The following is a 72,089-nucleotide window of genomic DNA, read 5'->3' on the forward strand; positions in this document are numbered from 1 at the left end:
GATGAGCTACCTGTTTGGTTTTGCTGTCTTGGAGAGTTAATTACTCTCCTACTCCAAGACGCTAGCCTAAGCTATGTTGGTGTTTCAGAGCCCTAGAAATGTAAAAATTACTAGATGAATTTTAATTAAGCGTTGTGTTATTAAGGCTGTTATTACTCAAATGGGTAAATGGAGATGAAACCAATGGTGTTATGACCCGACTCAACTGAATGCAATCGAATATGATAATGTAATCGTTTCAATTCGATGAATCCTAACTAAAGTAAGGAGAGAGTTTCCATTCACTTCCAACAATGCAAAAAATTGATCACTAAGAGAAAATATAACAAATTCTCTAATGCACTAATTTTATCAAGAAAAACTAATGCAAATCAATTCCAAACCATTTTTTATTTTTATTTTTGTGTAAATTCAAATCAAATAAAGCTGATCTAAATCTACGATTGATTTTTCAGAATGTAAACTATGCAATGGTAATCTAAGCACAATTCACTTGAAAAGTATGCAAATGTAATCTATGCACATTTTTCATTCATATTCTGAAAATGAGAATTCTAATTATGCAAATGTGATCTATGCAAGAGAATTCTCAAACACAAGACGATTCTAATGTAATCTAAGAACCAATCAAGTGCAAGTCGAGAAATTTGGGTGAGAGTTCCAAAGATCAAAAAATAAAAACACTCAAAGGCGATTAACACTCATACACAATTTAGCCCCCCCGACGAATGAGGGGGAAATTTTTTTGCAAACACAAAAGCAAAAAGATGCAAAATTGTGAAAGGACTGAGAGAAACCTCTAAGTAATGACCAAAGGAAAACAAATCAAGAATTTCTCAAGAAAGAGACTCAAAACACCCAATTGATGAAATCTTAGAGTAGGAATGCCAATGAAACAAGCTTAGGTGAAGATTTCTGACAGTAAGCCAATGGATCTGGGCAGTAAAAACAAATTAAAAACAAAATCTAAAGAGAAAAAAAGCAAAAATTGAAATTTTCTCAAAATTGACAGGGGTACGCAGGTCATCTGTTTACACAGGCGCGGGTACGCACTATGCACAAAGACGCAGTGCATACAAGTACGCACTGTGTTAAACCCAGAGACTGCGTACTGCTGGCAAGACTAAGAAAAATAAAAAACTAAATTGACTCTAAGCTAATCCACCCAAATACACAGCTAGACAACCAAAAATTAGAAAACAAGCAATTTTTCTCAGACCAAAATATCAAATCAAAAAGAACTCAAACACATTCATGGAGTCCCCAGCGGAGTCGCCATTTTGTCAGGCAGAAAGAGTCGATAGTGCGGACACAACCAACCTCCCTAGGAGCCTAAGACTCTCTAGTGACAAACAAGACAAATAAGAGCAATCCTTCTCTAAACATGCATTTACTATATAAGAAATCAAGTGTTTAGATCTTACCTGTAGTCCAACGCTGTTGTAGCAGTCCAACCTCACTGATCCGGATGAGCTCCTCCTTCACTTTGAAACCTGCATCCACTAACAATCAAACGATTAAATAGCACTTGATAATCTCATAGAATAAAACATATTTAACACATAGACCAAGGAGTACATGAAACAACTCATAAACAACAAGTTATTGAGAAGAATGGACTCATTTGCATTAATAGGAAACAAAAGGAACAATTACAACCTGAGCCTTGGTGTTGTGCAAGTCCCTCCCAGGGTCCATCAAGAGTTCTCCTTTACTTTGACGAAGCTCACCCACTTCCAAATAGAACAAGCAAAGATGGCAATCTCTCCTCACAAGCTTCTAAATGGGAGTCCTAATTCCAGCAGCATCTACCCTTAGAAATGTTTAGCTTCCAACCTCCCCTCCTTCTGGCCCAATGCCTGTATTTATAGTGCTCTAGAGGAAGTTATTCAGGTCCACCATCAATGGGATAATCCCCTCTTTGGATGGGATAGCTCCCTTATTGATGGGATAAGTTCCTCTTTGGTAGGGGTACATGAACCATCTGGAGGCGCTCAATACACGTCGAACAACCTTCTAGAATGCTCTAGAAATGACCACAAGTAACTTTCTAAAGATGAAACTTGCGCATTTTGACCTTTACAGGGGGACGCACCTGCCCCTTTACATACAGAGCGTACAAGTACGCAGCTTTTGTGAACATTGGGTGCGTACCCGCAGGTAAGGTTAAGAGAACCTGCGTACCCAGAGATAAATACATTTATAAAGACTTTCTCTCTTTTTGGAGTTTGACATGGAGAGCAGAGGCATAAGACTTGCCTAAGAGGATAGCATGACTGTTGATAGAGCCATACTAACTGTAAATAGTCATGGTGACATTTTTTAGTGTAACAATGGGGTGTCATCAATTCTCGTTTAATACCTTCTGCAGTGCAGAAGTCTTTAAACTGTTGGGAGACAAACTCTCCACCATTGTCACTATGCAAGGCTTTTATTTTCTTTCTAGATTCTTTCTCTACCAAGGCTTTAAACTCACAAAACCTCAAGAAGGTCTGATCCTTATTTTGCATAAAGTAGATCCAGCATCTACGAGAAAAATCATCAATAAAAATAACATAGTACCTTTGTTTAGCGATGGAGGCTGTAGAGAAAGGTTCACAAACATCTGAGTGAACTCACTCTAGGATTGCTCCAGCTCTACTGTCTCAATCCGGAAAGGAAGATTTCGCATACTTACCCAAGGTACAACCTTTTCATGTAGTTGTATGCTCAAGTTTTCCCTTGGGTAATCCAGTAGAAATCTGCTGCATGATCTTCAGGGCTCAATGGTGCAAGTGGCTCATGCTTCTATGCCATAACTTGCCAACATCTTAGCTCTACACCATCTCAGCTTTGGAACTCAAAGCAACACAGTCATCTACATCTAGCTTGTAGAGATTCTTATCTCGAATCCCTATTCACTTTGTCTGTATAGTACTGATATGCCTCAGGAATACCTTTCCTTTACTAAAGACTACATCATAGCCTTTATCTTCTAGCATAGCGATAGACACAAGATTCTTCTTCAGACCTGGTACATACTTTACATCAATCAGGGTGAGCGGAGCTCCATGCTCCCTCTGAAACACAACCGTACTTCACTTGAAACATGGTACTTTCCATCATCGCCCATCTCGATCCGCATCTAGAGATCCTTCTCCTCCAAGGTACTGAAAAGATTCTGGTCACCTGACATGTGGAATGAAGCTCCACTGTCCAGGTACCACACACATCCCACCATGGATGAAAACATGCATGCGATAAGTGAGAAATCCAGCTCAAACTGTGAGGTCGGTGCCTCACCATCAGATCCCTTCGAGGAACCCTCCTTGGATTTCTTCTATGGATAATTTGTAGCATAATGGCCCACTTCGTGACAATGAAAGCATCGCATTTTCGATTTTTCAATCTTCTTCCCACCATGGGAAGCAATATATTTGGGATGGGACGCCTTCCCTTTCCCTTTCCTCACCTTATTCACTAAGGCTAGATTTTCCTCATCTTCTTTCTTCGATGAGGATCCATCTCCGGTGCTTCTTCTTATTTCCTCCTGCACCAGATCCGACCAAAATTGTTCCCAATCTGGCAGTTTTTCTCTTCCATTAATCGAGTCTTGGTAGCTATTCCAGCTCTTAGGAAGACCGAGGAGTGCAAGACTCACCATGTAATCATCAGTGGTCATGATCCCTACACTTCCAAACTCATCCCTGTAGGTGGTGAGCTTGTTCAGATATGTAGAGATCGTGTCGCCCTTTTCACACTTGATCTTACGAAGCTTGTATTTCAGCACCAGCTTCCTCTGATCGTTGTTGTTCCGATATAAATCTTTCAACGTTTTCCACATCGAAAACGATGTCTCCTTCCCATGGAGGCTCGAGAGAATGTGGTCTCGAACTCCCTCAAGGAGGATTCTCCTTGCTCTAGCCATACAGTTCTTCCATTCCACCAGTTTAGTAGCATCAGTCAGCTTGGGGACTTCTTGATCAATGAATTCCTTTAGACTGTCATCCTCTAATACTGTCTCCATGGAATCCTTCCAGGCTATATAATTCGAGCTGCCATCAACGACATACTCGAGTCTTAAACTGCTGAACGCCATTGGTGAAATTGATATGTGATAAGAATCCGATTTCTATATTCAGGAACACAAACTTCAAACTTCTCCTTCTTGTATATTGTTCTTCACCTTGATCACCTTTGCTCTGATACCATGTAGAAATTCCCACTGTAGATCAATATATTATGCAATATACTAAAGCACAATACAAGATCTACTTCCACAATACACTTTGTGGAAGCTTAATCGAGTTGAGAAAGATCAAGAGAACATATATAACTGAGAATGAGAAATCAATCACATATAACACAGAAGAAATAACCCGGGGAAAGCCAAGCCTAAAACCCCAACTCTGTATTATCATACAAGTGGAAATCTTGTTCAAGTTACAAAAAGAATCATCTCTCAAGCTATCCGGCTCTCTCTACAATCAAACAATACCACTCTTAGATTGAATAGACATAGTATATGTCCTCCTCAAGCCCTTCAAGCCTCCTATTTCCTTGCACAGTTTTTCTTGGGGTCCAATGAATCCACATGTCTGAATTGGCCTCATCACACTCACAAAACCTGAAGAAGTAACTATGCAATCCTCAAGGAAAGAATTCCTTTTGCATGCAAGGAATATTCACAATGGAATATTCTAGCAATTGATAGTACACTGCCCCTCCATCTGATCTCAACTCGATCTCTGTCTGAACTGACATGCATGAGTTATTTATGAGAGAATACTCAGTTATCTGAAGTGCAATAGTTACATGCATGCAAGCATTAACTAACTAAACTTACATTAATTCAACAAACTGTTTGAATTAATCTAACTGGAATTGACTCAGTTAACTAAGTCAGCTAATTACAACTCATTACAACTCATTCTTATCTCTTTAACTGATGGATAAATTCCTCAATTAATGGAGAAACTGTTGCATGTCCCCACATAGACTTCATGTTTGATTTTCCTTAACTAATTAACTCAAGATGAATTAATTAATTATTTTACAAATAGTTGCTAAGATCAAATTTGAATTTTACTTCACTATTTTAGTTTAGGGATTGACTAAAATAGGAAGGTATCCCGAAATTCTATTTATAGAATGCTATTTTTAGCACTTCCATTTTTTCATTCGTTGTTGTTATGTTCTGTTAGGGCCTAAATCTACGTCAGGCTGAGAAAGGCAGGATCTAGGGTAACATCAAACCACGCTTAACCTAGTAGCTAGCCCTACCAGGTCGGGAGAGGGCTCTCTCCTTGTCAATCTCCGCAAAATATGATGAATGAGAGCTTGATATGACTGATGTAATGACTGATTTTAGAATAGGTATGTGTACAAAGGTGTTTGATTGAATTTGATGATGTTCTGTTGGCTCAAATGGAAAGGCAGATTTGGGTCTGGGGAATGAGGCTCAGTTTTGCATAGATCTCTATGGGGCAAGGTAGGCAACTGATTTGGCACTTCAAATTGAATGAAATGGAGAGATTTAGACAGGTTAGGAGTTGAAGAGGGCAAGAAAACCTCAGGGATCCTCTTCAAACAGCTGAAAACATCAATAACTAAGTAAACTCTTGGTAGAGCACTGCAATTTCAATGGAATCTACCTTTATCCTTGTTTGTTTTAGTTAAGAAGAAACATGAGAGATAATGAAATACATAAAACACATATAAAATTACAATTTATTGAAGGAAACACAATACCAAAGAAAGATGCCACATGAATCCCATAAAGCGCTGCAAGCTCTGGTCTATTCCTTAACTAAAACTGCTGATATGAATATACAATGAAGCTCCAAGCTTTCTCAAGAGTCCAACCATGCTAATGACTGAAAAAACATAAGATATAGGAAAAAAAAAACTCATCCTAGCCTCTAGGGATTGAGCTCATGAGTTTAGGAGTTGTTCCAACAAATTCTAAACTGAGAACTAAAAAGTAGGTAGTGGAACAACATGCCTCTAAAAACTAGGGAACTGATTCATTCAGTTGCAAACTACCTTTTCATGGATGAATCTACCTCTATGAGTAAAAGTTAAACATAATTACATCAAGATCCATCAAATTACATTAAATTACATCAGGATTTTGACATTAATAAGGAGAAAAGTCAAACTGTCAAGAAACTAGGTGAAAAACAAAGTATACTTGGTCAAACTGAGCAAAATTTCCCCAATGCGCCGCGCTGATTTCTCTATGCCTAGTGCCTGTTTGCGGCCACTTTTGGAGGCCTTCCTGGTGTCCAAATTGGGTGAACAATATCTAGTTGGAAATATTATTGAGTCTACTTTCCAACCGAACTTTAATTTTTCAATTTGGAGTTCATTTGCCATGTCAAAAGTCAAATCTCCCAAGACTGGTCAAAATGTGCAAAATGAGGCTGCCTAAAGGCAGAGTGCTGTTGCAGTCAACTTTTGAAGGTCTTCCTCAACCCCACATTGCGCTCATGATAGCTCATTGGAAAGCTAGTTTTGTCTAGCTATCATTTGACTCATCAAGAAAGTCATTTGGCCAACCAAGCTAGGAGAAATCTTGATTTTCCCAAAGTCACTTCAGAGGTGCATCAATTCTCCTGAGGCAACTATATCTTTGACATTTCTCTAAAACCATGACACCTATGTAAAAAGTGAAGGAGGTTTTTCTTCATTGGCCTATTTTGGACAAACACCTCTCTTATTTTTTCGAAATTCATCTTTCCTTGCTTAGAAACATCATTTGAGTAAAACCTACCCCAATGTGTGGAACAGGGAATTTGTTAAAATGAAGGGAAATGAAGGAGATAAGGGGCTTCTAAATTCTTGAGGAAATTTTGGGAAGTAGGAAGGGATGTTAGGAAACAGAAAAAAGTGGAATTTCAAATATTGAGTGGGGGGAAGGGGTCCAAAAGGGAAAAACACAGGCCTAGCCTAGAAAAATGCCAAATTGTAGCAAGAAACTAGGGTTTGTGGGAAAATGAGGAATTTAAGGGATATCAGTGATGGGAAGTGTTTAATAAGGTATATTAAGGATAGGGGAAGGTTTATGAACATCAGGATACAATTTTTGCTGATGATTTGACCATCCAAGAGAAATTACCTTCAAAACCCTAGGAGAGGGAAAGGAACCTTACCTAGGCACAACTGAAGCATGAACAAGGTGTAAAATGACCCATTGGAACCTGACATGATGATGAAAGCCCTCTGAATGATGGTACGCTCAGCTGAATGGTGACATGAAGCTCTTGGGAAGAATCACTGACAGTTTCATCATCCCTCTCATAGGAAGGATCAGACTCCATGTTTGCCAATGTTTGAGTTTTCTTAGATGAGTATGAAGAGATTAATGGTGTTTTTGGATTTTTGCTATGAAGGATAAGAATGTATGAGGGACTGTGGAGGGAACATGTATGAGGGGTTTTGGGAATGTTGCTGACAAGTTTTTTGGGGAATAGGGGGTTTAGGGAATAGTATTTAGGCTCTTAGGACAACAATTAGGGTTTAGGGATTTGTGGCTAGGGTTTGGGATAGCGGGAATTGGGGATAGGGGGTGAATGAATTTAGGGATATGGGGATTAGGGAATGGGTTGATGAAACTGGAAAATGAATGAGGGAATCAAAGAGTGAGGGAGTGATGGAGTGGAATTGGCAGCAAAAACACAAATTGTAAACCCTATGCAACTGTTTTTGGCAAAATTGCAAGGAGGTAGGGTTTCACGTTTTTCTCATTAAATCACCATAAACTTTAAGAATAACTCTTTCATTAGCAAGGGAAAAGGCTTGACTTACTTGCACACTAGAATATTTGAGCAATTTTGGCAATTTGAGGGAGTTTATGATCAAATTGGGCTTGGCAACTCTATGCGCTGCGCCACAAACCCAACGTGTCGCGCCAGTATAATTTTAACACTGTGGAGGGCTGCCCAATGTGCTGTGCCACTTGTATGCGCCGTGCCTCTCACCCAATGCGCCACCCCTCCAAAACCTGAATTCTTTGCTGCGTTTTCGCTTCCTTTCTCCAACACGACCTTCACTTTGCTCAATCTTTCTTCTTTGAGTGCCAATGAGTTTTTTGAATTGTAAAAATGATTTGTATACAAGAGCTTTTGATTTTTTCTTCATAAAACCCACTTTTATAATGTTTGCAATGTAACTCACTTTTTCAACTTTGTTTTTGGGCAGTTTATTTTATTTGTGCCTGTAATGAACTGAATGACTTGATTTTTTGTTTTCGTTGCAGGGGATGGAGCTACTGAAGCTTGGCAAGGTGACCAGGGTTTCCACTGAAGTGATTTACATATAAGAGAAATGAAATTACATGAATTTATACAACAAAAACCTAAAATACTCTGTTTTTCCTCAAAACAGGGTTTTGAGGAAAAATACATTTCTGAGCATGAGATTGTGAATTTTATTGGTACTGGAACTTTATTCAACCTCCTCATGCACCTACTGGCTGCTATTCGACATTTGACCTTTTTGATGAAACCCTGGACCTATTGAAACTGAAACCCTAGAAATGATTCTTGCAAATTTAAAGACAAAAAGTGACTGCAGATGATCTTGATGAATGGAAATGGGCGAGCAGGTAAAGGACATGAGGGAAAATGTACAACAAGCCACTACCATCAGATGATCCATGCTCCTAATAGAATGCAGCTGACTGAGTGAGACACCTAATATGCAATGCAACAAGAGAATTTGATCTCTGACGGAGGGATGAAGATACCGACACTAACATGTTCAAAACTAGCTGAACTGCTATCTATAGCAATGTTATTTTTAGCATTTCTTGTTGCTTTTTTCAACATTAGACTCTTTGAGAATATATTTTTTTATGATTAGTCTAAGCATATCGGCATTCAATATCACTATCTACGAGATTGTGTGTAGAGGAGAATCATGTTGCTAGAGTACATTCCTACAAAGGAAAAAAATGTGGATATCTTGCATAAGGCACTGTCAAGATGCAAATTCGAGTTCCACAGAGGCAGTATTGGGGTATCCGATAATCCCTTTCTTCTTGAGAGGGAGTGTTTAAAATGCAACAATAAAATATTGATTTAATTTTCCCTTGAATTAAATTAGGAGAAAAAATGTAATTCCACATCATAAGACAACTTGTACGAGTTAACTAAGTTAATTTGACTTAGTTGGTTCAATTAACTTGAGTTAAGGGTCTAACTTGAGTCATGTAGAGTGTCTCCTACTTTATAGGAGCCCTGGTTGAGTTTATTTTGAGTTGTAATGAATTAATTTAGTTGAACAGAATTAAAGTCAGTTAAAGTTAGTTAAACTATTCGCAATAGATGGAGGAACTAGTAGGAGGTCTAAGAGTGGGGTGTTGCTCCATGTGTTCAACCAGTTAACTGATAATTCAATCATAAATAACTCTTGAATATGTGATATGAGAGTTACCCAGTTGAGATTGGAGTTCAAGGGAAATGTACTATTAGTTGTATAATCATCCAAATTGTATAGGTGGTGCATGCCGTGAGAGGAAGTCCTATGATGAATTGTGCAATTCCAATTGAGAATTTCCCTAATTAATAGGGACTAATTCCCAAGGAAAAAGAAATAGGGACTTGGGAAAGCAGAAAATTGGTTAATTTTTGGCCAAAGCTTGTCTAGGAAGCTGTGAGACAGATAGAGATAGTGCAAAGGTTTCTCGGGCTTTAGCAACGCATTGTAATATTCTCATATTTTCTAACTAATGCAATATATAGATAGCAGGGGTTTTTAGCTGTGGCTTTCTCGAGGAAATCATTGTGTAATGTGTTGATTGAATTCTTTCTCTTGTATCCTTCATGATTTCTTGATTGATTAATTTTTTCTGCTGATGAGTAAAGTAGATTCAAGTTTTTTTTTTAGAATATTACATAAGCAGTTTGAATCTACAAGGAATTTCTACAGGTTCAACCAATTTTTCTTTTCAATATAGAACATGGTATGTCTATCATTTCTCTGAATTCGAACTTCAAAAAGTTACAAAATTAAAATGCACACACACATATATTAAATTAATAAAACACTAAAATTTAAAATTTAATATATCAATATCATTTATATGATTACGAAACCAAACTACAACTTTTTCAAATTTAATAATCCTATCTACACCTTTTTGGGGAAATTGCTAGTATTATTGTTGAAAATAGCAACAAGAAATGTTAAAAATAGCAACAAGAAATGCTAATTTAATTTGTCCTTAAATCAAATTAGGAATTAAATCAAAATTATATTCTCATAGCAACTTGTAATAGTTAAATAAGTTAATTTGACTTAGTTGGCTCAGTAAATTAGATTTGGAAGTCTATCTAGAGTCATGTAGAGTGATTCCTAAATTTTAGGGTCCAAAATGAGTTCTTTTGAGTTGTAATTAATTAACCGAGTCTCACTGAGTTATAGTTAGTTAAATTAGTTTAATCAGTTGGAGGAACTATTAGGAGGTCTAGTAGTGGGGAGAAGCTTCAGTGCAGCTTCACTAATCCACCAGTTAACTGAAGATTCACTCATAAATAACTCATGCATGTCAATTTAGAGGAAGATCCAATTGAGATTAGAGTTTAGGGACAATGTACTATCAGTTGTATAATTTTCTGAGTTGTACAAATGGTGCATGCAATTAGTAGAAGGCCTATGATGGATTGTACAGTTGTGGTGAGGGATTTTCTTAATTAAATATGGGTTAATTCTCTCAATAATTGTGTAAGGAAGTAAGGGCTTGGCAAGAAGCAGAATTGGCTAATTGTTGGCTTGAGCCGGTTTGTGAAGCAGAGAGATAGATTGTACTTATACAGGAATTGTTCAAGTCAGACAAGCATTATTTTTCTTCTCAAATCTTTTGGTTAATGCAATATAGATAGTCAGGGTTTTGAGTAGTTTTTTTCCCCAAGAAAAGTATTATTTCATGTGTGATTCAAATTCTTCCTTTTCTACTTAGTGTTTTCATCGATCATTTTTTGTCTCCGCTAATGAGTAGGGTACATTCAAGTATTTTGTTTTATCATATTACATAATAATTTTGAATCTACAAGTAAAAATGTACATGGTATCAAAGATGAAGACATTATAAAAGAGGAGAATACGAGTTTGTTGTGCAGGTGAAATTGAAATTGCAGTTTCATATTTCAAAGTTAGCAAGATGAAATTCTATGGTTTGAGACTTGAGTATGCCCTAGTGAACAACTCAAATTACATATGTTGGAAGGACATGATGGAGGCAGTGTTGGAAGACAACGGGCTGAAGGAATTCATAGGTCATGATATTCCAAAGCCTCCAACATCTGATGCTAAAGATATGGTTGATTGGAGAAAGTGTGTGGCAAAGGGGGGAAAGATTATCCTAGAAGGAGTTCGAGATCATATTGTCTCAAATATCCATGGCAAGGAAACTTCATTTTCCATGTGGAGGGCATTGTCAAACCTCAAAATAGCAGTGACCACGGGAAGTTGGCACTGAAGGACAAGATCATAAATATCAAGATGGAGAAGGGTGACTCTATTCCGAAGTACTTGACCAATTTCATCTAATGTTGGGATGAATTTGGAAGTGTCACGATTACTGTTGTAGAAGGCGATCTAGTGAGACTAGAACTTCTAGGCCTTCCCAAGAGTTGCCACAGTTACCAGGACTCAATGAATGGGAGGGAGAAGCTACCAGAGTGCGATCGATTGTGGTCTGAATTGGTACAAGAAGAGATTTGACGGAACACCAAAGATGGGACCTCATCCAAAGACGTGAAAGAGGACTTTACATTAGACAGCAAAGAAAAGAAAGCCATGGGAAAGAAGTCCCAAGGAAACGAGGGCGACAAGAGGAAGGACTTGTCGAACATCAAGTGTTTTCATTGTGACAAGTTCGGGCACTATGCCATCATATGTCCACAGAGGAAGGAAGCAAGAAGGAGCTTGTAGTAGCAGCAGCAGCAAGTGAAGCTCTAACTTCACAATTTGAACTTTATTTTACTCCCATTGCATGCATGGCTAGCACTGTAATGGGAAGCATGTGGTATCTTGACAGCGTGCCTCATTCCATATTGCGGTGAATAGAGATCTCTTGAGTGACTTGGAGGAGAAATACCTGAAGCATAACATAGAGTTTGGAGATGATGGGAGGTATAACGCGACTGAAATTGGTACAGTTACCTTTCAAAGGGAGTCTAGCTTCCCTCTCAGAATCACAAATGTGAGGTATATTCTATAACTAAAGAAGATTCTTGTTTCCATTGCAGTATTGGAACACTGTGGCTACGATGTGATTTTTAGCAAAGGAAAAGCTTTCCTTAGATACATCGCATCAAGAAAAGTGAAACAGATCGGTGTGCGAGTCAAGAACCTATATGCACTTGAGCTACAAGATGCATGCAAAGCCTTAAGGAGCAAGGCAAAGGTTAGAGACTTGTTGGTTGAGAGGGAGAATGAATTACCTCTCAACATAGAGCCTCAGAAGCAGCCTCAGCAACTTGTGGAGCAACACCAATTAGAGAATCAGAGAGGAGACCGAGTGGAGGCATCCACTCAAGTAGAGACCTCTAGTAGGGGGAAATTTGGAGCCAAGTGGGTAGTAGGAGCACATGCAACAATACCTCCAGATGAGAGGTGGGGTGATATGAACTAATATTCCCAAGAGTGTAGAAATTTGGGCAGGGTCGATTGACATCTTTTTTCTCACGGATCATTACCTTGCTACGTGAGCCCACAATACACAATAGCAAGATGGATCAGTGGCAGTTGATGCAATCAGATGTCAAAGTGACAGAGGCAGAGACTAGCAATAGTCAGATATTGGGAAGTGCAAAGTAGAGTTGGCAGTAGTGCGGATGGCACAGTGCAAAGTCAACAACATCGCAGAGTTTTCAATAGATAGTGCAGTAACTAGTAGCAGTTAGAGACTCTGGTGACAGATGCATCATCTTGATTCAATTTGGATGGTTTTACAGTTTCAGAAGTTGCAACAGCAACAACACTAGAGATAAGTGTTTCATGCAGAATATTCCAAAGGTACTGGATTGAGATAGATTTGAATTCATTTCTTGTTGAGAGGGAGTGTTGAAAATAACAACAATAAATGTTAAAAATAACAACAAGAAATCCTAATTTAATTTGTCCTTAAATCAAATTAGGAATTAAATTGAAATTCTATTCTCATAGCAACTTGTAATAGTTAACTACGTTAATTTTACTTAGTTGCCTTAGTAAATTCGAGTTGGAAGTCTATCTAGAGTCATGTAGAGTGATTCCTAAATTTTAGGGGTCTAGGTTGAGTTCTTTTGAGTTGTAATTAATTAACTTAGTCTAACTAAGTTATAGTCACTTAAACTAGTTTAATTAGTTGGAGGAACTAGTAGGAGGTCTAGTAGTGGGCAGCAACTTCAGTGTAGCTTCACTGCTCCACCAGTTAACTGAAGAGGCACTCGTAAATAACTCATGCATGTCAGTTCAGAGGAAGACCCAGTTGAGATTAGAGTTCAAGGACAATGTATTATGCCCTAGAGGGCAGCTCGAATTACATATCTTGGAAAGACAGGATGGAGGCAGTGTTGGAAGACAATGGGTTGAAGAAATTCATAGGGTAGCTTGAATTACGTATCTTGGAAGGATAGGATGGAGGTAGTGTTGGAAGACAACGAGCTGAAGGAATTCATAGGTCATGATATTCCAAAGCCTCCAGCATTTTATGCTAAAGATATGGCTAAATGGAGAAAGTGTGTGGCAAAGGGGGGAAGGATTATCCTATAAGGAGTTCGAGATCATATTGTCTCGAATATCCATGGTAATGAAACTGCATTTTCCATGTGGAGGGAATTGACAGACCTATTTCAAAATAGTAGTGACCACAAGAAGCTGGCACTGAAGCACAAGCACATAAATATCAAGATGGAGAAGGGTGACTCAATTTCGAAGTACTTGACCAATTTCACCCAATGTCGGGATGAGTTTGGAAGTGTCATGATTATTGTTGTAGAAGGTGATCTAGTGAGACTGGCACTTCTAGGCCTTCCCAAGAGTTGGCACAGTTACTAGAACTCAATGAATGGCAGGGAGAAGTTGCTAGAGTGGGAGCGGTTGTGGTCTGAATTGGTACAAGAAGAGATTTGATAGAATACCAGAGATGGGACCTCATCCAAAGATGTGAAAGAAGACTTTACATTAGTCAACAAAGAAAACAAAGCCATGGGAAAGAAGTCCCAAGGCAACGAGGGTGACAAGAAGAAATACTTGCTGAACATCATGTGTTTTCACTATCATGAGTTCAGGCACTATGCCACGATATGTCCACAGAAGGAAGCAAGCAAGAAGGAGCTTGTAGTAGCAGCAGTAGGTGAAGCTCTAGCTTCACAGTTCGAACTTGATTTTACTCTCATTTCATGCATGGCTAGCACTATAATGGGAAGCATGTGGTATCTCGACAGCGGTTTCTCATTCCATATGGCGGGAAATAGAGATCTCTTCAGTGACTTGGAGGGGAAATACCTCAAGCATAACATAGAGTTTGGAGATGATGAGAGGTATAGTGCGACAATTACCTTTCAAAGGGAGTCTAGCTCCCCTCTCAGAATCACAGATGTGAGGTATGTTCCAGGACTAAAGAAGAATCTTGTTTCCATCGCACTATTGGAACACTGTGGCTACGATGTGTTTTTTATCAAAGGAAAAGTTTTCCTTAGATACATCGCAGTGGGAAAAGTGAAATCGATCGGTGTGTGAGTCAAGAACCTATATGCAATTGAGGTACAAGATTCATGCAAAGCCTTAAGGAGAAAGGCAAAGGTTAGAGACTTGTTGGTTGAGAGGGAGAATGAATTACCTCTCAACATAGAGCCTCAGAAGCAGCCTCAACAACTTGTGGAGCAACCATAATTGGAGAAGCAGAGAGGAGACCGAATGGAGGCATCCACTCAAGCAGAGACCTCTAGTAGGGGGATATTTTGAGCCAAGTGGGTACTAGGAGCACATGCAGCCATACCTCCAAATGAGAGGTGGGGAGATGTCAAGTAATAGTCCGAAGAGTGCGAGACTTAGGCAGCGTCCATTGAGATGCTTTTTCTCATCGATCATTACCTTGCTATAGCAGCCCACATTACACAGTAGCAGGATGGATCAATGGTAGTTGATGCAATCAGATGTCAGAGTGATAGAGGCAGAGACTAGTAGCAATCAGATACTGGGAAGGAGAGTGGAGTTGGCAATAGTGCAGAGTCAACAACATCGCAGAGTTTTCAGTAGACAGTGTAGTAGCTAGTAGCAGTTAGAGAATCTGGTGACAGATGCATCATATTGATTCAGTTTGGATGGTTTTTCACTTTCAGAAGTTGCAACAGCAACAACAATAGAGATAAGTGTTGCATGCAAAACATTACAAAGGTACTGGATCAAGATAGAATTGAATTCCTTTCTTATTGAGAGGGAATGTTGAAAATAACAATAAGAAATGTTAAAAATAACAACAATAAATCTGAATTTAATTTGTCCTTGAATCAAATTAGGAATTAAATTGAAATTCTATTCTCATAGCTACTTGTAATAGTTAACTACGTTAATCTGACTTAGTTGGCTCAGTAAATTTGAGTTGGAAGTCTATCTAGAGTCATGTAGAGTGATTCCTAAATTTTAGGGGTCAAGGTTGAGTTCTTTTGAGTTGTAATTAATTAACTTAGTCTAACTGAGTTATAGTCATTTAAACTAGTTCAATCTGTTGGAGGAACTAGTAGGAGGTTTAGTAGTGGGGAGCAGCGTCAGTGCAGCTTCACTGCTCCACTAATTAACTGAAGATTCACTCATAAATAACTCATGCATGTCAGTTTAGAGGAAGACCCAATTGAGATTAGAGTTCAAGGACAATGTATTATCAGTCATATAATTTTCCGAGTTGTACAAATGGTGCATGCAATCAGTAGAAGGCCTATGATGGATTGTGCAGTTGTAGTGAGGGATTTTCCTAATTAAATATGGGCTAATTCTCTCAGGAATTGCGCAAGGAAGTAGGGGCTTGGTAGTAAGAAGAATTGGCTAAGTGTTGGCTTAAGCTGCTTTGTGAAGCAAAGAGATAGATTGTACTTGTGCAAGAATTGTTTGGGTTGAACAAGCATTGTATTTTCTTCTCAAAGCTTCTGGTTAATGCAATATAGATAATCGGGGTTTTGAGCAGTTTCTTTCCCCATAAAAATATTGTGTTATATGTGATTGCAATTCTTCCTTTTTTGCTTAGTGTTTTCATCAATCAATTTTGTTTCCGCTGGTGAGTAGAGTAGATTCAAATATTTTGTTTTAGCATATTACATAAGGAGTTTGAATCTACAGGTAAAAATCTACATTTCTGGTCAATATAGAATTGGTTATGGTCGTGCACAATCAATTATAGTTTACTATGATAGATTATGATTGACTATGATTGAGTGTAGTTACTCAGGGTTCGTTGGGTATGTCAACCATAGTATATGATATTGACCATGAGTGAATATGGTTTGACCAATTTAACTATAATTTTCTATGATAAATTAAAAATAATATAACTTCACTCATAATATACTTCGATTTTTTTAATTTTATATTATTAAAAAATAAAGTTACAAAGGTTGACTCATATCAATTTAATCATTGTTATTGTTGTCCTCCCTATGAAAGAGAGGAACTTGTGCTCTTGTGCCTTCCTTATAATGAGTAATATATAATAAATTTATACTAGCTCTTGTGGAATAGCGTTCAAATGGGAGGAGTTTAGTGCATTTCTAAATGATTTCGCATTCCTCGCCCACATCTACAGTGTTCCACTTATTTTTTAATTTATTATATTCTAAATATTGGCATTAGTATTTATTTTTAACTTATTGCATTCTAAATATTAGTATACGTTAGATCATTCGCATTTATCATCATATTTTTGTGGTCCATTCATTTTTTTTAAGTTATTGTGACTCAGTACACTTATTTTTAATAACTTCGTTTAACTCTTTGATGTATTTGTTTTTTATGGTATTTTTTTTTAATAAGAAAGGTAAGTTTAACTATTAGTTTATAGTGTTTTTGGCATTGTATTGTTTTTTATGCATCTAAAAAAACGTTTTAAAGGATAAAAAAAAATATATTTAGCTAATAATTATATAATTATATTATTCATGAATAAGTAAAAATTTTGAATAGTTAAATTATTACAAAGGATTAAATAAATTTGTTGGATTTGAAAGTTTTTTTTGTTATTTTATTTTAATTTATTGTATTGTATAAGTTTATCTTTATTGCTGTTATGATGGGTATTAAATTTTATGGATTTGACTTGCTTTTCATTTACTTCCTTCCTACATAGGCCACTACCTCATGGTGAATTTATGGGACCTCGCCTCTTAAGGAGAGTGGTAGAGGCCCCTTAGCACATTTTGTTTATTCATCTATATGAATTGGATTCATTCCATTATGTTGTTCATTTTGGGCCACTAGTTAGAGCTCTGGCTTATCCTTCAACACCTCCACTTATTGTTGCCCTTGATGACCATGCACTTTGAGTCTTGTTTGGTTATTTAGCGTGTGTTTTCTTCCATCTCCTTCACTAGCTTTCCCTCCTCTCTTGACAACTTTTTCTGATGGCAAAGGTTTGAGCCCAATCTTGTCATTAATACATCTTTCCTAGGAACTTATAAAGGCCTTTCATCAATACATCTTGTCATCAATACATCTATCCATCAATACATCTTGCCTAGAATCTTCCTTCTCATTTCTATGAGGTCTTTGTCAAGCCTTGTTGCCTTTGGTAGCCATGACTCAATACATCTTGTCATCAAGGTTTGAGCCTAATCTTGTCATCAATACATCTTTCCTAGGAATCTTCCTTCTCATTTCTATGAGGTCTTTGTCACGCCTTATTTCCTTTGGTAGCCATGACTTGACAACAAGCTTGTTGTCGATATGGAAATGGTGGTTGTGGCACTTCAGGGGACTCTCAGGATTACCATGCACATGCACCTCTACATTATGAGGAAATCCATCTGGTGGAAGAGGAAGTCTGACAAGAACGACTAGTAACTCTAAATTCAGAAGTCATGGCTGACATAGCCTCTTGGGTTCCAGATACATGCAATTCTTGGGGCCGCCAAAATCACTATATTCATAAAGTAGATTTGCAATGGCATGTTAAGTTGTTGCCAAAGAAGATTCTACTTGATTGGAGACAAACCCAAGTCAACCTAATGCACAAACTAGATGAACTCAGAGATCTTATGCTACACTCAGGAACAACCCATCAACTTCAATACTTCATTGTCCTTCTAATGCTCATGCTCCCTATATTTCATCATCTCAGTTCTTCTGCTTCATGCTAGGCCATCTCGGCTACTGATAAGTTCTTTTCAAAGTTTAGGTTTAGTGTCTTTTTCTTGTTGTCTCAAATTCTTCAGTCTCTAAAGGTTTCCCATTTGGCTTTTGGTTGTTGGTTTTCCCATGGTGAGGTAGCACCATCTTTTAAAATTATGAAGTTTTGGATATGTATTTGAATAATTTTTGCTAGCCATTGACTATATATTTTATTGTATTTGGTATTCTTTCTAAAGTAACATGTAGAAGACAATAAAACTAGCATATCTAATGTAAATATTTGATATTTTAATACATAATCAACTAAAAAGAAAAAAATATATATGGTATGCGTTTGTACATTCCAGGTTATCATCATATATTTTTGCGTAATAAATTATCTAACAAAAGTTGGGAAATTTTAATTTGATCTTCTTTGTAATTTCAAATTTATCTCAAGTATCAAGTGAAAAATGGTTTTCAAGTTTTTAAGGTCTCTCATACTACTAAGTTTTGTGTCAAATTGTTGAGCCTCTGACCTTTCCTACTTTTTCTTTTTTAGTATTGTAAATTTTGCAAATCTACTTGTCTTTCATTTTTAGTATTGAAAGTTTTGCATATTTTATGATGTTTTTCATTGATAATCGGAAACAAAACCTTAATCTAAGTCTTTGACAACTTTACATTTATGAGGCATTTCCAAACTACTCACATTAAACTTTTTCATTCTCGCCTTTAAGACAGATCTGCTATTTTCATATTATTGTGCCAAGAGGCACTCTCCAACATAGTATAGTAAAAATGTTGTATTGTCCTATTTAACATTTTGACTTGGTCATAATAATAAAAAATTAAATTAAACTAAAAATAAATAGAATAAAATAAAAGCATAAAATTAATAATTATAATTATAATTAATTGATAATTAAACCAATCCAAATCCATCTTAAGTGTCAAGAGATCAATTTTTTTGAGATGCAAATCTCTTTTAAAATGAAAAGAGATTTAATTCCTGTGGGCACTTGATAGATCTGAATTAAATTAAATCACTCTTGATAGATCTGAATTAAAATAAATCTAATCTGATTGAGTCCAGAAAAAATTAAATCCCTCTGGATTCATGTTAAATCGGTATTTAAAATAAATTTATACTAATACTATAGTATTTCCCTTCCATTCCACCTTTCTTAAACTTTTTAATAATTCAATTAAATGTTGAAAAACATGTGGATTTTTTTTTTTTTTTAATTCTAATAACCACTAACCCACGGTACAACTCATATTTATTCTATTAAAAGTTAATTTATTTTCAATCTCAAACAACATTCTTGCGCGTAAACCCACCCTCAAAAGTAATTTAAATGCTTCGACATCAAATTTACAGTTATATATATGTATATATATACACACGTCGATATACTTTAGCTTCAGCGTGGCGAGGTTTATACAGACAATATTAGGTTATGGTTATCAGTTTTTGATGGTCTGTTATATTAGGATTTGAAATACAATGTATTCTCCTCAACCTACTTCTATATCCCGAGGCTTCACCGTGGCAATCCTATTGATCTACGTTGTTTCTATGGTCAGAGCTTCGATGCCTTCCTCTTACTCAGCTTACTCCAAACATTACTCTAGGTGAATCCACGAAGACAATTTTTTTCAAAAGCATTGCATAATTATCCAGCTGGCCCATGTATTCGCTGTTTTTATTTTCATTCTTAAATTCATGAGTTAAACATTGCATGAGCTCTGATTTTCACCTCGGATTTCACAGTATTATAAATGTACTACATCAGATACTGAATCAGTTAATTCTCTAACCTGTTTAAGTGAAAGGATACGGCCATACTCAAGAGTGAAGATGATCCAACGACAGCAATTACGTGTCCTCGAAGGAGATAAGGACGCCGATTTTGATGAAATAGATTCAAGGTGACAAGGACATTAAGAAGAAAAAGACTAAGTTGACAAAGACGTTAAGGTGTGATAAAGTATAATTTATTTTAAAATCCAGAGAAAGTATTGAACAAATATATTCCATCGTTTTCACTTGCAATTCCGAGTCACGTCGAGATTTCGTGCAAGAAGCCAACCCGGTCTCTGGCCCTAACTGATTTTATTATAATTTGGATGATTCTTTAAAACATATAATTATGACAATAACGTTAAACGGCCAAACGTCATACAGATGACACTCCAAATTCCAAATTTGGCTGACGGCATTTTGAATGATTTAGGGCGTTGACAAATAACGAAGGAATGAAAATTCAACTTCAAAATCTGGCTGAAGTATTGAGAAAGCTTTGACGAGAGAGTAATATTTTGACTGGGACGTGAGAATCTAGTGGTAGCCTAGCTGGATAATGAGGAGAGAGTAATATGGATCGCCTTTTCCTTTGCTCATCAGATACAAATGACTTCCTTGCTCAATCACTTTCCCATCTTCAATCACAGGAATCGAATCTGCATTCTGAATGTTAGTCAGTCTATGAGCTATCACAGTACTCGTTCCTCCCATTATAATTTTGTCCAGGGCCTCGCCTCTTGAACGATCTTCTCCGATTGCCTGTCCAACGCACTGGTTGTTAGAAAAATAGTACGATGGCAGAGGAGCTCAGAAATCGGTTGCGGGAGAGTAGGTAAAGTCAACTTCAGTTGCGGCAGGTAAATCTTAGGTTGCAGACTTAATTAAAATGCAGGAAATAGCTCACGGCAAAACAGAGTAAAACAAAGGACTTAATTAAAATGCAAGAAATAGCTCTCGGCAAAACAGAGTAAAACAAAGGACGGTTGGGCAAATTTACTTGTGTAAGGTTAATACCGTAATGCAACTACCCATAACCATAATTATATTATATGTAAAAAAAAACATAAGGAAACACATTAACGTCATAAATGGATGCTGCTGCTCCAAGTGAAAAACACAACAAACTTACTGTAATTTATCGACAGAGTAACCAATATTTACTCCACTATTTTCTCCTCACTACCTCACAGACTCTACCTCCATAACTTGCCCAACATACCAAGCAATACAAATGACTCTTGCATATTTATCTTAACATACAATTTTGATATTAGTTACATGGCAGAGAAAATATTTAATACGCAAATGTGGACTCCTCTGCTATGTTGCCGAATGGTCCATGCTATACTTTTGTTCTGACTTCAATCCTTCAATTCTGACTTCAGTCCTTCTGCTTGCAAAGAAAATCGTAACCGTGCAGTGGTTGACTGTGCAAACAAAATCACAACCGTGCAGTGGTTGACTGGGCAAGCATGGTGTTTGTTAGTTTGTTTAAGGTGGTGGTTTGGATTATTATTTCCAACACTGGCGGCCTCGTCTAGCAGTAATATGCTCGGATTCTTTATAATCGCCCTGGCTATAGCAATGCGTTTCTTTTGCCCTCCCGATAATTGTAGTCCTTTGTCTCCACAATTTGTTTCATATCCTTTCTCTAAAGAACTACACAAATCCAAGTTAAATTCACTGCGATATTCAATCCATCCTAATTTATTCTAGAAACAATCTGCTTAATCAAACATATTGAATATCTATATTATTGCGTTAACATTCTGTTTCAATTGAAAGATTGCAGTATTTACCTGATGAAGTCATGAGCATTTGCAACCTTTGCAGCTTCGTTTATCTCTACCTCGCTTGCATTCTCTTTTCCATAGAGAATGTTGTCTTGAGTGCTTCCTCCAAACAGCGTGGGCTCTTGACCTACCAGAGCTATGTGGTTCAAACTTTTCAAATTGAACCTCCTGATGTCGCTACCATCAATTTTCACCAATCCTTTTAGGGGATCGTAAAACCTTTCAATTAATCCAATGATAATCCATTTTCTGGATCCACTTTGTCCTACCAGAGCCATGATTTTTCCTGCTTTTATGGTCAAGCAGAAGTTCTTGAAGATCATAGCACCTAGATGAGATGGATAAACGAAGTCCATGTTTCTGAGGTCCACGTTTCCTTCTATCTTATCCGCTTTCTCGCCTCTCTCATCCTCTGGGTTTATGCAGATTTCTCTGTCCAGTATGCCAAACAAAGATTTGACAACATCGAATCCTTTAGCAATGTCGCTGCTCATAGTTCCTGCTTTTGCTATACCTTTTCCTGTGGTTATAAGAATGAAGAAAATTTGGAAAAAAAACTTTGGATGTCATTTGTCCTTTTGATACAAGGTGTCCTCCGTACCAAAAGTTCAAAGCCGTATGTTGGAAATTTTTGGTAATTTCAAACAAAAAGTTGAACAAAGAATGATGCTCTGTTTTAACCACAGGATCTTAACACAGGGAAGCTAAATTTTCTTTCTGAAGAACTGAGTCTTTCACACACATAAAAAACTCTTTGTATTCATTAATAAAACACTCCCTGTTACAGACTTCTTCCTCTCATAGAGGGATCTACACAAAAAAAAAAACACTTTGGTTCCTCACCAAAAAAAATTTACTCTGTCTCCTTGCAAATTTACTTTGTTTCAGCTACAAATTTTTACACTACTGTGTGTAAAAATAAAACTTACATTTACTACTGTAAAAATCTCTTACATTCACTCGCTCTGTTGCATGCTTCGTATTGCATTACAAGTTACATATAAAAAAAACATTTACTCTGTCTATTCTGGAAAATACTCTGTCTTTTCTTGGACATTAACACTAGTGTATTACAAATTTCTTCATTCATATGCGCTGTTGCGCTTCTATTTTTCATTACATTGCATATATGTTCTCTCAACAAAACATTTCCCTTACCTTCACACGGCTGTGTGCATTACATCCAACCTGCTGGAAAAATTCTCCTTTCACCTTCGCTGCTGCGAGTTTCACATTTCATTTCATATACAATGAACAACTAAAAACTTCACACTTCTGCGTTTCTTCACATTACATTTCATATGCTGTCAAAAACAAAAAAAACATAACAATACATATCCTATGCCCATACTTCCGTAAAATAAAAAAACATTAAAATTAAAAACATTACCAACATTTACTGACCCACAGTAAATACTCATTAAATGTTTTACTGATAAAAGCTGGTGGTCAAAATCAAAACTTTCACTTCACGTAAGTTCATGTTGCAGGCTTGTTCACAACCGTAGATCTAATCCGACGGCTGACAACAATATCGCGCGGCCCTCTTCATTCGAACTTTATGCTCCGATGAAAAGCTGTTTTGAAAAATGTACTGAGGACACGCGTTAGATGGTGATTGTATCGCTGCCCCTCTGGAGAATACCACTATCCGTGAAAAGGCGGTGCGATAAATGGCTCAGCGGTTTTCAGCTGCACGGCAGTTGAAATTATATTTTCAACACTCCCCTTTAATTTCAACTGTTGGGTTATCAGTGATTCCCAGACATTTCCTCAAAAATTCAAAACCTTTTTGGCCCAATGGCTTGGTCAAAATATCAGCAACCTTCTCCTGAGTTCTGCAATGTTCTAAGACAATTTCTCCACTGTTTACCAATTCCCTGATGTAATGAAACTTTGTGTCAATGTGTTTCGTTCTCTTATGAAACACCGAATTCTTGGATAATGCAATAGCTGAGCTATTGTCACAAAAAATCACAGTTGCTTTTGCTTGTTCTTGGCATAAACTTCTTAACATCCTTCTCATCCAAACTGCTTGACATGCTGCTGCTGTAGCTACCACATATTCTGCCTCTGCTGTAGACAATGCTACAATAGGCTGTTTTTTAGAAGCCCGTGAAATGGCTCCTGAACCCATGTGAAAAACATAACCAGATGTGCTTTTCCGATCATCTACACTTCCAGCCCAATCACTATCAGTGTATCCAATTAAATCTGAATATTCTGAAGTAGTATATAAAATGCCAAACCTTTTAGTACCTTTAACATACCTCAGAATTCTTTTTGCTGCCTGCCAATGTGCTTCTTTTGGCCTCTCCATGAATCTGGAAATTAAACTAACAGCAAACATTATATCTGGCCTAGTTGCAGTCAAATACATGAGGCTACCAACTATGCTCTTGCACAAACTAGGATCAAAATCCTTGCTGTTGTCCTCTTTGCTGAGTTTTAATCCCATCACTGTGGGAGTGATTGCTGCCTTTCTCTCCTGCATGTTAAATCTTTCCAACACTTCATTAACATATTTCCCTTGTGAGATATAAATCCCATTTCCATTTTGTTCTACTTCTATTCCTAAGAAGTATCTCAACAAACCCATGTGAGTCATTTCAAATTCCTCTTTCATGACTGTTTTGAAATTTTCAATAAGATAATCATCATTACCTATGAAAATAATTACCATCCTTTTCTTTGATGTAGAGGGTGGGTTCTCCCTCACACTTTTCAAATCCATTTTCTAGTAGATAGGAATCTATCCTATTGTATCATGCTCTTGGTGCTTGCTTCAGCCCATAAAGAGCTTTCTTCAATTTGCACACTTTGTGCTCTTGGCCTTTCTTTTCATAGCCTGGAGGTTGTTCAATGTAAACCTCTTCCATTAACACTCCATTTAGGAATGCTGACTTCACATCCATTTGGTAAACTTTCCACTTGTTTTGTGCTGCTATGGACAACACTGCTCTCATGGTTTCCATTCTAGCAACTGGTGCAAAAGTTTCCTCATAGTCTCTCCCATACTGCTGCTTATATCCTTTGACAACAAGTCTTGCCTTGTGTCTTTCTATTTTGCCTTCAGCATTACTCCTGGTCTTATAGACCCATTTAACTCCAATGACCTCCATTCCTTTTGGTAGTTCAACCAAATCCCATGTCTTATTTCTTTCTATGGCATTGATTTCCTCATCCATAGCTTCTATCCATTTCTTATCCTTAATTGCCTCTTCGAAATGAACAGGGTCATCAACATGACAATATAAAGCAAACAAAGAGTTCATACCTTCATTTGCTACCTCTTGTTCATAAATGTCACTTAATTTTCTGAACTTTTTACCTCTTTCATTTGGTGTACAAGTGCTTGAAGAAGCACTTGAATTTCCTCCTTGTGGTGTGCTTGTAGAAGCACTTTCATTTCTCCTCAAGGGTGTCCCTTGCTATCCTTTTGTTGGTGCTGCTGTTTGGGGATGTATTTCAGCCATCTCCTCATCATTTTCATCATGTGACAAAGAGGTTTTAACATTCACTATTTTCTCTATGCTTCCATCCCAAGCTTCCTCCTCAATGAACTGAACATCTCTACTCACAATCAGCTTCTTGGTGGATGGGTTATACAACCTATAAGCTTTGGATTCCTCATTGTATCCAATGAAAATACATTTCTCCCCTTTGCTGTCCAACTTCTTCCTTAGCTGATCTGGAATGTGTGCATAGGCCACACATCCAAAAACTTTCATGTGGGTGACTCCTTGCTTTCTCCTACTCCATGCTTCTTCCGGCACTCTGTTCATGACTGCTTTTGTAGGGAATCTATTCAAAATGTACGCTACACAGTGTACAGCTTCAACCCAATAATCATTTGGCAAATTCTTTGCCTTTAACATGTTGCTCGCCATATCCATGATCGTCCTATTCTTCCTTTCGACAACTCCATTTTGCTGCGGAGTGTACCTAGTGGTAAACTACTTATGAATTCCATTTTCTCTACAAAACCGTAGAAATTCTTTGGAGATATACTCACCTCCTCTATCAGTTCTTAGAACTTTGATATGCAGCCCGCTTTAGTTTTCTACAAGTGCTTTGAAATTGCAAAATCTTTCAAACACTTCACTTTTGTTCTTCAGGAAATAAACCCAAGTTTTTCTTGTAAAATCATCAATGAATGTTAGTATGTAGTGGCTGCCTGCAAGTGATGGAGTTTGCATCGGTCCACATAAATCTGAGTGGACAATCTCTAAGGGTGTTTTTGCCCTTATGCTTTTCCCGGATGGAAAACTTTCTCTGTGTTGTTTCCCCAAGATGCAACCTTCACAAAGACTGTCTGGTTTCTCTATCAATGGTAATCCTCGTACCATTCCTTTTCTACTCAACAAATTAAGACCTCCAAAGTTGAGATGTCCAAATCTCAAGTGCCACAACCAATTTTCATCCTTTGGTTCGCTTTGGAAAGCCTCTTGAGTCATTGCTGCTATTACTTCTTTATTTTTCAAATCTGCTTTCATTCTGAGAGGGAACATCCTGTTCCTTTTCATCTTCACTTCAACAATACATTGTTTGTTGGGTGCTCTATCCATGATGGTGCATACATCATTCACAAAGAAAACATTGTACCCCTTTTGAACAAGTTGTCCAATACTTAAGATATTACATTTCATTCCAGGAACATAATAGACATCTGCTATGGTTCTCTTTTCACCTTTCTTTGTTAAAACATTTACCTTTCCTTTTCCCATAACAGAAACTTTGTTATCAATCCCTAGTGTGACTTGTGACTTCACATTCTTATCTAACATAGAAAACAGGGTTACGTTTCCTGTCATATGATTGCTGCAACCGGAGTCTAGAAACCATACATCTTCACTATTTTCTTCAGCCATATTACAAGCTAAAAACAAATTGTTTTGGCTGATATTTTCTCTAGTGAGATTTGCATTAGTTCTATTGCTCATATCATGTTGTTTCTTCTTACATTCATTTGCATAATGCCCATATTTTTTACAGTAGTAACATTGGACATTGGGTTTTTCATACCTTTGTCCTTGAGCATGATGTTGTCCACTTTGTTGGGTGCTGCCTTGGCCTTGGTTCTAATTTGGATTGCTGCCTCTTCCTTGAGCATTCACTGAACTATTTTTTCCACCTCTGTTTTGGCTTCTGCCTCTTCCTCTATTGTTTCCTCTACCTTGACCTCTTCCTCTTCCAAAGGACATCTGAGTCTTGAAGGCTTGTTCCAGAGATGAGTTTTCATTTCTACTCAATCTCTGCTCATGTGTTATCAGTGATGCATGTAATTCATCAATTGTGAAGTTTTTGAGATCCTTTGTCTCTTCTCTGGTGGTGACAATCACATCGAACTTTGAGGGTAGGACTCTTAACAGTTTCTCCACAATCCTCCTTTCTTCAAGAATTTCTCCATGAGACCTTATCTGTGTGACCAGACCAATCACATGTGTGAAGAATGAGTCAATATTGTCTGACTCCTTCATGCATAGATTTTCAAAATCTCTCCTCAGCAACTGTAGTTTTGTTGTCTTCACTTTCTCCATGCCTTGATAGGATGTCTTGAGAGTTTTCCATGCTTCTTTGGATGTCTTGGCTGCTGCTATCCTTGGAAACACACTCTCATGCACTACTTGATACAAAAATATGAGGGCTTTTGAATCCTTCTTCTTATAGCTCTTCAACAGATCTTTCTCTGCCTGAGTTAACCTATTAAACTCATTTTCATCTTTTGGCTCTTCAAATCCATCCTCAACAAATTCCCATAAATCTTGTGAGGCAAGCAAAGCCTTCATGGTTATTGCCCAATAGTCATAGTTTTTCCCATTAAACTGTGGGAGCTGAGTATTAAACATACCCATGCTAGTGTTGGTGCTGGAGCCAGCCATTCTTGCACTCTTAACTATGCTTCAAATACCTGACTGTGTATTTAAAATAACTGACTGTTTCTTCACAAAAAAAAAAACTTGAGAAATACCTTGACTGAGTCTTCACTCTGCTGGAGAAGCTGCTTTAGCAAGAAAATCCATCCTTCAACTTCTTTGATACCTTCAAAGAGCCTGGACAAGCTCTGATACCACTGTTGGAAATTTCTGGTAATTTCAAACAAAAAGCTGAACAGAGAATGATGCTTTGTTTTAACCATAGGATCTTAACACAGGGAAGCTAAATTTTCTTTCTGAAGAACTGAGTCTTTCACACACATAAAAAACTATTTGTATTCATTAATAAAAGACTGCCTGTTACAGACTTTTTCCTCTCACAGAGGGATCTACACAAAAACACTTTGGTTCCTCACCAAAAAAAAATTACTCTGTCTCCTTGCAAATTTACTCTATTTCAGCTGGAAATTTTTACACTACTGTGTGTAAAAATAAAACTTACATTTACTACTGTAAAAATCTCTTACATTCGCTCGCTCTGCTGCATGCTTCGTATTGCATTACACATTACATATAAAAAAAACATTTACTCTGTCTATTCTGGAAAATACTCTGTCTTTTCTTGGACATTAACACTGCTGTGTATTACAAATTTCTTCATTCATATGCGCTGCTGTGCTTCTATTTTTCATTACATTGCATATATGTTCTCTCAACAAAACATTTCCCTTACCTTCACACGGCTGTGTGCATTACATCCAACCTGCTGGAAAAATTCTCCTTTCACCTTCGCTGCTGCGAGTTTCACATTTCATTTCATATACAATGAACAACTAAAAACTTCACACTTCTGTGTTTCTTCACATTACATTTCATATGCTGTCAAAAACGAAAAAACATAACAATACATATCCTATGCCCATACTTCCGTAAAATAAAAAAAACATTACCAACATTACCAACATTTACTGACCCACAGTAAATACTCATTAAATGTTTTACTGATAAAAGCTAGCGGTCAAAATCAAAACTTTCACTTCACGTAAGTTAGATCTAATCTGACGGTTGACAACAATATCGCGCGGCTCTCCTCATTCGAACTTTATGCTCCGATGAAAAGCTGTTTTGAAAAATGTACTGAGGACACGCGTCAGATGGTGATTGTATCACTGCCCCTCTAGAGAATACCACTGTCCGTGAAAAGGCGGTGCGATAAATGGCTCAACGGTTTTCAGCTGCACGGTAGTTGAAATTATATTTTCAACACTGTATTGCATAGCGTGATGCATTGCGATGTTCCAAGAGCAAATCCCACAAACAAAGATTGTTTGATAATCTCTCTATTAGGTTCTTCTTGACACTTTTGGGAGAGATAGAGGATCTTCTCTTGTAAAGGGAAGGCACTAGTAGTGCGATGGTTAGCCACAGCCTTTGATGCAAGTTGACTACCTTGATCTTGAGCTTTTATAGCCTTTTGAGACATGGCCTTGATGAGAACCCTTTTAGTGTAGAAACATAAGATAGTAATGGGTTGCACTACGATTATTACAACTGCAATATGCCACGCTATTATGAAATCCATTGAGAAGGCTATTACAACAGCAACCAAAGTTTCTACAAGTAACGATATACGATCTCTGATAAGAGATCTCACTTGTATCACAAATTGCATATTCGAACCATTAGAATATTGTAACACAATTCACAATTTTATTGGAAATATTAAAACTTTAAGGTCAGGTACTTGCCACATTAGCATCTGTTGCTAGTCTAGGGCAAAGAGCTCCACTAGAATTCTCATCATTATCGAACCACCCAATCTCAAATGTAAGCATTTTGGACAACATCCACTCTCGAACCCTTTTAGTAAGATATTCCCCCATAGCTACAAAATTGTAATGTTGTAACATGTTTGTTGAAAAAGATATTACTCCCACAACCACAAACATGAAGGAGTAATATTCGATACTATATTTGATCTGGTCATGGTCCTAAAGGAAAAATATAGATACATTTCCCCCAAGGAATAAGGGAAAAACATGTTGAACTGCTCCGGAACCTAAGGCTCCTAAACAACCCAATAGAGCATGCCTCCATTCTGGGGCATTTAAAAGAAACAATTGATGAAATGAAGTGGTGAAAGGGAGCTTGTCTTCATGTACCATTTCTCGATTGGTCAATACAGATGCGTTCAAACTCAATCTACAATATATGCTAGAACTCCTTGTTACCAAAGACTCTAGCATAGTAGTGCCTTCTAATCTATCATATGGCTTATCTGCCGTAGCCTATTATAGTTTCACCAAAGTAGTGTATGCTCCATTGGGTTTACAGATCAGATCTTCATGTAGCATATAGTCTTGATCACATGACCACTTTGAACCACTGCAATCATGTCTGTGTTGTGGATGGTGGAGAGGAAATGAGCTACTACAATAGTTGTGCGTCCTACTGAAGCTTTGTCTAGAGCATCCTGAACGATTCTCTCCAATTCTACATCTAGAGCACTTGTGGCCTCGTCTAGAAGAAGTAGACGAGGACCCTTGAGCATAACTCTTGTAATATCTATATGTTGATTTTTCCCTCCTGACAACTGGACTCCGTGCTCACCCACCTGTATTTCCCAAATGAAGAAAGTAAACTCAAATTGACTGCACATTAGAACTGAAGAATCAGGGTAAAAACCTAAATATTACTTGTGTGTCATAACCATCTGGTAGTTGACTAATGAAATCATGAACGTTTGAAGATTTGGTGACAACAATAACATGATCCATGTTGGCTCCTTCTTTTCCAAACAAGATGTTCTCCTTGATCGATGTAGCGAAGAGTGCAGGTTCTTGACTTACTAGTCCAATTTGGGAATGCAACCATTTCAAATGTATCATTTTAGTGTTCACTCCATCCAGCAAAATCTCTCCATCCAGGGGCTTGTAGAACCTCTCTATCAACTCCACAGTTGTAGACTTTCCAGACCCACCTCTCCCCACCAATGCAACAGTCTTGTTTGTAGGAATGGTTAGATAGAATTTACGAAATATCTTGGATTTTGGTCGAGACGGATATGCAAACTCAACGTTTCTAAATTCAACTTCACTGCTGACCTCTTTCAATATTTTTCAATTTGCATCTTCCCAATCAATGATCGGTTCTCTGTCAAATATTTCAAAGATGTGTTTACAAGCAACATGTGCTTCTGAAAAGTATATGATATTTGGAAGCACGGTCCCTAGAGCTTTGTAAACACAACAGTGCTTTCAGAGATTTTGCTTGAACTTCAAAAATGTGGTAAATTTCCCATTGTAGGATCAATTATAGAAGTACATGAGAAAGAGAGATGAATAGAGCGAGAATGCTTACAAGCCACCCATAAGTATGCAACTTGACTCTGCGAAATTCCTTCCTCTGCTAGTGCCATGATACATAACCAATCTGCTACCCTACCAAGAGTTGAATGCCCACATACCAAAGGTCACTCCTCCCCTTCCTGTTGCGAAGCCTTTGACAAGACCTTGTTTAAACCCAAGCTTTACATTCCCATTGAGCGTAACGAAGAACTTAGCCATTGTCCTCTCCTCTCCAACGAAGGCAAAGACTGTCCTAATGGATGAAAGAGCTTGCTTTGCAATATTACTGGATTTATTATATGCTTCGGTGAACTTGTGAGAAGTCCCCACCAGAATCCTTCCATACATTATGCTAGGAATGATTAGCATGAGCATGAAAGGAAATGACGCTAATGCCAGTCTCCATGTCAAGTAGAATGCCAAAAAATAACTACTGAAGAATAAAGAAGTATTCATGACGAAGTTGGGTAGGTGAGGATGGACATTATCTTAAGAGAATTAGCAATGTTAAAATCAAAAAACTTAGTAAAAATTCCAAACGTTGATAAATTAGATGAACTTAATGAAGTGTCTGAATAGAATAAAGTAATAAGATCACACTTTTTCTAGTAAAACATCCTGTATAACGGGAGTACCATTAGTAACACTGGTAACCACTTCTATTTTGGTAGTTCTTTAGGTATCGAATAATCCCTCGCCCTACCTCAATACAACTTTAAAAGATCTTATACACATCCGAGATGCCTACCTTTCGCTGGTCCTCGCCCAACAAAATGCCTTTCATTAAACAAAGCAAAGAAAAGCATTAGTCATAGATAAGATCATCAAAAGCCATTTAACTATAGAAGTTGTGAAAGAAACAGGAAGACATGAAACAAACAAGAAGATGTTATACCTGTGAGCGCCAGTATTGCAGCAAGAATGCTGCAACTCCTGGGCTAATAACTTTACTTTTATCAACCTGGTAGTTCGTAACAAACTTGGAAGTGCCAGTGATGTATGCACAAGTACTAGCTCTCACTGCGGGTTGTCACTTGGTCAATCGGCACAAGATCACTAGGAGCTCAAGCCAACTTCTATAGATCTAAGAAGAAGCTCTAAGTGTGATGAAAGAAAGAAAGATTACTCTACTGAGGCTATTCTAATTGCAGAAAGGAAAAAGATTGGAATGTAAGGCAAGACCTAGTAAACCCTAATTAATAAGCTAATTCTACTTTTGCTAAAAACACTATGAAAACCATGAAAGCAGTGCCATTACCTACTCAAGAGAGAAAACAACATCTAACCATGCTATTTCTGAAACTAAATAAGCAAAAAACATATTTTTGGGTTTTTATGTGAATTTGACATGCATCTAACTTATTTTGTGTGAGTGTGGCAATGAACAGGTGGTGTTAAAGGGTGGTTTTGGAGCTTAGAAGAATGGAATATGGTGTGGATGGGTCCTAGGAGGTCTTAGGTGGCCTTCTGGAGGCTTTTCCCACACTCGGCCTTCAAAATGAAGGCTACAGGAAAAACTACATGAGGACACAGGGAAACTACAAGAGGAAAACAGTGAAACTACAGGAGGCTTACAGGAGGAGGCCGAGAGAAATTTTTGCTATTTTGAGGGTGTGAGAGTGGGTGGAAAAGGTGGAAGAAGGTTGGGGTGAGGTGTTAGGGTGCCTAAGGTCTACCATGAACCACCAGGGGAGAGAAAGATGATTGGGTTTCCTCAAGGAGAGGGGAAGAAGTTCTATGAAAAGTGCAGGAAACTAAGGCAGAATTAAGGTGAGGTTTGGGAATTCCTATAGGGCCTGGATCAGAGGGAGAATGTGACTGCTGATAAGTTGGCCTAATGCTAGAAGATATCTGCTACAAAGGAACTGATAGTTAACCAAGAAGATCAAGCAAACAATGAAATGAGTGCATTAAGAAAAAACAAAGTTTTGCAGTAAAATGGTATAAACTATGATCTATGAAAGGAAATGCTGAGAAATGTTGCAAGAAAGGAAAGCATGAAAGAGGACTATTGCAAATCAAGAAGTCAATATGACAAGGAAGATCTAAAGCAAAGAAAAATTGGACTATTAACCTATTAAAAAGCTGCAAACACTAGAAGTCCTATGAATGGGGAAAAATTGTGTTTTTGGGGTAGAAAGAGGGTCTTTGCCTCAAATCATGATCCCAGAGGGAGGAAGAGAGGCCAAGGAACTATTTCTAGCCTTTTGAATCTTTACTGATCACTGCTCAACCTACTTCAAAAAGCACAAATGGAAGCAAACTCCTAAATCATCAAAAGCAACCTATTCTTAACCATGAAAGAAAATACATCTAACAACAAATTAATCTACAAACTGAAGTAAGCATACAAATACAAGTAAAGAGAAGCTTGGTTGCTTGGACTGGACCCTAACCCAAGAGCTTCAGCCCTCTGACGTAACTCAGTGCTAGCTCAAAAAGGATTCCATCTTTATTATCAAAAAAATAGCAAGTTCACATGAAACTGTCACAAAATAATAAGCTTGAAATTTGAGTAGAGCTTACATAAGCAAAAATCTGACCCTAGTGAGGCCCTAGGCCTCTCTACTTATACATTTGAAGCTACCAACAACTTCCTTAAAATCAGGGAGGCTTGGCTCCCAAAACTCGAGATAACTATCAGTCATCCTCCACTTGCTCGGTTGTCTTCTAGTGCATGATTCGACTGCTTGTACTCCGAGCTGAATGAAGGGGAATTCAAAGTGAGGAGTAATAAATGAGGGGGGTTCCCTCTAATAAGTCCTCTCCTCTGTCTTCTTCGAGTTATTTCTGCCATTTGACCATTGGATCTTTGATGTTGACCTCAAAATTCATCAATAATTTGCATTAAACACATGTTAGACCACACGACATCATAACTAACTCAACTCACTCTATAAGCATAAATATAATCAGAAAATCATACAATAAGCTAAGAGAATGGTTGATTTGACTAGGTTAGGAGGTAAAATGAGCCCATATAATTACCCATTTATGAGGCTCATCATCACCCCCCTACTGAAGGTGTTTCTCATCCTCTGAGCAACTTAGTCAATCTCCTCATCTTTTATGGCCCTGGTGGCCTCCCTAGCATCCCAAGCTTCTGATGTGGTCTACTCATGTTGGCCATAAAACCTTGCCTTTCTTTCTATGTCCTTCCACTGCTCCTCCTCTTCTTCTTCTCTTTTGCCTTCCAGCATGCCTAATAGGAGTGGAGGACTCAGTTTGAGGCCAATCCAATTGACCTTCAGCCTTTGCATGGAGCGCTTGTACATTGGCACTCTTTTCAATGCCTCCTTCAACCTCATGGGGGAATGGTATTCCCTGATATGCAAACTGTGAGGTAAGGTGTTCCATCTTCTCATGCATGCATGCACACAGTCATCCCCAAGTAGCCTTTGCATATTTTAAAAGTGTGCAATGGCTTGTGCCTGATTGGTTAGATATTTGGGGGCAATCTGAGGGTCATTGGCAAGTAGGTTGTGTGCTCTGATGAGTGTCATAGGATCTGATGGCTCACCTCTTATCATTAATGGCTCATTCTGCTCTTTTATCATCAATATTTTTATTTTTGCTACCCTTAGTTCTTCATGGTTCATCCATGAGGCCATGGCCATTAGTTGCAGGTCCCCTAGCTTGGCATTGGGGTTCCACACATTCATGTATGTGAGGGCCATGTTATGTAGGTAGAACTCTACCATCTTTGCTTTATCCTCCGAGGTGCTCTGGTCACATAGGTCCATGAACTGCTTGTAGTCTTGGAAAGGCATTGTGCCTCTTCATGCCAAAGTTTTTTGGAATTGAATCCATTGGTCTTTCAGATAGAGGCCATAAGATTTGGCTGGTGTTTTGCATTGTAATGCCTCCATGGATAAGCTGGCCATGTATGCCAGCTGATTCTCTTTCTCTTGCAGCTGCCTCGTTAGGATTTCGTTCTCATTTTCCAGGTGGCTTCTCTGTCTCTAAGAGCACTCAATTCTCTGCCCATTTCCCTGAGTTTGTTTTCCATATGGACAACATCCTCAACCCCTTTGGATTTGGCTATCTTCATCCACCTATGTGTTCTCATTCTTTCTTTCTCCAATTCAAAAAACAGTGGAATTGCAAATTTTTGTGGGATTATTCTGCCTCCCTCAACTAGATTGTAATAGGAGGCAAGACTATGCTGGGGATCAAGTTCTTGAAGCTCTTTTGCTTCCTCCTTCACCTCTGGCTGTCCTTCTATCCTTTCCTCAATCTTTTGGGTCTCCTGTAGTTTAGACAGTGTCTCTTGTAGGACTGTCTCAGCCTCCTATAGTTCCGGTTTTCGGTCCTGTAGTACTCCCTTTCCCTTCCATGTAGAAGATCTTGGAGTCCCCCTTTCATATGTGATAGGTGTCTTGGAGGGATACTCTTTCACCTTGGAAGATGGTGAATCTTCAATGGTAATGGGAACTTTTGAAGAGGGCTGAGGTTTGCCTGTTTTAATCCGTGTGCTCTTCCTTGCCCTGAAATACATGGAGGTCTGTCTTTTCCTCTTCTGCTTTGGCTTGATTGGTGTACTAATGGCAATGAGGGCAACTGTTGCCTCTCTTTCCAAAGTCTCAGGGGACTCTTCCCCTTGCTCTACCTTCTCTGCCTCCTTTTCTCCTTTTTCTGCCTCTTTTTCTATCTCTTCAACTTTTCCCTCCTCTGTTTCTTTTCCTTCCTCCTTTTCTTGCTCTGTTCTGCCACCACGGGCTTCATCTTCTCCTCCTTGTTGTTCTTCCTCCTTACTTCCAGTAGGACTGACATCATAGGTTAATTCTTTTATGTCATCCTCAGCTGTCATGTTTCAGAAAACTTCCCATGCTATAGGGAGTGTAAAGGTATGGAGGGCTTCCTCCACTAGGAGTTTGATTAAGCCATGGTGAGCTAACTGCTATGAATTTCCTGCTTGTACCTTGATGTTGGAGTCAATGAGGGATTGAAGGAGAAAATAAGGGATAATGAGCTTTTGAGGTGCTGGGGTATCCATGCCATACTTCAAGTCATGAAGGATTCTGAAATGATAACCATAGACAATGTTGTGCCTCCCCTCACAAGAAATGTATTTGATTATTTGGTAGCTAACCTCATCCCAAGGATATGGTATACTAGCCTTTCTAATTCCATTTTTATCTTCCACAGGGGTTTCATTATTTTGGAAGAATTTCTTCTTGGCAACATGGAAAATGGGTTTTTCATCTCTACTCCAAGGCAACCCAAGAGGAAGGGTAGTGACCCTACTGATGAATTCTAGGGTTATTTCGATGGAGAGGCCTCTAATGGTTACAATGGCATGTGTTCTTGTATGAGGGACGAGAGAGAGAGCAAATTCTTGGGCAATCTCCTCGTCAAACCCTCGGAATTTCTCAAAAAATTTCATCTAGTTTGCTCTTGTGAATATGTCCACTTTCTACTTAGTTACCGGAGAATCCACAGTAAGAACCATTTTCTGCCAACGTTTCAAATCCCAACCGGGATCCATCATCAGGACAACTTGAATGCTTGATAGAAAAAGAGCTTAATTGAGAGATGAAATAGTAATGAGGAGAGTAAAATGAGATGAATGTCGGCTCTCAATTTTTGAATAATAATTTTTGATGAGATGTCGGCTGTCTCTGATTACTTTTTTTTTTTTTTAATTATTATTATTTTAATTAATTATTTTATTATTATTATTATTATTATTTATTTTTATTTTTATTTTTATTTTTAATGGAAGAGTTAATTAATTGATTTAAATTAATATAAATTATTATTATGTTTGATCATTATCATAATTAAAAATTAATATTAATTTTAATTTTAATTAATTAATTATAATCTTTTAATAATTAGTTACTTTTAATTTAATAGGATAGTTATTATTAATATTAATTGTAATTATTATTATTATTATTATTATTAATTATTATTATTGATATAATAATTAATAATAATAATTAGTATTATAATAATTAATAATAATTAGTATTAATGATATTATATTGATCATAATTAATGTTAAAAATATTAATCCTAGTATATTGTATTAATATTTAATATTTATTATAATATATGTTTGATCATTAATATTTATTATTATTAATTGTAATTATTATTATTATTATTATTATTATTAATATAATAATTAGTAATAATAATTAGTATTATAATAATAATTAGTATTATAATAATTAATAATAATAATTAGTATTAATGATATTATATTGATCATAATTAATGTTAAAAATATTAATCCTAGTATATTGTATTAATATTTAATATTTATTATAATATATGTTAGTATAATTTTTATTAATATATTTTAAGAATGGGTTACTATTTAGTTTAATAAAGAAATTATTATTAATGGTAAATATTATTGTTATTAATAATTATTATTTATTAATATAATAATTAATAATAATAATTAGTATTAATAATATTAATATTGATCATAATTAGTATTGACAATATTAATCCTAGAATATTGTATTAATATTTAATATTAATAATATTAATCCTAAAATATTGTATTTAATATTTAATATTTAATATTTAATATTAATTATATATAAAATATGTTAGTACAATGTTATTTTTAAATAGAATTATTATCAATATATTTTGATATTCTGTGAGAAGTATTATTAGTGTAATGGGTTAATATTAAAATCAGTTAAAATTATTTAAAATGTATAGATATTAATAATAATAATTATTATATTAAAATTGATATTTTAATATTAAGAATCAATATAATTAATTAATTATCAATATTAATTATATTGATTCTTAATATTAAAATATCAATTTTAATATAATAATAATTATTATTAATATCTATACATTTTAAATAATTTTAACTGATTTTAATATTAACCCATTACACTAATAATACTTACAAAATATCAAAATATATTGATAATAATTCTATTTAAAAATAACATTGTACTAACATATTTTATATATAATTAATATTAAATATTAAATATTAAATACAATATTCTAGGATTAATATTAATACAATATTCTAGGATTAATATTATCAATACTAATTATGATCAATATTAATATTATTAATACTAATTATTATATAATAAATAATAATTAATAATAACAATAATATTTACAATTAATAATAATTTTTTTATTAATTTCTTTATTAAACTAAATAGTAACCTATTCTTAAAATATATTAATAAAAATTGTACTAACATATGTTATAATAGATATTAAATATTAATACAATATACTAGGATTAATATTTTTAACATTAATTTTGATCAATATAATATCATTAATACTAATTATTATTATTAATTATTATAATACTAATTATTATTATTAATTATTATATTAATAATAAGAATAATAATAATAATAATAATTACAATTAATATTAATAATAATAAATATTAATGATCAAACATATATTATAATAAATATTAAATATTAATACAATATACTAGGATTAATATTTTTAACATTAATTATGATCAATATAATATCACTAATACTAATTAATAATTAATTATCAATATTAATTATATTGATTCTTAATATTAAAATATCAATTTTAATATAATAATAATTATTACTAGCATTTGCACCTAATGTTGCAAAGGAAACGCCGTAAGGCATAGTGTGTGGAAGAATATTGAAATGTGAATGGGCTTTTTTGAAAGCAAGGGTCGATGATAATGAGTTTGAATTGAGGAAGCCATGCCGAAAACCCTATTCGGGGGTTAAAGTGGCTATGAAATAGAATAAAAGTAGTCATAAATATCCATTGAACTTGTTTAGATACCTTAAAGATTGCCTAGTTGAAGGTGAAGTTTAACAAATGAATTCACGTGAACAACAACTAGGTATCCATATCGATATACAAGGCCACCAGACATGCTTTGAAACACGGGGATAAAGAATGGGACCAGGTAAAACTATCTATTTCCCTTTTCCTTTTAGCTTCATTGTTTAATATAGCCTCTCCTCTGGATATGTAGAGAAGTCTTATTCACTGAAATGCTATAAACCACCTTAACTCAGGGTTTCGGAATGCCAGACATGCTCTGAAACATGGGGATAAAGAATGGGACGAGGTAAAACTTTCTATTTCCCTTTTCCTTTTAGTTTCATTGTTTAATATAGCCTCTCCTCTGGATATGTAGAGAAGTCTTATTCACTGCAATGCTATAAACCACCCTAACTCAGGGTTTCGGAATGCTAGGGTCTTGGGCATTATGGGCTGCAACAGAGTTGTTTACAACGGTGGTCCCCTAATCCATAGTTTTTGCTGAATGTTGTTGAACAGATATACTTGGCAGATTATAGTCATGACAAGGTAGAGCAGTCTGTTCTGTGGACCTTAAGTGCAGATGTTGGAAATAGGTATCAATGTGTGAGGCCTATGAACAACATTAATTTGAATATGGATGCGAAAGCTGCAGATAGCCATGTTGGAGGAATACGTGATGGAAATCAACTCATCCTCTTTGAGTGGAAGAAACAGAGCAACTAGAAATGAAGCTCCAGCCCATCTATTGTAAGCAATCTAACAATAACAAGTTGTCTTTCAAGCTCTTTATTGAAATTAGCATCATTTCTGTAAGTTTATCAATAGAAAGGACAGAGGGTTCATGCTACTTGAAAGTTTATCATTTCTGACATTTTCTGTAAGTTTTTCTGGCATCATTTTCCACATTCTTTTGTTTGCAGGTTTGGGTGTTCATCATAAGTTTGCTTGGCCTTGCACCTCTTGCTGAACGTATAGACTTTGTCACCGAGTAAGTGAAAAATTGCATGGTATATGTACATAGGTTATGTGTAATCTATACCTTGTACTGCAATTGTTTATACACTTGGAATGGTCACTGCAGTGCAGTGACTTCATAAAATATTATGTTTGTTGGTTTTACAATCTGATGTTTTGTTGTAAATTGTTGCAGACAAATTGCATTCTACACTGGACCAACAAGTGAGATTCTTATATGGCAATGGACTATGTACTCATATTTGTGGATACAAAATATGAGCTAATTGATATATATGAGAAAGTGTTTGACATTTCAAAGTAACTGATGCAAATATATTGTTAATTAATTCTCCTATATTTGGCGGGCTGCTCAACGCCACATGTGGAAATGCAACAGAGATGCTCATTGCAGTGTTCGCACTTTACCATGGCAAGACCAATGTGGTCAAGTATTCTCTACTAGGCTCTATGCTTTCCAACTTACTTTTTGTGCTTGGCACATCTATCTTTTGTGGAGGAATTGCCAACATGAAAAAAGAACAACGGTTTGACAAGGCATGTGATATATTTTTAGTTTTTATTTAACAACCTAGGCCACCAAAACAAGTCCGACCTGCTCATGATATTCATTCATTAGGGCCTAACCATGGGTGTTGTATTGCTATATGACGTAGGTTATTTCTGGAATCGACTCCAGTCTTCTCATGATGGCTTCACTGTGTCTCATGCACCCTTGGCCCTTCAACAATCTATGGCATATAGTGAAGCAGTTGTATCAACATTACAACTGTCTAGAGTCAGCAGCATCATCATGCTGATAGCTTATGCTGCATATTTGTTCTTCCAATTAAGGACACAGACAATTGTTTGAAGAAGGCCCAGAAACAAAGGAGCTTTTTCTCTGAATCCTCAGCAGCAAGAATTCTTTGTCTTGGGTGGTTCCACTCCATCCCCATCTCCATATACATCCATAATATTAACTCTGTTGAGAGACAATTGAGACTTATAGGAATCTGAATTCAGCATTTTCTTGCTCACATTAGTGTAAATCTCCTTGACCACAATTTGGAATGCAGGCAATACATTTGTATTATCTAGAGCCAATTCATAGTCAAATGAATCCATGCATGATTGACTACAAGCAATGGCTTATCTAATCATGATTCAGTGTTCGAAGGCTGCCAATTTGACTCAGAGGAAGAGGTAAGTGACGCTCCAATGGTAATTGGGGATCTCCTTCTAGATTTGCATGACACTGGCTTGGAGCTTGCAGCTCTGGATGAATCTATGTCAAATGGCAAAATTTTGTATCGTCTCAGACCGAAACTAGAATGTGTCTTGGAAAGGAGAGGCAAAAATGGTGATTTTTGGCACTCTAAATTTCTCGATTTCTTAGTGGCATTGTCTGATAGACGACGCGATTGTGTTGAAAAGTGGCTTCACTGCAACACTGCAGAATTTTCTGGGAATGCTGATGTACAAAAGTTGCAACTGGAGGCAATTTTATCACTTGCAGAACTGAAATAGGGACTCTCTGTATGTGTTTGTAAATGTTCTGTATGTTTTTGGCGGTGTGTTCTAGAGAAGGGCCATTCCTCTGATCACTCTTGTATGGGTAACCATTGTTGCGATGAAAAGTGCACATATTGCTCTCTTGAATCACACCAAGGAAATGAATTGGAGGAATGCCGAAACTTGGCAGGTCATGATGGGAGTCATGATTGCAAAAAGAAAAATCATACATGTATGAAGATCTGTTCTTTATTTGATAAATCATCTAATTGTAACAAATTTTGTTGCTTGAAGGTTGGCCATGAAGGTTACAAATTGCTACAAATTGGCAAATGCCTACAAATTGTTCATTCAAATAAAATGAAAAGTTATTTGCAGGTGGGATGTTGTCTTTTAACAAGTAGACTTCCAAGGATTGCCAAACTAAAGTCCCCATATGGATTATTAAGCAATGATGCATTTGAGATTAGGACAAATTCTATATCAGCATATTATTATACAACCTTAACTAATGCATTGACTAGCTTTTCCACTAGGCAATCAACTAGTGTAACGGATTTCACTTCGAGTGGATCTTTTCCAATATAATTGACTACAAGCAATGGCTTATCTAATCATTTGACTATGAATTCTCATGGTGAATCTAATACAAAAATTCCATCTATAAGGGACTTTTGTCTTCTCCAATGGTTGACTAAGACAATTGAAGTTGTCGATGTTAATGTAGGTACGATAAATGACTCAAGAAAGACTTGATAGAAATAGTGTGTTAGTGTTGCTTTCATGGCATGTATCCTAAAGGAATTGATCTCAATAGACATTCATATGCACAAGTTTAATCTAAATGGGAGAATGATATGACTAAAGAGTGCAATTCCTTTGATGAAAAATAAAAGTTGACTTAGTTCCCCAGGCATAAAGAAAGAATGTGATGAAATGTCTAATGGTCTACAAGACTAAATTTACCATCTGCATAAAGAAAGAATGTGATGAAATGTCTAATGGTCTACAAGACTAAATTTACCATCTACAAATGTTATTGAGAAACATAAATTTACTTGTGACAAAAATCTTCTCTCAACAAGATCATATTCATATTGACTACATTGAATCTTTGCACCTATTGCAAATATGAACTCTTATCTACTTATTCTTTCACACATTATTCATTCTGTATAAGAGTTATAACATACATCCTACTAAAGAAATCCTTTTACACTTTGAAGCAAGCCTCCATAGTGTGGTATAAGAAGATTGATTGATTATTAGTTTTGGTTTCAAGCATCATGAATTTGATTGTAGTGTTTATATTTTGCAAATGATGATACTTACATGTTGGTGACTTAATCATAAATGTGCAAGCGATAATACTTACATGTTGGTGACTTAATCATAAATTGAAGTAGTGTCAACCTAATTTTGGGTTTGAAAAAACAATAAATAGAGATATTTAGAAGAAGCTTAGGTCTGTCTTTACACTGAACAGTCACCACAGAATACCCCCTCTGATATGCACCTTTGTGCTGCAGATTTTGCATCATATGTAAATTCTATACTGATAAATATACCGCTTTTTTCATCTGAAAAAAAAAGGTGTATGGCGTCATAGAACAGGGTTATCCTTAAACCAGTTTATCTATCAACGAGAAATTTTCTCTATAAGAGAGTGTGGGAGAGAGAGAGACATTAGGAGAGCAACTAGGGTTATAAGTGCCAATAAAGCAGTGGACAAGGAAGGCCTCTAGGCCAAACTCTTTAGGCTTTGTTAGCTCTCTGTAATTCCTCCAGGCTGAGGAGAGGAATCCAAAGGTAACCACAAACCACTTGGAAGTTGGAATCTAGCCCTTCCAACGTCAGAGAGCGCTCTCTCTAGCTAAAATTTCAATCAATTATATCTTATACTAGGTATGGTGCTCACAGGGGTATAGATTCTAAAGGTTTACTGGCGGGGAAGAAGATAGATCCGTTGGGCAATACGGTCATAAAAGTTGATTCTTTTCCAGTGAAAGGATGAAGAGAGACAGGGATCTTCTACATGGGCAAGGTAGGCAGTCTTTTGGAGTTTTCAGTCAAATTCATTGTAGGAGGGTGAGTAGAAGATAGGTCAAAATGACATATAGAGCATCAAACAACAGGATGAATTGTAAATGCCATTCAAGTAGAAAACATAAATTGTTTAGCAAACTGAAACAAAGCACTTTTTGAAGCGAATTCTGAGACAAATCTTTGTTCAACTAAACAAGAAGACACATTTCAAAGAATAATTGATTACAGAAGATAACTTACAAAACAAAGAAGCACATCTCCAAAGCAATTGACACAGGAATCCTTGTAAAATTAGGCCTTGTCTTTTCATTCATTGGAAAATCAAGAAAATACAATACACACAGTGTTCTTTCTTCTCAAACTTGACCAACCCTTTGCTTCATTACAATTACATCATAAATAGATGAAAACAAATCAATTCCCACTTCTAGGAACCAAATTCCTTAATAGGATTTATGTTTCTAGCTAATGCACTGAATAAAAACTGTTTTTTTTCTTCTGCTGAAAATTAGGAATTGTTTGACCAAAGCTTTTTCAAGCATATTTACATTAAATACTAAGTCTAAATCGATCTTATAAGTCTTTAGATGCCTCATAACATTTACCATGAGCATAAAAACAAATTACATGAAGTTTTGACATGAAAATCTCAGTAAAAAAAGACGACTGTGTGGAAATGCAGCGTCGGCGTTGTGCAACCTCCTTCTTTAGTAGAAACACAAAAACGCAATAGAAAAGCTCAACGAATCCATGGTTGATGTAGCTACGGTCACTCCCTGAGTTGGTTGATGACTTCTGCACATGTGAAATGGCCTGGACATCGTCAACTTCCTTAGAAACTTTCTTTCGTCACACCAAGCTCCCAACTCTTAAAATTTCACCTACATCAAAAGCGCAATGTGACCTGTTCTTTATGGTTTTGATCGATGTTGAGATCTATGAGCAAGACACATCCTGCTGATGATGTTGACATGATGCTAATAATGTTTCAAACCCATTCAAGCCCTTATTCACCTAAAAATATGACAAAACTTCCACCTTTACATCGAAACCCTATTCCCTAATGCTTGGCTAGGATACAAAAATGTTGTGTGGGCTGCTTCTTTTGGAAAGTCACTTGAGAATTCTGACTAACTGTGCTTGTAGGAAAGACTTCATGCAAAATATGACCTCTTAACCTCAACCCCGTTCAACAAGTATACTTAGGCAAAAAACCAAAAATCAAAACTGCTTTGTTTTACCTATTGCAATATTTTAGACTTTGGTTGCTTCAGCCAACAAATCCAACTTACCTCTGTCTTTCTCATGTATCTCCTTCAACTGCTACTTGGCAGCCCTCAACTCCCTCCTCATGGTAAGATTCTGCCTGCATATGTTTTTCAGCTGCCTATGTAGTGGGAGAGACCTCTTCAACATATATTTAGCATTTTCCATTGCTGGCTCATACATGTCCAAAAGATCACTCATATTTTTTCTAGCCATTTCATCCTGCTCCTTAAGTTCAATGATTTCAATGTGGGATTTCTTCAACTGCATCCTCAGCTTGTTAAAAGTATGTTGCCCCTCATCCATCGTTGTTTTTTTCTCCTCTTGTACTAATTTCTTTTCCTAAATATGCAATTCTCTAGCTGAAGATCTAGTGACTCTAGTTGTTCTTGAATATCCTCTCTTACTATCTTCTCCTCGCCTTTGAATTTGGTGACAGATGGTGTAGCCTTTGTCATTGGTTCTTCTTCATTAAGCTTAGCTGTTCTTTCTAGAGCAACCTTCTTCAATTCCTTATGGTCCTACTACAATTGTGGAATAACCATGTGTGCCTTCTTTAGCTTCTCTTGTAGTTGTGTAATCTCTTTGTCTTTATCATTAGGAACATCATCCTTTGGTATGGTTTCCAAGGCTTCAAATGTCTGCTCCAAGGGAAACTTTGTTGCAACAGATCTAGTTAGGGCTTTCTTGGGGACATTGTTATGAATATAATTCATAACAATTAGATAAATAAAATAAATATAAATATTAAATAATTAAATATTATTGAGGTTAATTAGTCATTAAAATTAAGTGAAAAGGCATGTCTAAAAGACATGCCCCTTCATGAAAGGTCACCTGCTGAGGTATAAAAGCAGGGTCCTCATTGTACATTCAAATCATCTTATACATTTTTATATAATAATAAATAATTATTTTAAATACCAATGTGTATTTTTATCAATTAAATCTACAAGCTATTAATCCTTGTGCTTCAGCATAAGTTTTTATGCTACAGTGGTATTAGAGCCATGGCACACGATATAATCATTGGGGCCTTTGAACGTAGTTTGCCGCACAATCTGCTGTTACGTTCACATCCTAATTAAGTTGAACAATTTAGTATTCAAGAAGCAATTCAAAGTTTAGAAAAGTCAATTGCAGAAGTTAAAGAAGCTCGAAGAGAAAATGATCTAGATGATGATTCAGATGAAGCTAATGCAGATCAAGCTGATGATCCAAATAAAGTTGATGTTGAAAGTAAAGGAGAAGGAGATGTTGACCAGAGTAGTGATAATCAAGATGTTATTGATGCATGTGTAAAAGGAAACCTTGGACGGTATACAAACCACAACTGCAATCCTAATTGTCAAACGGAGAAGTGGACAGTGAATGGTGAGGGTTGTGTTGGCTTCTGCGCACTCAGAAATCCTGTAAAGGGTGAAGAAGTAACGTTGGACTACAATTATGTATGATTTTTAGGTGCAGCTGCCAAAAAATGAGAGTATGGTTCTACTGACTGTAGAGGGTTTATTGGTGGGGATCCTACAACTCCCAAAAGTGTGGTTGAATGTCTGACATTATCGGGGATGGAGTCGTGGTCGAGACAAGCTGCCCGGGCGCTGAAAGATGCTGGTAACATCGGGTATGCCAAATGCATAAGCAAGATTGCAGATATCAATATCGCGGTTCTGAAATCTACTCGACACAACGACATTCTGCCCAAGGAAATTCACGTTCTCATTGCCTTGGCTGCAACACAATCCTCCGACTTACTGCAACATCCGAGAAATGTGGTGGAAACTCGGTTGAAGCGAACCAAGAACTGGATGGTCACTCTCAAGACCTTGGCACTTATTCACTGCTTGCTCAGGGACGGTCACATTACCATTTTCACTCATGAAGATGAGCAGCGGAAGTCCTCTCATAAAACCCTAATCACCTCCATGTCCCAACAATTCGAGGATTGTTCCACTTCCCTCGCCCGGGAATGCTCTCTCTGGGTTCGCAAATACTCTTCCTATTTGGCTTGCAGACTTCATTGCACTACGATTCTCAAGTTCGCAAATAAAATGATTAATTCCGAAGGTTCGGCGATTCTTATCATTATTGCATTCTTGGATGAATCTCTTCTTGAGGCACACTTGTTTGGCCGCAATTTGTTTTGGTATGCTGCTGTCTTTGGAACTATGACAACAATCAGTAGAGCAGCTATTATTGATGAATTCCTAGTAATTGATCCGGAAGGATCAATGGCATTAGTAGCTCAACATACACATTATATGCCAAAGAGTTGGCCTGGAGCAGAAGATTCTGAAGATGTTCGGAGCGAATTTGAATCATTTTTTCAGTATACTGGCATGATGTTATTGGAGGAGATGATCTCAATATTTGTGACCCCATACGTTCTTTTCCTTTTACTACCAAAGCGTGTTGATGATATTCTGCAATTCATAATGGATTTCGCTGTGAATGTAGAAGGTGTTGGGGATGTTTGTAGTTTAAGTGTATTTGATTTTGAGCATCATGGAAATAGTAAGTATGGGTCACCTTTCAATACGTCAAAGGACCGCAGGAGCTTCCAAGGGAAAATGGAGAAATCATTCCTTGGTTTTAAGAGCAGCTACCCTAGTTGGGAGCCAAATGCCCAGGGAAAGCGGTCTCTATCTACTCTTTTGGATTTCCGGCAGCAAGAACAGGATAGGCAAACAATACAAATGTATTTACCTGATCGAATTCCAGCTTTAAGAGCTTCAAGTAGTGGCTATAGTCCAGGTTATGACATCGCTTGTCCCTGGTCTGGTCCTTTGCTTATCGCCCACTCTTCTTTGCTCCCGTTACACTGTCTTTCCATTGAGCTGCGAGTTTATGCGTCAACACCGTTTGGTCAACCAACGCTTCTTTCCGTCATATCCCATTCAATCATGTTTATAGTAAAAAAAAAAAAAATCGATATACGACTGTGGTAATATAGTCGGATTATATGGCTGTGGTAATATAGTTGGATTATATGGTTGTGGTAATATAGTTGGATCTAACATAAAATTGCACTAATATATAGTCAGATATAGTTACAAGAAAGAAAAAAAGAAAATATAAAGCCGCCTTTCTGTGTGAGTGAATCCCAAGAAGCTTAGGTCTGTCTTTACACTGAACAGTCACCACAGAATACCCCCTCTGATATGCACCTTTGTGCTGCAGATTTTGCATCATATGTAAATTCTATACTGATAAATATATCGCTTTTTTCATCTGAAAAAAAAAGGTGTATGGCCTCATAGAGCAGGGTTATCCTTAAACCAGTTTATCTATCAACGGGAAATTTGTTCTATAAGGATTCTATAGCTTGAATTCATGCGCTACTACAGCTTTAGAAGTTGGAGTTTTGGGTTGTAGCAGACATTACAAGTTGGGGTTTTGGGTTGCAGCATACATTGATGGACTTCTGTTAAATAAATATGTTACTTGGGTTGCAACATGCATTAGAAGTTGGGATTTTGGGTTGCAGCAAACATTGCTGTACTTCTTTTAGATAAACAAGTCATTGCAATCTAAACAAAAACTGGCGGACAAATTCGTGTCTTCAACGTATTGTTGAGTGTTTCAAAGAACAGAAAATGGTTGGTGAAAGCAGCAGTACATGTTGATTTTTCCCAAAATGTATTTAAACGCAACAAGAAATACTACCTACAGTGGATTTTCCTGCACTTAGTTAGGTGACCTCACATTCGATCTGAAAAAAAACATTGAGCAGAGGAAACCTGTAACGGAAGTTTATTACCTGATTTTGCTAATATCAAAACATCCAAAAAGTTGTTCGTATGAATATGCCACAAATCCACCGCGCACATGGGCATATTAACCATGTAAATCAGGCTGCAGGTCGGCATGTGAAAACCATAAGAATGGCGATTGGCACTCCGCGCTCTTCATTACCCGGACCGATTTAAAAGCAACAAGAAATACTACCTACAGTGGATTTTCCTGCACTTAGTTAGGTGACCTCACATTCACATTCGATCTGAAAAAAAACATTGAGCAGAGGAAACCTATAACGGAAGTTTATTACCTGATTTTGCTAATATCAAAACATCCAAAAAGTTGTTCGTATGAATATGCCACAAATCCACCGCGCACACGGGCATATTAACCATGTAAATCAGGCTGCAGATCGGCATGTGAAAACCATAAGAATGGCGATTGGCACTCCGCGCTCTTCATTACTCGGACCGATTTAAACGCAACAAGAAATACTACCTACAGTGGATTTTCCTGCACTTAGTTAGGTGACCTCACATTCGATCTGAAAAAAAACATTGAGCAGAGGAAACCTGTAACGGAAGTTTATTACCTGATTTTGATAATATCAAAACATCCAAAAAGTTGTTCGTATGAATATGCCACAAATCCACCCCGCACACGGGCATATTAACCATGTAAAACAGGTTGCAGGTCGGCATGTGAAAACCATAAGAATGGCGATTGGCACTCCGCGCTCTTCATTACCCGGACCGCCTGAGTGACATTTTTGATCGAGGGTTTTGGTGTTTGTAATCGTCTAACATCTCATCGTACGGCGTCAGAGGAGAACACGTAGGCAAAAAGGGGATGGATCTCAAAGGGAATAAGGCGTAATTAATATCTATACATTTTAAATAATTTTAACTGATTTTAATATTAACCCATTACACTAATAATACTTCTCACAAAATATCAAAATATATTGATAATAATTCTATTTAAAAATAACATTGTACTAACATATTTTATATATTAATTAATATTAAATATTAAATACAATATTTTAGGATTAATATTATTAATATTAAATATTAATACAATACACTAGGATTAATATTTTTAACAGGGGGCATGTATGAACCCTACCTCTTCAGACCGAATTTCGTGCCAAAAACCTTTTTTTCTCCCTTCAAAATGGTTCACTGCCCCTCCTGTAGAAGCCCGTTGTCCCTCCTGTAGATTTCCTGTAGGTGCTCATGTAGATTTCTTGTAGGCACTCCTGTAGAAAACACCAAGAGAAAAGATAGGGAGGAGATCGGTGGAGGATGGTGGTTACGAGGTTGTGGGGGCACAAGAAGTCTGCTGTAGCAGAGTTACAAGGAGAAAATGAAGAAAAGGTGGTGAGAATGCTCAGGGAGAAGTGCTCATTACCCTTTATGGATATTTTTGGTTATGAGTGTTGAGCTGGCAATGTGTACATTGACCATATTCGGACTGTTGGTCCCCACCTGCCTTGTCATCATGGCCCCTCCTCGTAATCATCCCTCATTATTGCATCGAAGTTCACTCTTTCTCCACTACTTGTCCTTGGCATCTTTTCTTGAGTTGATTGTGCGCACGTGTGGGTGACATCTCAGATGAGTGGAGTCAACTAGATGAAGGTGGCCAAGTTAACTGGCCACCTTTCCCTCATTCAATCTCAACCATCTCATTGCCTTCGTATGACTCCTAATTACACAAATGCAAATAGATAAGTGATTTAGTTACTTACCTGTGATCCGAGTGTATTGGCCGTGAGGTGTTGTGGTTCTCTCTGTTGCATGCCTTCATTCTTCTTCATGCATGTTTTCTCTGATAGCTAATGTGTGGTGGTGTATTTTTGTAGGGTCTTCTTTTGTTGGAGCTAGGCTACATGTGCCTTTCCAACCTTCAGATGTGCACTCTTCTGCTGTTGGTGCTAGACTTCTATGGGATCAGCTTCTACAAGAATTCCTACAGAAGCTCCTGTCACTACTTCTCCTCTTCAAAATTTAGCTTTTCCATATGCTTGGAGCTCGAGAATAATTCCAGAGGTGTCATGCATGATGGAGGGAAAACAGGTAAGCTTCAGGTATGGTTATTGGTGCCTTTTTCCTTTTTTTTATTTGTTTTCTTCATATTGGAAAATTGTTTTTTTTTGTGTTTTTCTTGGATAGGAAAAGAAATGATGCTTGGGGGTGTGATCCAGGCTTGGACATGATAGCAAGGAGGCAAGAGTATTGCAGCAAGAATGCTGCAACTCCTGGGCTGCCAACTCTACTTTTATCAACCTGGTAGTTCGTAACAAACTTGGAAGCATCTATGTTGTATGCACAAGTACTAGCTCTTACTGCAGGTTGTCACTTGGTCAGCTGGCGCAAGATCACTATGAGCTCAAGCCAACTTCTATAGATCTTAGAAGAATCTCTAAGTGTGATGAAAGAAAGAAATATTACTCTACTGAGGCTATTCTAATTGCAGAAAGAAAAAAGGCTGAATGTAAGACAAGACCTAGTAAACCCTAATTAACAAGCTAATTCTACTTTTGCCAAAAACACTATGAAAAGCATGAAAGAAGTTCCATTACCTACTCAAGAGAGCAAACAACATCTAATCATGCTATTTCTTGAAGTAAATAAACAAAAAACATATTTTTGGGTTTTTATGTGAATTTGACACGCATCTAACTTATTGTGTGTGAGTGTGGAAGTGAATAGGTGGCGTTAAAGGGTGATTTTGGAGCTTGGAAGGATGGAAGATGGTGTGGATGGGTCCTAGGAGGTCTTAGGTGGCATTCTGGAGGCTTTTCCCACACTCGGCCTTCAAAATGAAGGCTACAGGAAAAACTACAGGAGGACACAGGGAAACTACAAGAGGAAAATAGGGAAACTACAGGAGGCCTACCGGAGGAGGCTGAGAGCAATTTCCGCTATTCTGAGGGTGTGAGAGTGGGTGGAAAAGCTGGAAGAAGGTTGGGGTGAGGTATTAGGGCGCCTAAGGTCTACCATGAACCACCAGGAGAGAGAAAGATGATTGGGTTTTCTCAAGGAGAGGGGAATAAGTTCTATGAAAAGTGCAAGAAACTAAGGCAGAATTGAGGTGAGGTTTGGGAAGTCCTAGATCAAAGGGAGGATGACTACTGATAAGTTGGCCTAATGCTAGAAGAGACATGTTGCAAAGGAACTAACAGTTAACCAAGAAGATCAAGCAGACAATGAAATGAGTGCATTAAGGAAAAAAAAGTTTTGCAGTAAAATGGTCTAAACTATGATCTATGAAAGGAAATGCTGAGAAATGCTACAAGAAAGGAAAGCATGAAAGAGGACTATTGCAAATCAAGAAGTGAACATGACAAGGAAGATCTGAAGCAAAGCAAAACTGGACTATTAACCTATTAAAAAGCTGCAAACACTAGAAGTCCTATGAATGAGGAAAATCTGTGTTTTTGGGGCAGCAAGAGGGTCTTTGCCTCAAATCATGATCCCAGAGGGAGGAAGAGAGGCCAAGGCACTATTTCTAGCCTTTTGAATCTTTACTGATCGCTACTCAACCTACTTCAGAAAGCACAAATGGAAGCAAACTACTAAATCATCAAAAGCAACCTATTCTTAACCATGAAAGAAAATACATCTAACAACAAATTAATCTATAAACTGAAGTAAGCATACGAATACAAGTAAAGAGAAGCTTGGCTACTTGGATTGGGCCCTAACCCAAGATTTTCAACCCTCTGAGGTAACTCAGTGCTAGGTCAAAAAGGATTCCATCTTTATTATAAAAAAAATAGCAAGTTTACATGAAACTGTCACAAAATAATAAGCTCGAAATTTGAGCAGAGTTTACATAAGAAAAAAGCCGACCTTAGTGAGGCCCTAGGCCTCTCTACTTATACATTTGAAGCTACCAACATCTTCCTTAAAATCATGGAGACTTGGCTCCCAAAACTCGAGATAACTATCAGTCATCCTCCACTTGCTCGGCTGCCTTCTAGTGCATGATTCAGCTGCTTGTACTCCGAGCTAAATGAAGGGGAATTCGAAGTGAGGAGTAATAAATGAGGGGGATTCACTCCTGTAAGTCCTCTCTTCTATCTACTTTGAGTTATTGCTGCCATTTGACCATTGGATCTTTGACTTTGACCTCAAAATTCATCAATAATTTTCATTAAACACATGTTAGACCACATGGCATCATAACTAACTCAATTCACTCTATAACCATAAATATAATCAGAAAATCATACAATAAGCTAAGATAATGGTTGATTTGACTAGGTTAGGAGGTACAATGAGCCCATATAATTACCCATTTATGAGGCTCATTAATACCCACTGAGAAGCGCAGCAAAAAACACAGCGATTGATATATAGAGCAGACGTAAAGTATACTGCACAAGTAACCATCACCGACACATTCAAAAATATGTAATATGAATATTATGAAAATTTTTGTTGTAAAGGAAATTATTATTACCGTGTTGATAATACGACAGAAATCTTCTATGGATGCAAAACCAAAATTTCCTACTTTGTCTATCAAATGGCTTAATACAAATAGCTGCATCAAAGGCATGGTCATTCCATCTGTAATGGCTCCTACAGTGCCGAATGCCATTAGCCACAGATCAAATGAATCGACATACTTAAAAAGTTTCCATATTGAGATGCTTTCCACATGATCATGTGGTTTAAGCAAGTCTGGTTGTTCTTCCTATTACAGGTCTATCTGGGCACATCACTCTCATCATTCATATCAGTACTTTTAGGGCTCATCAAACCCTAATTTAGGTCCTACATGTCCTAGACAAGTCATGACATTGAATGCCATCATTCGTTCAAGTTTCCTGGGCTGAAGACATCCTGAAATAACTCCTTGAGGGACCAGCGCAACCTTGGTCAAGGGTAAATGCTTTGCAGAGCACTTAGGCCCATTCAAGCTTGCTCTATGGACCTAGGCCCACATTGACCTGCATTGGGTGACACTGAGTGAAATCTTCATAGGGTTATGGAAATATTCTTTCATTCTAGATCATTCTAGAAGACTCCCACCTCTTATCCTCTCCTATGAGCTTGAAATTGGATAGGGAATGAATCAAATAACCTCCTATCCTCTCATCCCTTCCTCCATGGAAACTAACTTCCAAATTGGAAATCCATTCAATGCCCAATTTATGACAAAACCATCTCCATTTCCCTATAAATTGAGCACTCATCATAGTGATCAGGGGTTGGACATTGAAGAATTGTAAGGAGATATAGTTGGTTTGAGGTTTGAGATCTTAAGAAAGTATTTTTATGCTGTCGGAGTGTTGTGCTTTTGGTTTGATGAAGGATGGAACTCAAGCTGGATGAGTGACATGGGATCAAACTTCTTTGGTTGTAACTCTTCCTTCTACTTAATAAAGTTGTTTACACCTTTTCCCATATTCTTGTCTTTATGTATGATGATTATATGTGTAAATGCTTTTGATTCCATTTTCGTATAGTAAATAGATCTCTTTCTTTGATTGGTTTTTGTCCTCTGTTTATGATTACAGGTATTTATCAAGCAGATTCAGTTTGAGAAGGAGTGACGAGAGCTATTCAAAGGAGACAAAGGGAAGAGAAAGATAACTAGTAGGTTCCTTGTCTTATTTATCTTCCATAGGAAAAGGTTAAACTCTTTAAATATGTTGTTCTAAGTGTAGCTACCCACTTAGGGAAGTTATGTTTATCTGTAGATACAAAATTCCACATAACAAATTGGCAACTCTACTGGGGAACGATCATTGCTCCAGGTAGTTTATCTTCATCCTAGTACACCCTAGTAGACTTTACTTGCCTCCGTTGATCTTATTTCAACCCTTTTGAAGTGGTTTTTGGTAAAAAATTGTGCTTGAATGTCCCTTGAATTACCTCTCTGGCACTAGCGCAGGCTTGGTCAGGACACAGTGCGCTACAGAGCACCCTTGGCTTGATGAAATTGCTTTGAAGCACATTGTCTCCCATTCAGGGCTGCGTTGATCCTCCCTAGGTAAAAAATCCCACCTTTGGCTTGGATTTTTCCAAATTTCCTTATGTTTTTTCTTGTTGAAAGATCAATGATTATTGTTTCTCTGAAAGCGTTTTTTATTTCCTTTCCTAGCCCTACTTTGGCCTTGATTGTTTAGTGTTTCTTAAGTGATTTCTTTATCATTATCAATCCTGTTGTAGCTTATATTGTGATTTAAGCCTTATTTATGAATTTTATCACAATGTGTGACCTAAAATCATTGCGGGGGTTCAACGTCAATGAAGCTCCTTTATATTCTTTAACCCCGCAAAATCTAAAATTAATGAAGTATTTTGTTTGTTGTAATATATCGAAATCGCAAAAAAGCAATTGTTAAAGAATCGGCCCCCGTTCACCCAAGGTTGCGATGCGATGAAATCACAATCGCAAATTGTAGTGGGGTGGTAGTATGGAGTATCACCTGGGTTCCTTTGATTGCGATTTACGATAAGGTTTGGAACCGAAAATATATGTATTGCATTTAATAACTCCGGCGAGTCCATAGAACACCTTATGTATATGTGTTGGTTCATTCCATCGATTGCGATTTGTGATGGGGAATCCGGACCCGATATTATATATGCCATGTTTTATACTTTGGCGAGTCCGCCATATCGCAAATTGTTAAGGTTTGGGTTAATACACCAATTGAACGCGCCGATTGCGATTTGCGATGGGTTTCGGACCCGATGAATTATTAAATATAGATTTATGTCTAATCGAGTCCGTAAGGGAGTCAGAAGACTATTGAAAAGGCGGAACCAATGGGTTTTAAACAGAGTTAATTCTTTTTTGAGTTCCACGGTAACCGAAGGTTTGCGTCGATTTCATTGTGTAAAGGGAAAAATCAATGTTAGAGACGAATCCAAAGAAAAGGTGATTGGTCAGGTTTCTTTGTGTTTGCACCAATCATAACACTCCTCACATATATGTGGACCCCTTCCAAAGCTTTTGGTGTAGTTTTACATATGTTCTAAGCTTCAATATTTTATATGTAATAAAGTTGAATAATTTCAAATAGGAAATAGTTTTATAACTGTTTTAAAGCAGTTTATTAGCTGTTTCGAGAAATCAGTTTCCAAAACTGATTTGATAGTTAATCAGAGAGGGAAGAGATAAAATCTCGAAAAGGGAATTGTAATGGGTTCAGAATTTTGGGAGAACCCGGAGACTAGGCCACTGTATTCCTGATATAATTGTTGATTAATGAAAGAATCAGAAGTTTCCATGTATTGTTGGGTATGATTTTGTGACTTCTCTGTTATGTTTCATATTATGTTTTCTTCCTTCAAGTATGGTAATGAAGCTGCGGGTCTTTATTTGCTTATGTAGATAAAGTTAAAGTTCCTTAAAATAGCACTACTATACTTGAAGTTTTCACCTTCTTTTCTAAGTTACAGATAGTAGTTTCTGTGTAATAAAACATATTATCTTTAACTTCTCCAAGTGTCACAGATAGTAGATCCTGTATTAAACATCATATTGTCTATGACTCAGTTCTCACCTTCATAATTCTTCTAAGTTACAGATAGTAGTTTCTGTGTAAGCAACATATTATCTTTAACTTTTTCAAGTGTCACATATAGTAGATCTTGTGTTAAACAACATATTGTCTCTGAATTCTTCAATCTTTCTTCATTTATCATTCATATTCAGCTATCAAATGGCATTCTTATATTTCCTTGTCACCTAAGTATTGAGAGTTAAAACTCAAGTCTCCCAGGTCCTTCATTTGAGAACACAACATATAATTAAGTGACAAATAAGTGACAGTAATTACAAACATTAATGTCTTAAGCACAATTTCTCTACAGCCAAGAAATTGGTTTCTTAAGGTACAACAAATCCATTGTCAAAGTTAGTTTATAGTCGATTAATATTTGCTAAAAATAAAGTGTCATAAAAGTATTCATTTCTTTGGAAAAGGAACTATCGTAAAGTCTTCGTTCTTTCAAAAAGATTGATTGAATGTATGTGCATTAGTTTCCTTTTGTTCATTTCAACATTAAGGGAATTGAAAAGAAAAACTTGCATCGTGCATTGGAAAGTTTGTGTGTGCTTATAGGAATATTTTAGGGAAATTGCATTAGATGTGCTCTTTGTTCTTTGACTAAAAGAATTTGATTGCTCTATCCCTATTAGCTAAGGTTTTCATTGTTGAAAATTAAATGGAAAGAATGTTTCTCAATATAGTTGCATTCTAGGAATTTCAAAGACATCACGCGGTGAACCTTGAAAGACAAACACTTAATCAAGATCAACTTAAAATTAATCTCAATTAACCTAATTGAGCATTGTCACCTAACGCAAAACATTTAGAGGTTCTAGGCTAGAGACGTGTTCTGGAATCGTAAAACATAGCAGTTGTCACTAACTTGTCTGCAATACATTCTGAGTGTGATACTTCATTCCACGTATGTGAGTATATTGTAGCTCGTCCACGTAACTTTGGGTATCTAGGGCGGTGTTACAATACGTAAATTATAAAGGAATGCTCTCACGATGCGGTTTCGCATTAGAGAGCACTAACATAGATTGGGACGCTACGTACTTTCGGGTATATATGGGAGGACTACATTAGGTTGCTATCCATCCTTAGGTAATCGAGTCAGCTGCCTTGTACACTGTAATACACCGAACACAACATTCTATGAGATTGCCTGCCCATACTTCTTGTTGGAAATAATACTGAGAGGGGGGTGAATCAGCATTATCAGATCAATAATTTTATTTCCCAAACAGATTTATATACGCTACTTCAACTAAGTGAACTAACGTGTACATGTGACTGTACTTAAAGCAACTCACGTATATGTATAGAACTTTTGATTTAGCCAATTTAGTATGCATTGAAATTTAACCAGTATATCATAGATTTATTAGACAATGCAGTAAAAGAAGAATAAAGCATCGCACGTAAGAAACACACATGAACACTAAGATATAAGGTGGAAACCCAATGTGGGTAAAAACCACCTACTTTTGTCGTCTCTATCTTCTTTTAATAATAAGGAAATCTGTTTACAATCTTGTACTAGTGCAGACTCATACCAGTATGCAGGCTTCTACTTGCAGAAGGTTACAACCTTCTCTCGTTCTCTAGCTTCTACTAGAAGGGAGCTACAACCCCTTAGCTCTTGTACTAGCCGATATATTTACTAGTATGTAGGTGACGACCTTGTTACACTAAAAAATGTCACCATGGCTATTTACAGTTAGTATGGCTCTATCAACAGTCATGCTATCCTCCTGGGCAAGTCTTATGCCTCTGCTCTCCATGTCAAACTCCAAAAAGAGAGAAAGTCTTTGTAAATGTGTTTATCTCTGGGTACGCAGATTCTCTCGGCCTTACCTACGTATACGCACCTAATGTTCACAAAAACTGCGTACTTGTACGCTCTGTATGTAAAAGGGCAGGTGCGTACCCTTGTAAAGGTCAAAAGGCGCAAGTTTCACTCCAAAAAAGTTACTTGTGGTCATTTCTAGAGGCTTCTAGAAGTATGTTTGACGTGTATGAAGCGCCTCCAGATGGTTCATGTACCCCTACCAAGGAGGAACTTATCCCATCAATAAGGGAGCTATCCCATCCAAAGAGGGGATTATCCCATTGATGGTGGACCTGATTAACTTCCTCTTGAGCACTATAAATACAGGCATTGGGCCAGAAGGAGGGGAGGTTGAAAGCTAAACATTTCTAAGGGTAGATGCTGCTAGAATTAGGACTCCCATTTAGAAGCTTGTGAGGAGAGATTGCCATCTTTGCTTGTTCTATTTGGAAGTGGGTGAGCTTTGTCAAAGTAAAGGAGAACTCTTGATGGACCCTGGGAGGGACTTGCACAACACCAAGGCTCAGGTTGTAATTGTTCCTTTTGTTTCCTATTAATGCAAATGAGTCCATTCTTCTCAATAACTTGTTATTTATGAGTTGTTTCATGTACTCCTTGGTCTATGTGTTAAATATGTTTTATTTTATGAGATTATCAAGTGCTATTTAATCGTTTGATTGTTAGTGAATGCAGGTTTCGAAGTGAAGGAGGAGCTCATCCGGATCAGCGAGGCTGGACTGCTACAACAGCGTTGGACTACAGGTAGGATCTAAACACTTGATTTCTTATATAGTAAATGCATTTTTAGAGAAGGATTGCTCTTGTTTGTCTTGTTTTTCACTAGAGAGTCTTAGGCTCCTAGGGAGGTTGGTTGTGTCCGCACTATCGACTCTTTCCGCCTGACAAAATGGCGACTCCGCTGGGGAACACATTGATGAGAAAGTTTTTTCCTTTGTATGCAACTTTGATCTGAGAAAAGTCATTTATTTTCTAGTTTTTGGCTCAGTGACTTTATATTTGGGTGGGTTAGCTTAGGGTTAGATTGAATTTAGTTTTTCTTGGTTTTTTTCAGTAGTACGCACCCTCTGAGTATTGCACAGTGCGTACCTGTACGCACTGTTGCTGTGTGCACAGAGCGGGCCCGCACCTGGCTTAACAGGTTGCCTGCGTACCCTGCTAAAAATTAAGAAATTTCCATTTTTTACATTTTTCCTCTTAGATTTTGCTTTTTCTTAGTTTTTACTGCCCAGATCCATTAGTCTCTTGTCAAAGATCTTCACCTAAACTTGTTTCGATAGCATTGAGTGTTTTAGTGGATTTCATAGAAGTTTAAGCCCTAGGGTTTGATTTTTGAGTAGGTCCCGTAGTGACTTTGGCGGTAGAAGTTGTCAAGCCTTAGATATCTCTGGTTTTGTCAGCCTTCTTAGGAGTCGGACCTGTCATAAAGTCTACCTGTGAGAGCAAATTACCTTTGAGTTGTCCCTTTGGCAAATTTCGAAGTGCTTATTGATTGAGTATTGAATTCCATTTTACAAAAAGAACAAAAAGATTTGAGTTTTGTTTTGACTGGTCTTTTGATTCTGCATTAGCTGGTCCTTGGCTTGATTGTGGTCAAGTAAAACAACCTAGAATCATCTTTGTAGGCTTTTGCCTCATTAGGTTTGCTTTAGAGTAAATTTATTTTTGATTTGCTTGTGAGTCAATTTTTTCATAGCTTTTATAGATTTTGAGATTGATTTTCGTTAAAATAGATTTATATGCTTTATTAAATAAGAGAAAATACAAAAACATCTCCTTTGAAAAGTTTTGTTTCAAGTAGCTTTGAGGTATTTTGAAAGAAAAAGAATTTTTCGTGCACGTAAGGAGTGGTCATGTTTGTATGCTTGGAAAGATAAAGAGAATTGTTTCTTTGATTGTCTTTACTAAGAAAGTTGTTTTCTATAAAATTTGCATTTTCCAACTCTCTTAGTTAGGAGTTTCATTGAAAGAGAAAAGTAGCGTAAATCATCTTAGGTGCATCTTTGTAGTGGTTTGAGTCGAGTCTACACACCATTGGTTTCATTTCCGCTACCTTTTGTCTTTAAGAAAAACCATAAAATTAACGCTTAAAGTAAAATCAACTTAGTAACTTTTATTTACTAGGGCTCTGAAACACCAATTTAGATCAGGCTAGTGTCTTGGAGTAGGAGAGTAATTAACTCTCCCAGACAACAAAACCAAACAAGTAGCTTATCTTGTGATAGAATAAATCCAATTGTCTCATTTGTACTCTGGGAAAGCTCCTCTTAAAGGAGAAGCACGAGCTCATGTCCGAACCAGTGAGGGGATCAATCCTCCCTCGTTGGGAACGACGCCAGACACGCACGTATTACAAATGGTAAACCTCGGATTAACCATTGTCGAGGAGCCAGGGGTCACTTGTCGGTAAACTTTGGATTATTGTCAAGGAACCGGCAAGGGGATTGAGCTTGATACTCTACCCTTGCGTGCTGTCGGAGTGTAGACTGTTCCCCCAGGTGCATTTGTTGCGATTGGTAACCTTAGTGACCATTATCTTTAGGATTCTACCGAGGTGACGGTGGAGGGAAGATCCCACTGTACCTGGAGCAGACGTCGGCTAGACTCACTTGGATTTTCCGGGGGGTTCACTTCACTCGAGACGGTTAAAGTGGAGGAACTTGTGCCGGTCTATTCATTAAGCAGGTTGCCGGGGTAACTGTTCCACCCGCCACTTCTGTACTGAATCCGGCGATGTTGGGTTTCATCTCCAACTAGCGTTTTTGGTCTGGAAGGCTACTGTTTGTGCTTGGTTTGACGCCCTAGATTCTTTAGGCGTGTGATTCAAATTTGTTTGGTTCTTTAGCGACTTTAGGTGGTTTGATTTGAGATTTTACTTTGTTTTCGTGTGTAGTAGTTAAAAGTTTTTAGCTGTGGCGGAATTACCGAGACAATCCCGTAGACTTCGGGGCAAGTCACCTGAGATTGTTACCGGAACTGATTTGTTGAGGAAACTCCGTAGGTCACGGGGTGGATCTCCTGAAGACGTCCCGGGTCAGTACGAAGGATTGAAGGTCCTTGTAACTCCTCCTAGTGGCAGTAGAGTAGGTTCACCTGAAGAAGGAGAATCTTCCTTGGTAGTCCATCCAGATTACCAAAGTCTAGAGACAGGTTATAATCTCGAAGCTGTTACAGTTTCCGAGCTTGCTGGTAGTTTTTCATCTACTAGTGATATAGGCGAAGAACCTGAAATATCTGAACCTGTTACTCCAACTTCTAGTGTTCCAGATTCACCAAGAGTAGAACGAGTTATCACCGAAAATCTTCCTACTGGTCTGATTGCTATTGAAGAACTTGCTCCAGAGGAAGAAATAGGCGTCTCTAACCTTGAGGATCAACTTACTATTGAGCTCAGGGAGCGTGAATCTATCTTTTACAGTCCTCCTAGAAGTACTACTTGGTACCTTTCGTTAACCAATTATTTAGACAACTCAGGGATAGGTTTTTCTACACCTCGTACTCCTTTTCCACCTGGAGGTATTTATACTCCTATAAATATGTCTGGTCAGTCGTCCGTGTTTACTCAAACTCCTGAATCTTTCTTACACGGCGGTCCTTCTGTTCCCACTGGGTATCAGTCACTTTCTGGTATCTTTGCGGGGGCATCTCCTCAACCCGTCGATCAAGGGTTATTAGCTGGAAACAATGGTAATAAACCGTTGGGTGTAGGAGACATTTACATGATGTCAGGTTTAGTTCCCGTTTCTCAACCTCAAGGTGGTCAACCACCTCAAGGTCAGTCATATGTTCAAGGTATGGGAACTGTACCTTTCAGTTATCAATCCTATCCTCAATCCGGTTATGGATCTCAGTATTCTCAACCTGTTACGGGTCAATACCCCGGAATGATAGTGTGGGATCCATCACAGGGTCAACAGGTGTTGCAGCCAAGTATACAGTTGGTACCTCAAGCTGGACAACCCATAGTTTCTGGTCCACCCCAGCAACCGCAACCTGTCCAGTCAAATGTTCAAACTTCTGTAACTTCGGTAATTACTCAGCCGCCTATTGCACCTAGTACTGCATCTCAAACGACTGCTGCAACTACCGCAACATCTGCCGCACTTACTTCTGGAGTATCGACAGCTCCGGTTTCTACTGTCTCTGCAACCACTCCTCAGGCATCTTTACCGTTGTCTGGATCTACGATTCAAACCACGGTCCAGATGCCTATAGGTTAGCCTGGTATAAGTACGGTTGTCACTACTCAACCTCAATTTGTTCATCAACCGTACCAGGGACAGTACCAATATGGGCAAGCTATCCAGCAGCCGGTTTACCAGTATCAACCGTATCCTGGGTACACTTATCAACAACCTCAACAACCCCAGTACGGTCCGGTTAATCCTGGTTTTCCAGGAGGATATAATATCCCTAATGCGATTCCTGTTCCTAGTTATCCTGGATATCCTCCTCCTGGGACTGGTCTTGTGACCCAGAGTTTTAGAGATCTTAACCGGCAATTATCGTTTATCGCAACTTTGGATTTACCAGACTTGACGTGCCTAACGAATGATCCAATTCAATATCTTCCGTTCTGGCCGCCAATGCCAAATGAGTTGCCCAGTGATATACCCAAGTTCGAAGGTAAGTCTGGAGAGGATCCGTCCAATCATGTGATGACTTACCACCTCTGGTGTGCTTCAAATTCTATCTCGGATGATTCGATCCGCTTACGTCTTTTCCAGCATACACTCATTGGTCTCGCGGCCAAGTGGTACATTGAGTTACCACGGGCCTCTTTTTACAATTTTAGCTAGTTAGCTACCTCGTTCTTAACTCACTTTCAGTTGCCGGTCAGATACAATAACGGCACGGAGTTATTAACTTCACTAAAACAATCGACGTCCACGTATATATCTGATCACATTCATGAGTGGAGACGTCGCAGAAGGTTAGTGAAAGTTTTTATTCCAGACCAAATCTTAGCTGAATGGTTTGTTAAATCATTATTACCGAAGATTACTGAAGATGTAGCTAAGGCCGGAGTAGTTACTGAGGAGCAAGTCATTGCTCAGGCGCAGTACCTTGACTTAGTTTATACTCAGTTAGGTACGTTACACGAGAAGATCCCAGATCTTCCAAAATCGAATCAAATCACTGCTGCTCCTTCGAGATCTCATGCCGCTGATGGTATGATTGGTACGGTGAACACAAAGAGCAAGAAGAAATCTTCCAAGAATTCTACTACTCCTATAATCACCTTGCCTGATTCCCCGACAGGAGAGTCTTCTCTTGAACTTTCCACCGATATTCACGCTGTAGAGTCATCTACGGCCAAATCAAAAAACGCTGGAAAGGAGAAAGGAAAGAAGAAGGCTAAAGCAGACAAGGCTCCGAAGGAGAAAACAGAAAAGTCGGAAACCAATGACGAAAAGCGCAAACCTCGATATCCTTGTCTTATTTGTGAAGAGGATCATTTTACAAGAGATTGCCCTCATCGGGCAGAGGTTGTGAAAATAGTCAAAGGTTCTCCCACTCCTACTGTGTTAAAAGATCCATTTCCAAAGTAGGAGAGTAAGATGATAGGTTCTTCCTCGACCGCCAGTGAAGAACCCATTTTGATGATGTCTCATGTGAGGATTGCGACTTGGTCGCAAGATTATGGTAGTAAGAATCCTGTTGATGGTAAGGAAGCAGAATCTTCTCATTCTAATCCATCAACCTCAGCTCCTGGTTCCGATCCACTACAAATCGAAAAACCTAACCCGGACTTAGTAATCAAACCACCCCCCAAGGGTGTACTTCGAAGGTCTGCTTTCAATCCACATGCGAGAGCGGCCCAGAATTACAACATTGTTGAGGACTTAGCTGTTTCACCCTCAGCAATGTCGGCTTTAGAAGTGCTGCAATCATGCCCAGCACAGCGAAAATTACTTTTGTCGGCTATCGGAGCTGTTGATGTTCAGGACCCGAATCTGATAATCTTCGATCTAGAAAATAGTACACCGCATCTACCCCATCAAATGGCTTTCTAGATTCCAGTGATAGTCAAAAACAGGCCTATTCATCGGACTGTAATTGATGAGGGAGCTTTTACGTGTATTATGTCGATTCATTGTTGGAGATCATCCATGGGAAGATCTTTTACTGACTCGCGTTCAACCCAAATCGACCAAATGAATGTGGTCAGTGAAGAATCACTTTTCACATCAACCTCAGAACGGATAGCGTTTCCCGAAGTCGTGTCATGTGACGAGCAACTTCGCGAAATCCTAAGTGTAGACGATCTACCATGGGAAGATCTCCATCATAGATCTTCATTTTTACCTGAGGATGATGCTTTTGAAAACGATTTTTCATCTATCTTTACCGCTGAATATGTCAAAGACGCTCAGAATCCAATGAAACATTCTGATTCAGAGTTGAATTTAGGGAATATTTCTCGCACTATTCCCATTGACATTTCAGTGAAGCCCGGAATTGAGGAAAACATTCATATAGGTGCCTCATGTACAAAAGATGAAATTCAAACTTACAAGGTCCTATTCCAAGAATTCCGCGATGTGTTTGCCCGGTCTTACGAAGAAATGCCAGGAATCGATCCTGCCATTGTTGTTCATGAAATAAAGACCTACCCAGACGCTAAACCCATCCGGCAACGGTTGCGTCAGATTCACCCTAGAAAAGCGGCTGCGATTAAAGCAGAAGTCGAGAAGCTATTGAAAGCAGGTTTCATTTATCCAATCCCGTTAACGGATTGGGTATCGAATATTGTTCCGGTTAACAAGAAACAAGGAACAATAAGAATCTGTATCGACTATAGGGATATAAATCGAGCTTGTCCAAAAGACAACTATCCTATGCCTTATATCGATCAAATTATTGATGATTGTGCCAGAAGTGAACTGTTTTCCTTTATGGATGGTTTTTCGGGCTATAATCAAATCAATATTCTACCTGCCGATCAACCAAAAACGGCATTCATTTGTCCATGGGGGACATTTGCTTATTGCAAATTACCTTTTAGGCTTAAGAATGCCGGAGCCACTTTTCAACGGGCGATGTCTTACGCATTTCATGACATCAAGCACATTGTGCAACCCTACCTCGATGATTTGCCTGCTCATTCTTTACATCGAGCTGATCACCTTGTCCACTTACGAGCAATCTTTATGAGGTGTAGGCATTATCGTATTCGGTTGAATCCCCACAAGTGTGTATTCTGTATAGAAACGGGTCGATTGCTGGGATTTGTTGTTTCAAAAGCCGGCATTCGCGTCGATCCCTCGAAGGTCGAAGCTATCATCAAATTGCCTCCTCCTTCGAGTTTGCGCCAACTCCAAAGTTTGCAAGGGAAAGCGAAGTTTGCAAGGGAAAGCGAACTTTTTACGCCGATTCATTCCAAACTACGCCGAGGTCACTAAAGGTTTTACACGGTTGTTGAAACAGAACGCTCAATTCTTTTGGGACGAGATTGCCCAACAATCTTTTGATGCACTTAAGCATGCGTTGACCCATGCACCATTGTTGCATCCTCCCAACTACAACCAGGACTACTTCTTATACCTCGCAGCTTCGCATTCCACTATCGGAATGGTGCTAGTCCAAGAAGATGAATTCGGAGCTGAACATGTGATATATTATCTTAGTAGGACACTAAACCCCACTGAGCTAAAATATTCACATGTGGAGAAATTGGCCCTGGCAGCCGTTCAAGCTGTCCAGCGTTTTCGTCACTACATTCTTCTCCGTAAAACTACAGTTATTTCGGATTGCAACCCTATGATTTATATTTTGACTAAACAACTGCTAGGGGGCAAGTACTCTAAATGGATCGTTATTCTGCAAGAGTTTGACTTGGAGTTCGAGAAGTCCAAGTCTAAGAAGTCCTTAGTTTTTGCGGAATTGATGTGTGATTTCCCGCGTGCTGACACAGAAACTGTGGCAGAGGAGTCCATTGCGGACGAATCTTTGTTTCTTATCAGTACTTTAGATCCGTGGTACGGGGATATAATCATCTATCTCCAAACCCAAACCTTTCGGCCTGAAGCTTCAAAGTCGGAACGTCGAAAAATTCGGTTTCAATCCCAGCAATACAGAATTATTGGAGATACACTTTATCGCCGGGGGGCAGACTTAGTTTTTCGACGTTGTTTAACTCACGAAGAGGCTGAGAGGGTTTTGAATGATTGTCACTCTGGAGCATGTGGCGGTCATATTTCTGGGTATGCCACCGCTCAGAAGGTGTTGCGCGCTGGCTATTTCTGGCCGTCCATGTTTAAAGATTGTATCATTTCGGTCCGAAAGTGCCACAACTGTCAAGTGTTTGATCGCAAGATGCGCGCACCACCTGCTCCTCTCCATCCTATAATTGCCGTTGGTCCTTTCGCCAAATGGGGTATCGATTTTATTACTTGTAACCCTCACTCGGCCAGGGGGCATGCGTATATCATCCTCGCGGTTGATTATTTTACTAAATGGGCCGAGGCGATGCCTACATTCGACGCAAGCGGAAAAACAGCTGCAGTTTTCGTATTCAATCACATTATAACTAGGTTTGGTGTCCCACAAGCAATCATCACTGACCATGGAAGCCATTTTTGAAACATCATGATGACTGAGCTTACAAGCCAGCTTGGTTTGCGCCATGATAGCTCTACTCCTTATTATCCGCAAGCCAACGGTTTGGTTGAGTCTATCAACAAATTTCTGGTTATCATGATTCGACGAATCATTGGTATTCATCGGTCGAATTGGCATAACATGTTATTTTCAGCGCTATGGGCATACCGAACTTCAGTGAAAACTTCAACAGGGTTCACTCCTTTCCAGCTAGTTTATGGCTTGGAAGCTGTGTTACCCATTGAATGCGAAATCCCATCACTTCAAATGGCTGTCGAATTACTCCCAGCTACTTCTGAAGAAGAGAAACGTTTATTATACTTAGCTCAGTTAGATGAGACTCGACGTGACGCTGCATTGGCAATCGACACTCACGCGAAGCGAATGAAAGCTCAGTATGATAGAAATGTGACCCCTCGGAGTTTTTCGGAGGGAGACCTAGTGCTACTATATGATCAAGCTAACGATAAGCTAGGTGCTGGAAAATTCGTTCCTATGTGGCATGGACCCTACATTGTAAAGCGAAAGCTAGCAAAAGGGGCCTATGAGCTGGTAGATTTTGATGGGGACTCTTTGGGTAAACCCAGAAATGGACTTTACCTAAAGAGGTATTATGCTTAAATGATGGGTATGGAGAATTTTAGTTAGGTTAGGTTTTCTTTCTAGCTAGTATGTTTGTTAGTTTAGATAGTGTGCTTAGCTTAGAAAGTGTGTTTTTTTTCGTCGTTATTCTGGCTTATCTTGGTTTTACTCTTGATATTGCAGATGTCGACGCCTCTCCAAACGTACATTGGATTTGCCGATGGTGCTTGTCGTAGTACACGGAATATCTCTTCCGCAGCTTGGGTTATCTATTCGCCCTCTGACGAGTTAGTTTCTATGCATGGGGTGAGCCTCGGTCAAACGACGAACAACATTGCAGAATACAGTGCAGTGGTTGAATTATTGTCTAAATCTATTTCATTTGGAATTCGACGTTTGATAGTGAGGTTAGATTCTGAACTCGTTGTATTACAGCTTAATAGAGTATATGCCATTAGAAATCCTGTGTTATTAAGGTTATTTTTAGAGTGCGCCTCTTGGAACGTGAATTTGATTACATTGAATATCAGCATATTCCGAGGTCTTTAAATACATTAGCAGATGCAATTGCTTCTCGAATGTTGGACAGACATTTACGATAATCATGCAAGTAAATTTAAAAACATTTCATCACATATGTTAAACAAGATGAGCCGGTAATAATTATATATATATATATATAGATAGGAGTGTGTCAAAAATATACATCGTCTTCGATCATAGGTTGAAAAACACCTTATGATCGGCAAAAATGATAAGTACAAAAAACCAAAAATGTCATATGTGTCTACAAAAGTGACTAGCCAATCACTGGTGGTGCTCTCTATACGAGACCACTGCCCGCGCTACCCTACACAAGAACCTCCTAAAAGGTCCTGGGACTGCGACCACATAGCGCTGAAGTTGAATGGGAATGTCATCTATGGTGGTCTCTGGTATATCCGCCGTGAGACGCTCTAGATCCTGTTCCAGCTCGGCTAAGGTCTCTGTGGTCGCATCCTGTGGGGCTGGTGCTGGTACAGCTGGTACTCTCCTCTCAAAAGCCCGGAGGTTGGCTGGACGTCGTCGACCTACATCTGCATTTTGAAAATTTGTGTTGTCAGTTTTGAGGCGATATATAAAAACAAAAAATACATAATTTAGAAACTTGTGAAAAATGAAATACCTCTGTCGTCCCACTGTTCTCCCTGTGGAAGAACCATGTCTGGATCATTCCAAAAATCCATTCCGGCATAAGGAAAGTCCTGAATAGCAAAGACCTGGCTCTCTAGCCAGCGAAAGTAACCATCAGGAAATCGAACAACTGCTGCTCCCTTGTCAGGATGCCGGGCCATTACCGCAACCCATCTCGTCAACTTAGGCTCCCGAGGAGCCCCAACTAGAACTGTAAGATGTTGGGGGATCAGCATTGGAACTCTCTCTAGGGCAAAGCTCACGACTAAAGGCCCATATCCAAAGGTCTTCAGTTGTCCTCTCTTTGCCCTGGTTAGTTGGCCCTTCATATTGGTCAACACAGCATCGCACTAGTTGAAAATGGTGCCTTGGAAGCAATCTATAGCCATCCGCATTTGGGACCCGGTAGCATGGTGCAAAGCGGCTGCGCCGCAAAGTCTGGTAACAGTAAAGGCTATCAACATAAGTTCAGGTCGGGATATGTACTTGATTTCTATCCCCTTCTCCTGGTTTTGATTGTTGCACCACTCTAGCCGGAGACTAGCAAGGGATTGGCCACCCGGCCTAGTCCCGAATAGAGAGAGTTGCTCGCCCCTGTTAGGCAAGCTAGTGAGAAAATATATGTCAGAGGGCTCTATCTCGAGCTGCTGCTCTCCGATGTAGAAACATTGCTCCTGAATGTTCCACCTTTCAACCAGCCACTCAAGGAATGGCACCTGGCCCCTCATGCCAGGTATGGTCCAGTATTTGTATAGTCCGCATGCTTTTAACGCATCAATGGAAGGTTGATGACCTACTGCGGCCAAATCAACGTCCTCGTGTTCTCTTTCGCGCCAATCAAGCATGGTGTGCACCCTGCACATCATAAAACATCTGTTAGAGTCCATAAAAGTTTAAAATTTTGGTTCATTTTGGAGAAATAAGGGTTTCAAAATGCGTTTTGCGGGGTACGCACCCCGACTTTTAGGAACAGAGCGTCTGGACGCAGCTTCCCTTAAGGCCGGGTGCGTACACCTGGTATTTTCCCCATTGAGAAAATATCGGGGTACGCAGGTCAGCAATGCATGACCTGCGTACCCCGAAGGGCGCATCTTAAAACCCCAAGACCCCCAAAAAATCAAATATAAACTTAAAAATGAATTTTAAACGGATGGAAAGCAAGAGAAGGATGTTGTAGAATACCTGATGAGACAGCGTTCGATTCTGACGGTCGGATTCTCCGCAATGACCACAGGAAGTTTTCTTGTCAGAAGCCCTTTTCTCAACCTCAACAGTAAAATGGTAAAAATGACATGGTAAAAAGTTTTTTTATAGGTTTTTTGGATGAATGAATGCTAAGTTTGTTTATTTTTCACCATGAAAGGACATTTTTCAATGTATTTTTACCCATCTTAAACAGGTATGAGTAATGTGTCGTTTTTGTGCAGAACAAAAGGACTTTAGAGTAAAATCATCATTTTTCATGAACCAAAACATCAGAGTCATCTTTTAAGCTCTTTTCTGACTCCTAAAACATGAAAAGATTGTCGAGCGTTTCTTTTACACTCGTTAAAACGGAATTAAAAGACGGTCCCCTTATAGCTCTTTTCTGACCGTAAAAACAGGAAAAGATGGCCGGGTTTTTGTCGTTTCAAACTCGATACGGAAATAAAACGACGTGTCCTTGATTGCTTTTTACTTTTCAGGTCAGAGACACTAATCATGAAAGTACTCCTTGGTCGCAAGATCAAGCGGTTCTCCCAGGTATTATTTTATACTTTTTCGGGCTTGGGGGACACAAATTTACGAAAAAGTTCAACCTGGAGTCTTCTTAAGTTTTTCAGACTCTCTAAAAATGAAAAACGCCGAGTTTCTCCTATACTGGGCTCGTTAAAATTTCACAGTAAAGGACCTGTTCAATTACAAACAGGAACGAACCACTCCTTCCTAGGGTTCGAATCAAAACTAGGTTGGACTCATCCGAAGGATGAGCTTATAATCAAGCATATGTTATCCTCCTCAAGCTTGTTAAAAATAAAGAGGTACTTGCCAGAAATGGTGGGGGAAAAGAGAGAAGAATGAGCCTATTTGTTATCTTTTGTTACAGAAGAACCTTATCACCGCTCTTGAACACGACACTTTCCGTTCACCTGGGTTGGGAAATCCTTTGCCTTAAAAGTTGATCAAACCACTTTGAAAGTCTTCAACTGTTTCCGGGTATTAACTTTGGGTCAAATCGTAACCAAACCATTTGTCGTGTCGTTATGTGTTCAAGAGGTCTTTGCAAATAAACTTTCATCTGCAAAATACTTGTCATCCATTTGACCATCCCTGAGTCAGTCCTTACAGCAACATTTCTTCAACTTGAACAATGATTTCGTGTTGTGGGCTTGCCTGCAACGGGTCGCTTTCTATCGACATCAGCACATTATCTAGAGAGATGACTTAGAAATGGTCAGTACCTTGAAGTCTGCATGCATCAATGGCAGGTTTCTCGCCTTTGACGTCAGTTTACATCATTGACTTTCGATCGAAGGATTCCGTGAAATGTTCGACATCAACTCATTCATTCACATCTCATGGATTGTACTGGGTACTTTGAGAACCATTGACATTACTGGTGGTTTCTCTCACACTTGTTAACAGTTTACATCATCGACTGGTAATCAAGTGGTTTCTACCATGTTCGACATCGACTTATTTATTCGCATGGCTAGAATCATACCAATTTGGGAAGTAGAAATGAAGACCCTGGATCTAGGTTCCACCATCCAGGCTGCGAGGAGTTTTGTATTCATTATCTAAGTAGACTAATCATAAACAGATGGCTGCGCCCATACTGTGTCTACAAAAGTCTATGATTATGATGTACTGCAAGACCATTCCTGTATCAGAGTAGTTAGTCTGTTAGTTAAAGTTTTGATCTGAGTATGGGAATGCCTACCTCAGCGATGATATAATCTTATACATGTATTTTGTGTTGAAAATTGCAGGTTCTAACCAGGCTCTCCACGAGATAATCCTTGAAATGATAAAGCGCTTCACCCTTCCTAGATAATACAAAACCCTAATCTACTATAGGCTTCGCACTTTAGGGGGCAATCTGTTACACTAAAAAATGTCACCATGGCTATTTACAGTTAGTATGGCTCTATCAACAGTCATGCTATCCTCCTGGGCAAGTCTTATGCCTCTGTTCTCCATGTCAAACTCCAAAAAGAGAGAAAGTCTTTGTAAATGTGTTTATCTCTGGGTACGCAGATTCTCTCGGCCTTACCTGCGTATACGCACCTAATGTTCACAAAAACTGCGTACTTGTACGCTCTGTATGTAAAGGGGCAGGTGCGTACCCCTGTAAAGGTCAAAAGGCGCAAGTTTCACTCCAAAAAAGTTACTTGTGGTCATTTCTAGAGGCTTCTAGAAGTATGTTTGACGTGTATGAAGCGCCTCCAGATGGTTCATGTACCCCTACCAAAGAGGAACTTATCCCATCAATAAGGGAGCTATCCCATCCAAAGAGGGGATTATCCCATTGATGGTGGACCTGATTAACTTCCTCTTGAGCACTATAAATACAGGCATTGGGCCAGAAGGAGGGGAGGTTGAAAGATAAACATTTCTAAGGGTAGATGTTGCTGGAATTAGGACTCCCATTTAGAAGCTTGTGAGGAGAGATTGCCATCTTTGCTTGTTCTATTTGGAAGTGGGTGAGCTTTGTCAAAGTAAAGGAGAACTCTTGATGGACCCTGGGAGGGACTTGCACAACACCAAGGCTCAGGTTGTAATTGTTCCTTTTGTTTCCTATTAATGCAAATGAGTCCATTCTTCTCAATAACTTGTTATTTATGAGTTGTTTCATGTACTCCTTGGTCTATGTGTTAAATATGTTTTATTTTATGAGATTATCAAGTGCTATTTAATCGTTTGATTGTTAGTGAATGCAGGTTTCGAAGTGAAGGAGGAG

At 38.0% G+C, this 72,089-nt stretch overlaps 1 protein-coding gene and 1 pseudogene across 1 annotated transcript; both read right to left on the reverse strand.

Moving 5' to 3' along the window:
* Positions 1 to 21,456: 21,456 nt before the first annotated feature.
* On the reverse strand, positions 21,457 to 29,647 carry LOC149207132 (putative multidrug resistance protein). Its single transcript, XM_089397936.1, has 3 exons — positions 29,509 to 29,647; positions 21,895 to 22,408; positions 21,457 to 21,754 (listed from the first exon to the last, which is right to left on the reverse strand). Exons 1-3 carry the CDS (start codon positions 29,645 to 29,647, stop codon positions 21,457 to 21,459), a joined length of 951 nt encoding a protein of 316 aa, XP_089254062.1.
* A 452-nt stretch (positions 29,648 to 30,099) lies between these two features.
* Positions 30,100 to 31,459, reverse strand: LOC149207133 (ABC transporter B family member 15 pseudogene; annotated as a pseudogene).
* Positions 31,460 to 72,089: the final 40,630 nt, after the last annotated feature.

The sequence above is a fragment of the Pinus tabuliformis genome, chromosome 1_2, assembly GCF_031772625.1.
Source record: "Pinus tabuliformis cultivar Carrire ecotype Pingquan chromosome 1_2, CPIR1, whole genome shotgun sequence".
Taxonomy (NCBI): Eukaryota; Viridiplantae; Streptophyta; class Pinopsida; order Pinales; family Pinaceae; genus Pinus; species Pinus tabuliformis.

Coding starts and splice junctions, on each gene's coding strand:
- LOC149207132 (XM_089397936.1), bottom strand. CDS start 29,647: ATGGGGGAATATCTTACTAAAAGGGTTCGAGAGTGGATGTTGTCCAAA. Junction 22,409..29,508: donor AACAGATGCTAATGTGGCAA/GTACCTGACCTT, acceptor TTATAACCACAG/GAAAAGGTATAGCAAAAGCA. Junction 21,755..21,894: donor AATGCTCATGACTTCATCAG/GTAAATACTGCA, acceptor GGATTTGTGTAG/TTCTTTAGAGAAAGGATATG.